The sequence below is a fragment of the Miscanthus floridulus genome, chromosome 15 (genome assembly GCF_019320115.1).
Source record: "Miscanthus floridulus cultivar M001 chromosome 15, ASM1932011v1, whole genome shotgun sequence".
Lineage (NCBI taxonomy): Eukaryota > Viridiplantae > Streptophyta > Magnoliopsida > Poales > Poaceae > Miscanthus > Miscanthus floridulus.
Genome location: NC_089594.1, coordinates 44,964,038 through 45,036,126, shown reverse-complemented (window position 1 = coordinate 45,036,126; position 72,089 = coordinate 44,964,038). Strand labels below are relative to the sequence as shown.

At 44.9% G+C, this 72,089-nt stretch overlaps 1 protein-coding gene and 1 non-coding gene across 5 annotated transcripts; both read left to right on the top strand.

The window, feature by feature from the left end:
• Nucleotides 1–11,392: 11,392 nt before the first annotated feature.
• On the top strand, nt 11,393–11,499 carry LOC136509697 (small nucleolar RNA R71). The gene has a single exon (XR_010772446.1). It is a non-coding gene; the product is annotated as a small nucleolar RNA R71 (small nucleolar RNA).
• Nucleotides 11,500–37,301: 25,802 nt separating this feature from the next.
• LOC136509000 (uncharacterized) lies at nt 37,302–57,169 on the top strand. 4 transcript variants are annotated; one of them, XM_066503794.1, is made up of 7 exons: nt 37,302–37,848; nt 38,898–39,173; nt 39,324–39,429; nt 41,700–41,823; nt 41,921–42,664; nt 43,131–45,051; nt 56,200–57,169. In XM_066503794.1, exons 2-7 carry the CDS (start codon nt 38,990–38,992, stop codon nt 56,595–56,597), a joined length of 3,477 nt encoding a protein of 1,158 aa, XP_066359891.1. In that variant the 5' UTR covers nt 37,302–37,848; nt 38,898–38,989; the 3' UTR covers nt 56,598–57,169. The 4 variants fall into 4 exon arrangements, with proteins under 4 accessions (XP_066359891.1, XP_066359890.1, XP_066359888.1 ...); XM_066503793.1 differs by having other exon boundaries at nt 56,185–57,169; XM_066503791.1 differs by having other exon boundaries at nt 56,182–57,169.
• Nucleotides 57,170–72,089: the final 14,920 nt, after the last annotated feature.

Genomic DNA, 72,089 nt, shown 5'->3' with positions numbered 1-72,089 from the left:
TAGGTGGCTATTAAGTACTAACATGGGGGTTTCTACTTCGTCGTCCATACGGCGTGCTATAGTATGGATGCCATTCACTTGAGTGGTAATGTATGGATCAAATGCCTCTACGCCAAGGTAAGATGAGTGTATTACCGCAAGATGTGAGCATGCGGTCGGGAAGAGTTAGCTTTGGTACGGCTATGTATGCATGCTTGCATGTGTATATGGTACGTATTTAATTGTGGGTTTAAATTATTGTCGGGTAGATTGATACGGAAGTATATGTATGGGTATACATATATGAAAGTATTTACATTTACATTCTGCATATTTCATTATGGGTTTAGGGCTGAAATGAAATTTTATGCAGGTACACTAACAACGAAACGTGTAGCTCGATTAGTTACGCTATTTATGAGAGAACGTATGTATGCCACCGTGTCTACCGTTAGAAACAAATTTTTCATAAGTTTGTGAGGACGTACGGCACGAGCATGCATCATGTTAAAGTACCATTCACATAATTACATTGTTCCTCCCCTTATAAAATTCTTACTCGGTTATGTAACTCTTATCCATTATGGTATTGTCTCACCAAGGGGTACATGTTAATGGTGTAGATGGCATGCACCAAGCAGACTGCTCGCAAGTCCACCGGAGGCAGAGCTCCTAGCCGTCAGCTTGCTCCACGTACCCTGTCAATGTCACACGTTCCTTGGAGAGTTTGGGATGCCTACACTCTTGTGGAGAGTGCTCAGCTATGTAGGCTATCCTGATGGAATGGAACCCCGCTACTTCTGGGCGAATGAGCGGTTGGGAGAAGGTCTCTTAGTTACTATGGAGGCCGTTGTTCATCCCCGAGGTGACGATTCTGAGTGGACTAGGCTGGTGTTATGAAGTCAACTGGCAGGACTGCTGAAGAAGCAGCTGGTAGGGCAGCCTTTGGGATCTTGAGGAATATCATGGATCGTTTTCCTCAAGAGCTGGCAGCCGCTTTGGTTGGAGTCTTTCCAAGAGGTAACCCCTCCACTGACTCATGGCAGCAGGCAAGAGGAAGATCTTTGGAGATTGGTGCAGCAGAAGGGCAGAACAGTGACAACCCTGCCATGAGCGCCATGTTCGCAATGATGAGAGTGTTAGATGGAGTTGAAGGTAGCCTCAGACGTGTGTCTGGTGCTCTTGGTCATGCCCACGAGGATCGACGTCAGCTTCAGAGGGAGCATGACACCGAGATTGAGAGGCTCACTGAAGAGATGACTCGGTTAACTCACCAGCGAAATGCAGCTTGGTCCAGGGAAGATGTCCTGAGAGCTCGACAGTTTGAGCTAGGACAGTAGCTGGCCAATGCGAAGAATACAACGATAATCTGCATGAAGAGGTTCATCTACTGAACAATCAGCTCCACCCTTATGTCCCACCTAGGAGCCACAGAAATGGATCTAGAAGGGTATGAGGAAGGAGAAGAAGAAGTGGAGCCTAAAGAAGAAGTAGAACCTGAGGAAGGAGATGATCCTACGTCTGACCTCGATAGTGATCATGATGAGGATTAGATCGCTTAGCATTTAGTGGAAGGACTAATGTATCACCTTTATTCATGTAATGGACCTGTAGTTCGAATTTGGCATTAGTAACCAGACTATCATGTAATGTTGATTAATCGCACGTTTGGATGAACATCAGTGCAATTCCAGTCCTTTGTCGGTAATCACGATTTAAATTTGCATGCGTCATGAGCACGATAAGTGGTCGAATTGGTGATGTCATGTTGCGAGAATGAATTGTTATGCCTCTATTTTTATTGTGCTTTTGAGAATTTTCTCCAGTAATTTCAGTTTGGCATGAGTACCTAATTCATCTGCAATCTCTTGACATCAACCAATAATCGCTTATTGTTGCAAATTCGCAGATGACGCGCACCCGTGCTGGAGCTGGTGGCAGCCAGGATGGCAATCAGGATGACTTGCCACCCCCACCTGCCGCCGTCTGCTCAGGAGTTCTTTACCCAGTTCCTAGGTAGCCAGAGGACAATGGAAGAAGCTTTGCGCCTTATCGCGCAAAACACTGCTCGTGGCCACCCACATCAACCAGGGGCCGAGCCAAATCAGCACAGTACATTCAAGGAGTTTCTGGACACGAAGCCTCCGATCTTCAAGGTGGCTGAGGAACCACTGCAGGCCGATGAGTGGCTGAATACCATTGAGCAGAAATTCCATCTGTTGAGGGTTACGGAGCACCTGAAAGCTGAATATGCTTCTCATCAGCTGCAAGGACCAGCAGGGATCTGGTGGACACACTTCCTGTCATCCCTGCCTGCTAATGCGCGAGTGACCTGGGAACAGTTTAAGCTGGCTTTTAGGGGACACCATATTCCCCCGGGCCTGATGCGCATGAAAGCAGCCGAATTCATGAGGCTCACTCAAGGAACAAAGTCACTCACAGAATATATGCACGCATTCAACAACTTGTCAAGATATGCTCCCAGTTTCATGGATACCGAGGAGAAAAAGATAGAGAGTTTCAAGCGAGGTTTGGGTACCAAACTGATGAAGACTATGGCAAATTCTCGATGTGCCACGTACAATGAGTTTATTAGTGATGCCTTGACCCAAGAAAACCACAACAACATGCATGCAGTTGCTAAAGGTCGCAAGAGGGCATATGAGGCCGGTGCATCCGGATCTTTCCAGTCAAAAGCACCTATCACAGCTAGGCCACAATTCCGTCCACCTGCACCCAAGTTTAGGCCTCCACCACCGAAAGCTCAGAATAATAGGCCACAGAAACCATTCCGTAAGGCAGTTCACTATTGCCTTACCAAAAGGAAATGGCAATCAGGACAGCTCCACCGGATTCAGAAGTAATCAACCATGTTTCAACTGCAACCAACTAGGTCATTGGTCCAAGGAGTGCCCCCACCCCAAGAGGAATGGCAACCCAAATCAGAACAATCAGAGGCAGGTGAATGCCAGGGCACGTCAGGGACAAGTGCATTATACCGCTGTGGAGGAAGTGCCCGCCGGAGAAGTTGTCACGGCTGGTATGTTTCTCGTCAACAAGCATCCCGCTGTTGTTTTATTTGATTCGGGAGCTTCTCATTCATTTATGAGTCAAGCATTTGCATCTAGACATGATCAAGAAATAATTGAAGTAAGCAAAGGGGGTTTTAACATAAGTTCAGCAGGGGGAACTGTTGCTACCAAAAAGATAGTCAAAAATGTACTCATCTCGATACAAGGGAGGGAGTACACAATAGATTTGATAATATTGCCGGGGTTGTCGATAAGTGTAATCTTAGGCATGAATTGGATGAAGTATCATGGTGCTCTTATTGACACTAGCACCCGCACTATTATGTTGAGAGAACCCATGGGAGGGAATGCTTTTCTAGTCCCACTCTCCCGCGATTTCGAACCCCAACATTTAGCCTGTGCTATCCAAACCACCACAATATGTGATATCCCCGTGGTTTGTGAGTTTCCGGATGTATTCCCAGAAGAATTACCAGGTCTACCACCGGATAGGGACGTGGAATTTAAGATTGAATTAGTGCCAGGTACCGCACCCATATCCAGAAGGCCCTATAGAATGCCACCCAATGAGTTAGCGGAACTTAAGGTTCAATTGCAAGATCTATTGGACAAAGGTCTTATCCAACCTAGCTCATCTCCGTGGGGATGTCCAGCCTTGTTTGTGAAAAAGAAGGATAAGTCACTGAGAATGTGTGTAGATTACAGACCACTCAATGTGGTGACCATCAAGAACAAATATCCGTTGCCCCGCATCGACATCTTGTTCGATCAGCTAGCGAAGGCAAAGGTATTCTCCAAAATTGACTTGAGATCAGGTTACCATCAGATAAAGATCAGACCGGAGGATATACCTAAAACTGCTTTCTCTACTAGGTACGGCTTATACGAGTATTTGGTTATGTCTTTCGGACTAACAAATGCTCCAGCCTATTTCATGTACCTGATGAACTCGGTATTCATGCCCGAACTTGATAAGTTCGTGGTCGTGTTTATCGATGACATATTGATTTATTCAGAAAATGAGTCAGATCATGAAGAGCATCTGAGGATTGTCCTATCCAGACTGAGGGAGCATAAGCTATATGCCAAGTTTAGCAAATGTGAATTTTGGATGAGCAAAGTACCTTTCTTAGGTCACATTTTATCAAGAGATGGAATCTCAGTAGACCCATCAAAAGTACAAGAGGTCATGGATTGGAAAGCCCCAACTTCGGTTCATGAAGTTCGGAGTTTTCTAGGGTTAGCAGGATACTATCGTCGGTTTATTCTAGATTTCTCAAAGATAGCTAAGCCTATGACCAGACTACTTCAGAAAGATGAGAAGTACCAATGGACACCAGAATGTGAAGCAGCTTTTCACACACTCAGAACTTTGTTGACTACTAGCACCTGTGTTAGCACAACCAGACATTGAAAAGTCCGTTTGATGTATTTTGTGATGCATCAGGAATAGGTTTGGGATGTGTACTTATGCAAGAAGGGAGAGTAATTGCATATGCCTCTCGGCAATTGAGAAAACATGAAGTTAACTACCCTACACATGATTTGGAACTTGCAGCCGTTGTTCATGCATTAAAGATATGGAGACATTACTTGTTGGGCAATGTATGTCACATCTATACTGACCACAAAAGCCTCAAGTATATCTTTACCCAGCCAGAACTGAACATGAGACAACGAAGATGGTTAGAATTGATTAAGGACTATAATTTAGAAGTGCATTACCATCCGGGTAAAGCAAATGTAGTAGCCGATGCACTTAGTCGGAAGTCCCATTGCAACACTAGTGGAAGCATTGTTGGAAGATGGATTCAACTTGTTACATCCTGCTGTACTACACAATATCACAATCAGTTGTTCACTGGAGAGCAAAATCATAGAGCTACAGCAGACAGATGTAGGAATAAGTCACATCAAGAGAAAAATGCAAGAGCAAGAAACCAAACATTTTAGATTGGACGAAAGAGGTGTATTATGGTTTGAGGACCGACTGGTGGTACCAAAAGACCGTGAGCTAAGGAATCAAATTTTAGAAGAAGCTCACTCATCCAAATTGTCTATCCATCTGGGTAGTAGTAAAATGTATCAAGATTTAAGAACCCGTTTTTGGTGGACTAAGATGAAGAAAGAGATCACAGCCTATGTTGCTAGGTGTGATAACTGCAGTAGAGTGAAAGCCGTCCATATGAAAACTGCTGGATTACTTCAGCCATTGCCTATTCTAGGATGGAAATGGGAGGAAATCAGCATGGACTTTATCACAGGCCTTCCAACGATGCCACAAGGTCACGATTCAATATGGGTTATTGTTGATCGTCTCACCAAGTCAGCACATTTTGTACCAGTTCACACAACATATCACGTGGGGAAGTACTCTGAGTTATATGTTTCCCAGATCGTGAGACTGCATGGAGTACCCAGGACTATAATCTCAGATCGAGGACCACAGTTCATAGCTCGTTTCTGGGAGCACTTACACCAGGCTTTGGGAACCAAGCTAATCAGAAGTTCAGCTTATCATCCGCAAACTTCAGGACAGACAGAGCGAGTGAACCAAATCCTAGAAGACTTACTTAGAGCTTGTGTTATATCTTCAAAAGGTTCATGGGAGAAATGGTTACCTTTAGCTGAATTCTCCTATAACAACAGTTATCAAGCGAGTATCAAAATGGCTCCATTTGAAGCCTTATATGGCAGAAAGTGCAGAACTCCATTGAATTGGATTGAGCCCGGTGAAAGGAGATACTTTGGTATTGATTTTGTCAATGAAGCCGAAGAGCAAGTACGTATCATCCAACAACACATGAAGGCAGCTCAATCAAGACAGAAGAGTTATGCCGACTAGAAGAAGAAGACCACTAACTTTTGAAGTGGGTGACTATGTATACTTGAGAGTATCACCCATGAAAGGTGTGAAAAGATTTGGGATGAAAAAGAAGCTTTCACCAAGATATGTAGGGCCATACAAAATTTTGGAACGAAAAGGGAAGGTTGCGTATAAGTTACAACTTCCACCAGAGATGAGTGCAATCTTTGATGTGTTCCATGTTTCTCAGCTAAAGAAATGTCTTCGAGTACCGGAAGAAGCTATTGCACCCACCAACGTGCAGCTTCAATCGGATTTGACCTATGAAGAAAAGCCAATTCGAGTAGTAGAAGAGATGGAGAGAGTGACAAGGAGTAAGATTATTAAGTTCTATAAGGTGGTGTGGAACAATCATAGTGAACAAGATGCTACGTGGGAAAGAGAAGATTATCTACGAGAAGTTTATCCCGCCTTTTTCCAAGAATGGTAGGTCTTGCAAATCTCGGGATGAGATTTTTATAAGGGGGAGGGGCTGTAACACCTCGGGTGTTAGCCTTGCATAACTTGACTCGCATAGCATGAGCATGATCATAAAGCATTCTTAAACAAGCATTTGACATTTGAAACATTCAATTGAAACATATGCAACATTCTTATTATTTCATGTTTCCATGTGTATATGCATATGATCATGGATGAACACATATACTTGGTAGATGTGAGTCACAAAAACATGTAACCACACTTGGGTTAGCAATTAGAACATTGTTCATGAAAGTCACTTTCCTTAATCAAGCCTTTAAGGCATGTTTCATGTGTTTGCCCTAACTAGCTCTATGAGTGACTACTACATAAAATGATTGAAGTGACCTTGCAAATTGCTTAAACATGCTTAGGATATCATTATGAACAACTTTGGTATTTAGGGCTAGGGCTAAATTGGTCATTTAGTCATGGTTTGAGTATGTATCATGATTTCAAAGTGACATGTTTGACTAAAGTTGAACTAGGTGCTAGAGACCTTGCATGGAGGAGATCACTAAAGCAATGTTGTAGTGTTTGACATAAGGAACAACTTTGATTTTTGGGTCTTTGACTGATTCAGCTCCTAACATGTGTGAATTTGGATCACAAAAATCAGTGAAATCAATAATTTCAACACTTAGCAAATTTTGCTAAGTCATGAACACTGACAGTCCTGACAGGCCAACCTTGAGCACTGATTTTTCTCTGTTTCTGTTGTGAATTAGAACAAGTGCCTTGAACAAGAAGTGTAGCTGGTACATAGGTCTACAAATTCGGTTTAGGATGTTTGCACAACTGGAGCCACGGATTTTCTGTAAAATCGTTTGCGAAACTCGTCGTCAGGCTCGGCATGTCGCGACTGAACGAACTGAATCAAGCCATCAGTGGCCGACCGGTTCAGGCCGTGGTCGCCGCGTGGCGCGGAGCGTGGCCGCGCGTCGCCGGCGCTCTGCCCAGCGCAGCCAAGGCAGGCCGAAGCGCGCCTTCATCACGCCAGCACCCGCCCGCAATGCCCAGCGCCCTCAGTTCGTTTTCCCCGCTCCTCCTTCGTTGTCTCGCAGCGCCAGCAGCAGCCGCCGAGCTCCCAGCAGCTCCGCCGTCGCCATAATCAGTGCTCAAGCTCACGCCTAGCCACTCCATCACCACCGCAGCACTCCATCGCCACCCCAGCAACCCCCTACCTCATCCCATGCCCACTGACAGCGCTTGGTAAGCCACCGCAACGCATGCGAGCTCGCCGGAGTTCCGCCGCGAGCCCCGTCTCCGTGGCCACTGTCGCCACCGTCCACCCCAGGCCGCGTTAGGGCGCTAGATAGCTCCGCCGCAGCTCGGTGATGCTCGGCGTAGCGTTCGTTCGAGCCACCATAGCCCCCATCGGCGTACCGCCATAGTCCAGCCCCGCCGTGCCGCCATGAACGTCGCCACCGTACTTAGCTCCGTCAATAGGGCCGGCCAAGTGGCTCAGTAGATTCGCTAGGTCAAGTAGATCACATAGTGAAGATGTCACCACCGGTGAACTCGCCAGCCGTCGAGTTCTAGCCGCGTCAGTCGAGCAGCGCCGCCGTGCTCTGCTGTGTCTCGCTGACCAGTGGGTCCCGCTTGTCAGCGACACAAGAAGAGAAAGCTAGTTCAATTTTTACAGATTTAAATCCTGATTTCATGTGTTTTGTTATTTTTGTATCTTCAGTTTGGTAGCTCCTAAATTTGTGAAATAAATTTTGTAGTGTTCCTTAGGAAGTGTAGTATTTAGGAAAAATATGTTTTTAACATTTACAGTAGAAAGTTTTGGAGATTTAAATAGGGATTTGAAATGTGCTTTTGAATGCATTCAAATTTGTTTATTTTATATCTAGAGTTCCTGTGCTCCAAAAATTATGAAATTTTTGTGGTAAGCTAGTCTTAGCATATATGAGCTCTGGTAAAAATTTGAGGACCAGTGCATGGGTAGATTTATAGTTATAGATTTTTCTTTTATGGATAGTCAATCCTTGCATGAATTTTCATAAATTAATTATGAGTCCAAAATTCATGAAAATTGTTGGAGGTAATCCTAGTACCATATGGATGTTAAGAAAAATAGGAAATCTGTTGCTTGACACTTTTCAATAGGATTTTCCATTTATGCTATTTCAAGCCTTGCTTCCTTGTCATTTTTGTATAGGATGTTCTACTTGGTAAAATGACATGAAATTTTTATAGTAGTCCTTTGATAGCATTAGTAAGGCACTGTAAATTTTTGAGAATTTATTAAGTATATCTGATATATGTTTATTATTTAACCTAGATATCTAAATAAAATAATAAAGGCAATTAAATAAATAGTTTGGGCTTCACCATTATATTATCTTAAATGTATTTGGTATGCTTAAACTGTTGGTAGATTCTATGTTGTCAAATTTTGAATGATTACATGAAGTAGAAGTATTATTACTTTATATTGCATATTAAATAGTTTCCGGACTGATTCTAGAGTGTGATGAGTTGCATGTTGAAACTGATGTGTACTATAAAAATGGTTAATAACAAAGTTGTAGAGAATTTGATAAGCTTTCCAGAAAGTCTAGGATCACTGTTTTTGGATTAGTAGAACTCCAGTTATGAGTGAAACAAGTAGCTACTGTTTGTGGCATGGTCGATGCATTGTAGAAGTAGTTAAGTAATAATCGAGAAGAGATATGCACCTACTCAATAAACATGATGCACTTGTTAACATATATGCATTCATAATACTTATGCCATACTCATGCATCTAGGATCGGAGGAAGAGATCACGTTGCTGGAATTCGAAAGAAGCAGAGGAAGGGAACCAGCAGGAGGATCCGCAAGCCGCAGCTCCCGAAGGTGTGGAGCAGAACCCTGAAGAGCTTCCGGAGTGTCCTGACCACCGCCCTACTTCCTTTCTACGAGGCAAGCCCGGAGCATTATAAGTCTCCCAGTAATTTACAAATGTTTACTTACGTATTTATGGTTGATGCATTAGGTTATAAGAGTTGAATGAAACCACTTGATGCATGTACATTCCTTGTCCAGATATTACACCTTTAACCGGTATAGGTCCAGGATCGAATAAATGCTTAGCCATGCTTAGACCGGTAGAAGTCGGGTGATGACCTATCACCTGCGAGATATAGGTGGATACCGGAGCACGGTTGGCTATATCTGCCATCGTGGAACAGAACCATGAGGTAAAAGTAAATCAAGACCGGACGGGAGGTCGATAGAGAAGCAACAAGACATGGAGGTCTTGGGTGTGGATCTATCCCCGTCTGTGTCGATCAAGGACCGTACCAGTTGTTGGAACTTCTGACAAGATTGAACGCATGCCTCTCACTTAGCTGGCCGGATAACTCGTTCCGACCGCGAAGCCGAGTAATTCAACTCAGGCCAGGAATCGTTCTGTTGTGCGCTCCTTCTGGGGAACGATCAGACTGAGCCCAAGGGCAGGCTTGGCCTGAGCATCCTGGCATCTGGTGTTCCAGATTGTGCGGCGCAGTACGGACCCACGAAATGTGTACCAGGAGTTGTACCAAAGGTGACCTAAGGCTATCGTGGCTGGTAGACCTGGGTTTGTGTTAGGAATAAATTCCCAGCTGGTTGAAATCGATTCGAATCGCCGTCTCTCCCGGATAGTGAGAAACTTGGCTAGCTCCAACATCGTAGTAACTGTGTTATGAAACATGATGGTTCGGATGAATATGGAATTACAACACCTGCTATGGTTACTATTGTATGCTTCTAAATGATATACCACATGTTTGGCACAGGATAGTTGCTAATCTAGAAATGAATAGTTATAATTAACTTGATAAAGGAATCATAATTGTACAACGGATCAATTGCCTTTTACGCAAAATGTGGTCAAGTTACGTCCACTTATATAGCCTTGCATAATCCTTGGAGTCATTTTATTTCTGGTTCATGACGGGTAAGTCTAGCTGAGTACCTTCTCGTACTCAGGGTTTATTTTCCCATTGTTGCAGATGGCACTGTGTATCATGGTTATTGCAAGAGTTGCTTCTATCCCGCCATGGATGAGGAGTAAGCCTTGGGCAGGCTTCTTTAGTAATTCCTATCTTTGCTTTTGTGGACCGTGATCTGGTTTGGCACTGTATTAAACTATGTTGGAAACTTTATCTTCGAACTTATTTGCTTCCGCTTTATTTATCAAACTCGGTTTGTAATAACTTTTATTCGTACTCTGATGATGAAAAGTATCTGTAAACTTTATGTAATATGTGGCATGTATGTTGAATCCTGTACGATCTTGGTTGTTGTAAATCATTTATCGAGACCCGTCGAGGTTACTCGATGGACTATCAGGTTTATATGGGTTCAAGTATGACAGTGCGACCACTTGCGGATTGCCATTGTACTTGTATTCTTATAAATTGGTCAGTTCTACGACATGATAGGTCTCCCTAGATCGCTCTTCTTTTCTAGCAAGGTATAGTCTATCCACCTTCCCGTCGATGGCTCCATATAGTAGTAAACTGCATTGTGAATATTGACAAGATTTGTAGTTTCTAGATCTTCCGGTTGCCCTAGAATCTTACCTTTGTCGGATGGAGGAACAACAGCCACCAGCTGAGCTATTTGTGATTCTTGGTAGTTTGGCCTCTGTTGCTAGTTCCATCCTTGATTCCATTGAAGACGATAGTAGTTGTTGTTGAGAAAATTCACATCCTCTTGGGTTTTAGGATAGCTATTCCCTGAATGCCCAATGTTGCCACATACTTCACACGTCATGCAGGAATCATGAATGTGCATGACTTCATTCTTTTCATTAGCTTGGTCTTCAAGCTTCATCATCACTAGGTCTATCTTGGTAGATAGCATGTCTACCTCCTTGAGTTGATGCATACCTCCACCTCTCTTGTAGGTTTGAACACGTTCTTCATTCTAGCCTTGGTTGGAGGCCATCTTCTCCACAAGAGTGGTCGTAGCTAGAAGTGTAAGTGATAATAATACACCTCCAGTAGTAGCATCCATGGTCTCACAGGTACTGTTGGTCAACCTATGGTAGATCATCTGCATGAGTAGCCAATTCTTCATCCCATGATGAGGACATTCTGATATATAGTCTTGAAAACATTCCCATGCCTTAGGAACAGATTCATCATGTTGCTGCTAAAAACTTCAAATTCTCCCACGCAGACCATTGGTCTTGCCCATGGGAAAGAACTTTGCTAGGAAGGCAGTGGAGCAGTTATCCCATGTAGTGTTTCTATCTTTGTTGGCGTAGAACCACTGCTTCGCCTTCCCTAAAAGTGAGAATGGGAAGAGGCGAAGTAGTATGGCATCCTTGGTTACTCCCTTGATGGTGAAAGTGCTGCAGATCTCCAAGAAGTATTGGAGATCAGCACTAGCATCTTCATGTGCCTTTCCACAAAACTAGCTCACTTGCTACCATGTTGATGAGAGTTAGCTTGAGCTCGAATCCATTGTCTCCGACATTGGTTGTCGGTCCTAGTATGGATGTTAGCCATAGTTGGAGCAGAGAATTCACTGGAGAGTCTTGTTAGCCATGGCTTCAAATTCTAGTGTTAAGCTTCACCTTATTTGGTTTTCTTCCAACTCTAAAGCTAAAACTTTCTTGAGTTTAGCTCTAGTTCTCTTAAGTAATGCTTCTAGATTAGTCAATGTAGTTTGTTGAAAGGTCAAAACCGATCATACATTACCCTGCATAAGATATGAAAGTAGACAAAACAAGGGTAATCCTGCTTGAGCAGGGGTATTTGGTTTATCTCGATCACATCAATAAGTATAAGTTTATCAATACTTCCTTTGCCTATCTACCTTCTCCAGCAACGATGCCAGAAATGCTTGTTGGTATTTATTAACTTGCCACTTGTTTTAGTAGTCACCTAATGTATACATACATCTCTTAACATTACTTACTAGGTTGTCATCCCTAGTGATCATGCTAGAAATGTTTGTTGGTACTACGTAGCATTACTACTAGAATAATACTAAATAGTTCTTTATTAATTTATGTGACTAGGAGGAATCGATATGATTATATATATATATATGAAAGGAATCTGAAAGCGCACAGATAATTATACCATTGTAGTACTTCACCCGAGAGTATTCCAGGTATCAGTTATTTATATTTTACCATAGGGAAGGTCTAGCATGGACATGTATTGATAACTTATACTATTGATGGAGAAGTAAACCATAACCAATATTCTACTCATAATAGTGGTAAGTCATAGGATAAGATATATATATATGATAAGTATTGATCAATGATACTGATAAATCACTTAGAGTACTCCTTTCAATGGCATTAGCATACTTAGGTAGAATATTAGAGGAATAATTCCTAAGTCATTCTTAATTATAAGTCAAAGCATACATTGATTAGTGCAATTACACCTAATAGTCATTGCTAAGATCATCTTCATATCTACACATAAGGGATATTACTAAGGGAGATTAAGAACAGAGCTTGTCCCCCTTTGTAACTAGATCCTATGTGCTACCTACATCGGGGAGTGGACTACAAAGGACTCAACGGGAGTGTCATGTCCGTGATCTACCACATGATCTAGAATATAGGGTGTATCCACAGGTAAACAATGTATAAGCACCATGCTTACACAATGTCAACTACCCACCCATGGATCTTTAGGGTAGCACTATATGAACATATGCATGAATATGATGATAACCCAACTATACTAGGTATATAATCAAAGTAGACGATGAACATTATAACAAAGAACATGAATAAGATGAATACTAATATTGTCATAACAAATGTAGCAAGCATATAAAAATAATGGAGATACAAAAGAGAGAGGCAGTACAAAGATTATACCAAACCACACTCTTGACACGATCAGGAATCTAAGCGAAGCCTGCTTGCCTCCCTCTAGACCTAGCCAAACTAGCTATGCCATAGAATATGATGGAGCTCTGAGGATGATTAGGGTTTTTGTCTTCTCAAATGACTTGATGACTAGGGTTATCCCTAGAGGGGGTGGCAGGGGCTGATATATATAGCCTAGAGATCCAACGTGAGCCCTTGGATCAAACTTAAGGAAACGGCATATATGTAACCTAGGAGGCGGTGGAAAACCGACTTGATGAGGCGAAGGATGACTAGTGGGCCCTAGGGCCCGAGCGGCCTACAGTTGGGGCTAGCCAGCCCCACCTGGTAGCCCCTCGGCTCCTGCTTCGGTGTGGTGTCCTCTGGAGTCCTCTAGAACCTTCTGGTGCCTGTTTCGCGGTGGATAAGTGCAATTAACACTGACATGTAGGTCCACCTTGATGATTTTCTGGTTAACCCCTGCAAAAATCATAGATTCACCAAATCTCATGGAATTTATTAGTTTAAACCCCTAGACCTTTGTTGGTGATCTCAATTGTGCCCTTATGCTTGTTTTATTGATAGTTTATAATGTTTGTTTACTACTGTCAACACTCACCAAAGCATAAAATGATGTTGTGCCTTATCTCTTCCTACCACTAAAGCTTATATGGAGTTCATAGGTAGGGAGAAAGCTAGAGCATACTTGCAATGCATATATTGTAAAGTCAAACAACAGATCCAAAGAGAGTTGAGTCATACAATCAAATCAAGATATGCATGTGTGTGGATATATGAGGTTGATATTTGTGGTGGCTAACCTAATTCTACTTTGTTCCTTGAAAACATATCTCTTTTGAAACTTGGAAACATTTTTGCAAGAGAACATGGGCTATCTTATTCATCTCTCTCTCTTTTTCAGGCAGGCATCTAAGTACCCATTGTTTTTCAATATCTCGGACACTTGTCTATTTTTTAACTCTTTCTCTTCCATTTTGTTATGAATAAGTTTTGCATAGCCCATGCCTCTTCTCTGTAACAAAACTTTTGAGAGATAGTAACAAGAAATTTGGAGCATTTATTTGGTGGATAGAAAAACCTATCAAGCATGTTTTTGTGTTCACCCCCAGTGTAGGAGTAGAACATTTTTAGGTGGATCTTAATGGAATGGCATGTTTTTGCGCCTACTCCTAGTGTAGGAGTAGTGCATATTTGGGTGGAGTGTATGTGGTCTTGATTTTAAAAGCATGACAAATCTCTCATAAGGGTCAACAAAGCTTGATAAAACTCAATCCAAAACAAACAACATATAAGTGGAAGTTTTCCTTGCCTAAATAATATGTATGGCTCTAGTAGGAATTCAAGCTTTGTCATACAGGAACTCATCATATAGCATTTGAGTTTTTCAACAGATAAATCTCTAGAACTTTAGTGTCACTTAGAACAAGATAAACAGCAGCTCAGACCTTCTCAAATCATATCCATCAATTACCTAGACTTAGATCAAGCATATGCTACCCATGAGTTTCAAGTTCAGAGTAAATCCTTATATCAAAACAATCTTATCCAAAACTCAAGAGAATTCAAGGTTGAAAACTAGGTACTCAAAGGGAATTACAATAGAACAACTATTCATCATTTCTATTTTAAGAGATTATCTTCAGAGCCCCTTTTTATTTATTTAGCTCTTAAAAGAAATTAAAGCAAACTAGACACACTCTTTATTTTGTTTTTATTTTTAGTTCACACATTATAACTATATATATTTCTATAAAGATATCTTTTTATTTTGTTTTTAGTTATTCATCATTTTTTAAAACAAACTAAGAATAATAAAAGGAAAAGACATACTTATCTAGATACATGGGGGATGCCTTCTCCCCCAAGCTGGTTGTTGTCGTGGTTGCTCAATGAGGTGGCCGAATATGGAGGTGCTAGAATAGAGCCTCTCATTTTTTATTTTACTGTTGCTGTTGTTGTTGGAGGCTAACCATCCTTGTCCCATGCTTACCTGCCATTGTGTATGATTGTGTAACGTACCTTGTATGGTAGCATTTGTCTGTTCAATGGATGCGAGTCTGTTGTCAAAGCGGTGGTAGGCCTCCTAAGAGTCATGATACCCTCGGCCAGAGAAAGACATGTGTCCTCCTAGATGCTCACTTGAGGTTGCTTCATAATCTTGCCCTTGATAGTAGTGGAAGTTCATTGATCGAGTACCTCGGTTCCCTCTTGAAGATGAGGATTCTTGAGGTGGTGCTTGCAATGGTGGTGCCACCTTTTTCTACCAAAGTCTTGGTTTTGAACATTCTTGCATCATCAGTCATGTGTTGAGCACACCCACTATCAAGCACCCAATGCCTTCCTCTAGCTTTATAATTGACCTACAAAAAAACATTAATTCTTTTTAGGTACCCAATCTTGCTTGGGTCCTTGAAGGTTAGTCACTAAGTTCTTTGGTACCCAAATGGCTTTCTTCTTTGAGTCGAACATGGATGTACTAACAAACTTAGCCTTCACACCATTGGCACCCTTAGTGAGCAAATAACAAGAATCAAACTTCATTGAGGACACATTAGCATTCTTGTTCTTGTTTTTGCAATCATGCTCTTTATGACCAAATTGCTTGCAACTATAGCAATACCGACCATTGTTCTTTACAAAACTAATCTTGTGAGAGGCAAAGGCCACCTTGCCCTCTTTGGAGGTATAGCCCAATCCCTCTTTGTAGAGAGATGCTCTTTGGCTATGTAAGCATATAAGCAAGCGGTCCTCACCACCATAGGATTTGCCTAAGGCATGAGTGAGCTCATTGACCTCCTTGAGAATCTCATTTTCAACCATTAGTGAGGCATCACAAGTAAAACCATCACTAGTAGATGAGGTGGAAGTGGAAGTGCTGCAAGAAGGGTTAGTGAGAGTAACAACAATAGGCTTGTAGAAAGATTCATCAAGAATGTCACAAGTCGAGCCTACGTCACATGATACAACAACCTCATTTTTTCCTTGCTCTAGGAGATTGGAGTGAGCCTTTTCAAGCTTAGAGTGAGCTTTGCCAAGCTTCTCATGGGCTTCCATTAGCCTCTCATGAGTAGCATTGAGCTCATCAAAGGCTTGCTCAAGAGATTTGCATTTCTTGTGCAAGTCTTTGCACTCCTTTCTCTTTACCTCAAGACACTCATGAGATTGTTCCATCATGTCCATGAGGACCTCCTTTGAGTACTCATCATCATCGCTCTCACTATCGCACTCATCATCAGATTGTACCTTAGTGGCTTAGCCATGAAGCACGATGGACTAACAAAGAGAGAAGGCTTGTTGTTGATGGTGATGCTTGCAAGTGCCTTCTTTTTGGATGTCTTGTTGTCATCATCACTAGAATCATCATCATCTGAAGAAGCATCACTATCCTAAGTCACCACATAAGATCCACCCTTCTTCTTCTTGAAGGTCATCTTCATCTCCTTCTTCTCCTTCTTCTCATCTTCTTCATTGTCACTATTGTATGGATGTTGGTGATGCTTAACTTATAATCCTACCACCAACATTTAAACAAAATAAACAAATGTGCACACCAAAATTTAGAATTAGGGATTTTACTCACACTTTCCACAAGTTTTGGTACAAGCATGTTTTGCTGGTCACAAACATAAAATGCATAGACAAATTCACCGAAAGGCACTTTCTGACACTGAATTTCACAAAAGAATGACAAAGGCACCGACCAACTCAACTCAAATGGAGCAAAACACCACCAGGACGCGATCCAGGACCAGCCCAAAGCCTGCCTCACAAAAGTGGTGGCCAGAGGCTGGTGGTCAAGGGGTGACCGACCCTAGGGGGTGGGTGCACCCCATCTGAGTGCCTCCCTACCTCTCCTCGCTCTAGCGGTGGCATGCCTCCATGCGAAGGTGGTGGAGCTCCTATTTCGCACCAAGAATAGCCTCCAGCACTGCCTAGGCTCTTGTATAAATAGAAGGGTACCCCTCCTCTACAACACACACAACAAGGAAAGAGCTTCTCCACTTTTGAGCAACAGTCCAAGGGCTTAGGCCCCAGAAAGCTAGTAGAGTAGTAAGGGAGAGATGTGAGGGAGAGCTTGGGGTAGCGCCAGGCTTGTCGGTGTCTCACCAACTTGTACCTCGATGAGCATCTTTACTTCAACAAGTTCGCCCACTAAGTGAGTGTTCATGGTTCTTTTGGTTATAGTCTTTGATTAGTTAAGCTATACTCTCACTTGTTTGTGGGTTCGTCATCTGTCCCCATGGTGGATGCTCTAGTAGAAGGGCCCTGATAGAGACGAATAACCCTTGCATGCACGCTAGAGTAATAGTCGATAGCGTAGACATGGTGTCTAGGCTAGAAGCTATCTTTGTTTGCCTCGTTCCCCATGGTTGAGGGGTGGGCGACAGGTGGTGACAGCCCTGTCCGTCCCTCATATCCCCCCATGTATAGGTTTGATGTAGGCTACAAGCCGGTATCGCTTGGCAGACCAGCTACGCTACGGTGCCTGAAGTGAGCAAGTAGGAGTAGCGTTTATCTATCCTCAGACCATAAAACCATAGAAATCCATTTCAACCTCTGCTAATTCTACCCTTGTGTTGTCCTTGGATGAACTAGCTAGAAGAGTACCTCCGTTCCCTATGGAAAATATGATACCCTGAATACTTCTGGGTGAAGTGCTACAACGGTAATTCCATGCGCTTGCGGATTATTTTTATATCCGTTAAGAAATACAAACAATCATTTCTGGCGCCGTTGTTAGAGAACAGTTGCTGTATTTTCTTTGAACCTAGTTTGTCCTCGTATTTTATCTAAAAAGGAAAACAAAAAAAATATTTTCTTTTATCTTTTCTATCATGAAGCCAACTCCAAATCCAACCCTTTCTGCTTCAAAGGGCGAGTTCCCTGAGCCACCTTCTAAACCAAACTTTTCATTTGGCTGTGAACTTCACCCTAGATTAATAGCCATGGTTCAGGTGCAACCCTTCTCTCGGCATGATAATGAAAACCCCTACCATCACCTGCATGAATGTGAGGACATGTGTTAGTGCCTGAGCATCTCAGGCATGACACAAGAAACTCTAAAGTGGAAATTGTTTCCCTTTTCTCTCATAGAGAAGGCGAAGCAATGGTACACACTTGTCATAGAAAGTATGAATGGGGACTGGGATGAACTTAAATACAAGTTTTTACATTGCATTCTTCCCTATGTCCCGTATCGACTCTCTACCAAGGGCGATCCTTGACTTTAAGTAGTACAAGAAGGAGTCTATAGGTGCAGCCTGGGCCAGGTTTTCTACGTTAATACACGCCAGCCTAGATTTGTCTTTACCCGACAGCATATTGCTTCGACTCTTTTGTTTGGGTATTGACATAAATGCTAACCTATGCCTAGACGCGACTACCGGAGGCTGGTTTGCACACAAACCCATGACGGAACAAGTTAAATACCTTGAAAATTTCCTAGAAAGCAACACTTCTTCATAAGAACCAAACCACTCTAGGCAAAAGTCATGTCGAGTGTTGAGGAGTCCTCATTAGTCGAATCCAAACACGTACCATCCCTAGATTCGACCTCACCTGAACCACAAACACCGAAGGAAAGAGGGATTTATCCTTTAGAGTTCCCTATCGAATTTGGGGATTTCAGCAATACCTCAAAACATTTTGGTCATGAAAATCTTTCACGTCCTTCTGAGGAAGTTTCCCCTAAAATAGAGCTATCAAAGGAATGGTTGTTGGAAGTAAAACATTCTTCCAAAGTAATTTAGATTCCTTCACCTTCCACGAGCTCTGGCAGCGGTGCAACGAAGTCCTAGAAGACTAACCCCATCAATAGCTCGATGAAGCCCATGTCCGGCCGCATCATGGGATGCCCTAGGATCGAGAACATGGCATCGGCCTCCCCCATGGCCTCCTTGATGCGCTGCATGACCTCGCTGTCATAGAGCAACCCCTAGGCGAGTGTCGTCCCAATGAGCTATGCATCGGGCATCATCTCATATAGTGGGAGGACACGTGCCATCAAGGGCGCCACCCTCCTCGCATGATACCCTTGATGATGTCAGCCCCGTAGAGCTATGGGTCTTCAAGAACGCGATGGCCTTGAGGAGGTTGTGCATCCTCTTCTTCTCCTTTGATGGGTGGCCCCCATGGCCATGACAGTAGAACCTCTTCGATCAAATGCCTAGAGAAGATAGGCTAGGGTGTGGCAAGGTCGTCCTTTAGGTACAACCAATGAGAGTGTGACCCCTTGTTGGATCTAGAGAGCTAGCAAGGCATATACTCGGCCACCCGCTGCCCCTGGAGGTGGATGCCCATGCATCCCATTGGCACTGGGGTCTCCTAGCCTCTCTCCTTCTTCATCAAGGAGATGGAGAAGAAATATCTCTAGAGCTCAAAGTGGGGCTCGATCCCCAGGTACCCCTCGCACATCGCGATGAAGGCCACAATATGCTAGATCCCATTGGGGTTCAAGTGATGTAGCTCGATCTGATAGTGGTACAGTAGACCCCGAAAGAATGGGTGAGGAGGAACTATGAGTCCACGCTCGTGGAAGGGCATAAAGGAGACGACGTAGCCATCAGGTGGTGCCGGTGCATCCTCGTGGCTAGGCACAAGCCACTCCAGCGCATCGGTCCTCCTATGGAGAAGACCATGCTTGACGAGGCCCTCCATGCATGCATGGGTAACATTAGAGCGGTACCATGAATCCATGGAGGATGGAGGTGGCTACGGAGAAGCAAAGGTGGTGGTAGAGGAGCAGAAGCTATGGATCTAGGGCTCCAGCGACAGATTAGCAAGCACGGTAGATCTGAACGGCAAAGGTAAGGCTATAGTTTTGGTGTCTAGGAACACAAAGGAGGAGGCCGCTATTTATAGGGCGAAGGGGGACAAGAAGGAAAACCATCCACCTAGATTTAGGCGCCCACTGCACCATGTCATGTCACCATCCTCCAAAGATCATGCGCATGCTATCTTGGGCCATGCCCCAAAAGGATATGCCAGATGACGGTTCGCTCATTCAATGGGCCGAGAACTATCACAGGTAAGAAAGGATCTAGAGCTAAAAATGCTCCTATGGCCCATTTAGGTCTAGGAGTTTGAAGGCTGGCCCACTGATGGGTTCACAACTACTCTGGGGCACCCTTAGAGTGAGGGGTTCAAAGGGATGGGCCCACTAGCGATCAGTACCTAGGTGCATGAGTGTCGCGGGCATCCTGGCCCATGTTCGAGTCTTGGTTGGTTCCTAGTCCATGATTTTTCCTCAAAGAAAGGCAATGAGCCCTTGAGACCGGCCAAATGGACCTAAGAACTATATGGACTGACCGCCAAGAGCATGGAGTCAGTCACAAGCTAACCCATGCCAGACACCCTGTGAACGGGAAGCCAGGGCCCCACTCGAACTAGCCCAGTAAAACAGTTCACCGAGCACCATGTTTTGTCCATCACAAAGATGAGTCAACCCTCGACTGGACCCCTACTATGCACTGGGGGCTCAAGGAAAGTTTGGCTCGCAAAGAGACCGAACGCGCGATCACAGTACGACTGATAGACCGATCCGATCCTAGGGACCGGAATCAAGAAAAACCTTTCCTGACCTCCCGAAATCCTATGGTTACATGCCCCTAAGAAGACTGATCATGACAAAAGGGAACCACCACCCTACCAAGGACATGCCACTGGGCTACAAAAAGAAGGGCTAAGGCCCTCAGAGTCCTCCAATCCTAAAAAAGCCTCCAAAGGAGTACTCTACTCCTCCATAGGCTCAGGGGCTACTATCGGGTATCTATATTAGGGATACCCAAAGCAAGGAAGTTAGCACCCACACTGACTTCACCTGAATGGGGCAAGACATATTAAAAAGTCTCGCTCGACCCCAAGGCCATGGGCTCTGCTTCGCCCGACCCCAAGGCCTCGGGCTCCATCTCACCCGACCTTGAGGCCACGGGCTCTGCCTCGCCTAACCCCAAGGCCGTGAACTCCATCTTGCCCAACCTTAAGGCCGTGGACTCCATCTCACCTGAACCCTAGGATGTGGGCTCTATCTCGCCCAACCTCGAGGCTGTAGGCTCCATCTCGCCCAACCCATTGGGTTCGCGCTCTGTCTCACCCAACCCCTTGGGTTCGTGATCTGTCTCACCCAACCTTGAGGCCGCATGCTCTGTCTCGCCTAACCCTTGGGTTCATGCTCCATCTCGCCTAACCCCTTGGGTGCAAGCTTTGTCTCGCCTGACCCCTCGGGTGTGGACTCTGTCTCATCCGACCCTAAGGATGTAGGTTTTATCTCATCCAACGGGGACCCATACCACCACCAACCACTTCAGGTCCAAGCATATGGACCTGGGTCAAAACTCTAACACTAGGGAAGAGTTTGGCACACCTTGATGTAACCCATGGTCATGATGGGCTATACCTAAGGATTCACATCAAGAACAACGTCGGGCATGCCGGTGCTATTCTGCCTAACCCTCGTACGAACGTTGACAGGCACATCAGTTCACCACGATGTCTGCTGGGATAGAATGGAATGCCATGACCAACAGATGATGCCTGTGCATGGTGCCAGTGATGAACAGGGCCATGATGTGGAGCCATCCCTGATGACATCTATAGGATTGGCGGGACCCCACATGAAGGAGAAGAAGGACCCAACGATCCTGGAAGCCTTCTTCTCCCTCTCGTTATTCTCCTTTTCCTTCGCTGTAACCCACGCTATCCCTTCGCCTATAAAAGGGGAAGTAGGGCACCCCATGAGAGGGGATCCATATCCACATGAGATCGAACCACAAGATAAAAACACAAGAGCATGGCACGAGCACACGCCTGAGCAGCAATCGAGCTCTCAGCACCCGTTCACTCCTTTCACCAGAGACTTGGGATCCTTTCCCTCTATTGCCTATTTGTAACCCCTACTACTAAACCAAGTGCTAGGAACACGAGCAACAGCAAACTAGACGTAGGGACGTTTCACCCAAACTAGTATAAACCCTTGTGTCCTCCAAGCACACCATCTGAGCCAGACGCGTAAATACAAATTTACTCATTGGTGGTCCTAAAACACCGACACTTTGCTTCTTGGCTTCAAGTCTTTGCTGCTCCTTCTTCTTTTCTCTTGCTTCTCTTTTTGCTTTTCTTACAGGCCTTTCTTTTTCTTCTTTCTTCATCATTTAAAGCTTTCTCGGCATCGGTAACCTCAAGCTATGGGAGTGTAGTGTTGCTTGCTGTAGAAGCACTTAGCTCGCTGCTGTTGGTGTCATGCATGCAGCTCCACATCCTCTAGGATCAACATCAACAGGCTTCACACCACTAGTACCACCTTCGAGCTCCATACCTCATGCGGTAAAGCGCTCATGAGGTAACCTGCTCTGATACCACTTGTAGGATCTTTGGTTAGCATAGAGGGAAGATGAATAGGCCTATCAAAACAAAACTTGAACTTTTGTCAATTTCAACCCGTGGCACTGCCGCTCTGAGACCACGGCACTACCACTCTATGGCACTACCACACCTGCAGACAACTTCGAGGCACAATTCAAAATCTATCAATAGAAACTTAGATCAGAGAGATTACTAAGCTTTCTGTAGGTATATGGATTACAGATCAATAGCTAGAAGTGGTAGAAACACCACACAGAAGTAGATCGGCCTCAAACCTTAGAAATTACCTCAATAAAAATATGAAATGCAAGTAAAGTAAATTGAACACAAGGTGACACAAGGATTTATTGCGTGGTTTAGCTCGCCACCAAGGCTTACCTAAGTCCATGTTGTTGAGGTTAGCCACTAAGGCTTTGGGCTTTACAACCCTTGCTCATTCTCAAGTCAAGAGGGTTAACTCTCGAGATGAGGGATGAGTTTACTAGCTTCAAGAGATGGTTACAAACCTCTCGGGGCTGCCACACAAGTTGGCAAGCTCCACGGGTGATGCTCTAGCTATCTAGGAGCCAAGCTCTAAGAGTAACAAACATAATCGCTGGCCAAAATGTGAACTAAGTGCCCTTTAGAGTTAGGGAATCAAAGGATCTGCTCTCTAATAAAGTTTGGGACCTTTTTCTCTCAAGGATTGATGGAGAAATCAATGGAGAAGCTTGGGAGCTCAAGGTCATCAATGGAGGAGAGAGACAAGAGTACTCTTCTATTTCTGCATGAACTGAACGGTTGGGAAGAAGGAGAGAGCCATTGGAGAGGGGTGGCAAAGGTATAAATGCCCCCAGCCCCAATGGTTAGTTAAGTCATGGTAGTGCCGTGTCTCAACTACGGCAGTGTCGCTCTATGGTAGTGCCTCTCTCTAGGTGCGGCACTACCGCACCAGGCAAGACTACAAGGGTGAAAAGTGAAGTGCTGACTATCTTGGCTAAGTAACTGAGGATGTATGTGTATAAGATTGAGCACTTGGTTGCACACTTTAGCTTTAGCATTGTGTCCCCCTTTATAGTACGGCCTTTCCTATACTCAAATTCAAAATCTAAAAAGAAATTAAACCTCCTTTGAGTTTGAAGCCCTCAACAATTGTAATTGGGGGCTCCTTCATTTCATATAATATCCTTAAATATTTATTCCCTGCTTGTCATCTCGATAAATCTCATTAGTCCTCTAATTGCGTGGTCATTATCACCAAAACCCATAATTAGGGCTTGATTGCACTTTCACATAGAAGCCGCAAGAGCAATGTTGGATGAATACAAGACTCCAACCAACTATTAGGCGGAAGCAGTCAACACGACGTGTCATGCCATGAACTGCTTATATCTTCATAAGAAAAGAGACAAGATCGCCTATGAACTTCTAACCGGTAAAATGCCCAAGGTGCATGTAACACCTCTAGGTGTTTTGACCTAGCACTAAAATTTGACATGTCATCATATGCATTGCAAAGCATTCATATAGTATAAAGTTTTGAATGCATTCACTAAATAAGGTTTATTTCATAATGTTGTTATTTCATGTGATGTGATTCAAAATCCTAAATAAAGATCATGACTACAAGGGTCAAAATTCATGTGATCATGTGAGGTCATGTGTCATTTGACTCAAATAACCCTAATGGGCCATGTTACTGGTCAAAAATCAAAATTTAAGTAAAAGGAAGACAAATCAAATTTGAATTCAAATTCAAATTATAAAAGTCCTTTTTGCCCCTTTTGACTAATTCAAAATCCATGTGGAATTTGGGGTTGAGGCAAAAAGCAAAGTTGGAGATTATTTTATGTAGATCAACTTTGGTATTCAAAGTTTTTCAAGTTTACATATAAAATTTGGAATAATTTTGAAATAATTCAAATGCTCAAATGCACCCCAAATTCAAATTTCAAAATAGGAGGCAGAATTTGAAAATATTCCTAGAAGCAAAGTTGTAGAGTTTGAAAATTGAACAACTTTCATTTTTGGAGATTTTCAACTTCTTTAGAAAATTTGAGAGTAATTTGAAAAATGTACTCAGTGGTAGTTCTATAAATAGTTCAAAAATCAAAATCCACCTCTCTGCTTGCCGCCGACGCCACGTGGATGTCGCCGCCGATCAGATTTCGCCGCTTCCACGTGCCTTGACACGCAGCTGGTGCCATGGTGGGTCCGTTCGTGCGCTGTCGTCACCGGGCAGTCCCTTCCTAGCTATAAATAGCAACAGTCGCCACCGTCGTCCTCGTTTTTCTCCTCTGCTCTGCTCCGCCGCTCGCCGTAGCCATCGTCGAGCAGTCTCCGTCGTGCCCAGCTATGCCAACACGATCACCTCAGTCTTGTGCTTCTCTACAACTTGTTCATGTCGCTTGAGTTGGCCGGAGTCGCCCGGTGCAACAGCTTCTTCCCCGAGCCCGGCCGGAGCTCCGCCACCATCGCCTTGACGTGGCCAGGCCATTCCAGACCGCCTCCGCCTTCACCAAGCCCACCAATGTGACCGTGGTGAGCTACTGAACATGATGTTCACTTCGCTTTTGACTCTACCTGCATTCTTGTTAGGGTTACGTCGTGAGCCGATGTGCTCGAGCCGCCATGGCCGGCGTGGAGTCTTCTCCGGTGTACCTTCTGCCATTCCAAGGACGGGGATGGGTTCGTAGGAGTGTGTAGATCATTTGGGTGAGGTCTGCCTCGCCGGAGCATCACTGTTGGTGCATTTTGGGGCTGGCCAGTGAGGGTAGCGCCGCCGTGAGCTGTATGAGTCGCTGACGGGTGGGGTCAGCCTGTCAGTGAGGAGGAAGGAGAAGAACAGTGAAATTTTGTATTTTCTGATTTTGAATAGTGCTGAATCTTTAGAAATTTGTAGAAAAATAATCATAGCTCCAAAAATTCTGAAATTTTGTGTGTAGCCTTTGTACATGCTCTAGTTTGGTTTAAAAATTTGAAACTTCAAATTTGAATATATTTTTAATGTTCAAATATTCAATCCATTAATTAATAAATGCAATTTCCATGATTTTTGTAGGCCATTGAATAATTCCAAAAATTATGAAATTTGTTTTGGTACACTAATTTGTCATAAGGAAGCTTACATAAAATTTTCAGGTCATTTGGAACAAGTTCATTTTTGGGCTTAATTCCAAATTAATTCAAAAATAAATAAAGACTAAACCCTAAGTGTTTGATTAGTGTCGGATCTTGTTTTGGTCATGTTTTGTGACTAGTAGGGTTTCAAGATCCATTTGGTCAAGTCACATGTGTGGTTCTTGGGGGTAGTATTGCAAGTTGGTTTTGTTGGCTTGCAACTAGTACCATGAAGGAAAATCGTATTCAGGGTGTTTTTACATTTCATGTACCGTGAAAGCATCATGTTTACATTATCATCATGTTAAAGCATATATTATCATTTCATGTAGAACCCGAGAGTGAAATGATTCTAGTGGAGCAAGTTCTGGAAGAATCCCCGGTTGTCACGGGATTTGATATTTGTGGTACTGATCCGGAACCCGAGGTCGTCAACGAAGGCAAGCCCCGGTTTATGCATTAAACCATTACCTTGTTACTTTGAAAAGTTTATCACCTATGTTACTTATTGCATTAAGTTGATTAATTCAAATGTTACCTACTTGATGCATTATCTACCTTGTTAATTGTTTACCATCCTTGAAGATATTTTCATTTACAAAGGCAGTAGATTGCTTAGTATGCTTTATGGTAGGCTTTCAAAGTAAAAGTTTTGATACAATCAAAGATGGCATACTGGCCAAAGAAAGAAAGAAGATAGAATGAACTAGAGACTAGTCGGGTGACTTATCTTGAATTTTGGGTAATGTTGCTGACTATGTCGCTTAAAGGCCACTCATTGTGGATCTTCTGAACGAGACACTTTGTAGTACTGGTCACATACTTTGGTAAGCCTACTTCAGGCTAATCCGATACTAAGACTGAATGCCCACGCACTGGGAGTGGAGAGATGGCAGGAGTAGCGTGTACCCTCGTGGCTGGAATGTGGCCGGATTTGAGGTGTGCTGTGCTCTCAGGGTGGCATGGAGACGGCTTAATATAGGAGGATCCGGTAGCGAGGTTGATATATGCAAGATTAAGTTCTACATATGTCGTGTGATAAGGAATCCCCAGCTGGGACTTGAATCAATTTGAATTGTCGATGCTCCACGGATATGGAGACTCGATTCATTACAGAAGCAATGCAGGACTGGTGAATTACTAAAATATGAGAAAGAATGGAATGAGAAGGAATGGAATATGGGAAATGTACATTCAAGTTTGAGATAATGAACTAAAAGGTCTTAGGGGTAAAATTTAAGAATAGGATAAATATAGTAAGCTTTTGGCAAAGGACTTTGAATTTTGCTACATACTTACCTTGTCCCAAACCCTTGCATCTCTAAAGTCTTCCACCCTATTACATCAGGGTTAGTCTTGTTGAGTACTTTTGTACTCAGGGTTTGTTAACCCTTGTTGTAGGTGAGTCAGCATGCGCAGGCTTATTTTGGTCCCTGCTGCATGTCCTGTGTTTGAAGTCAATGACGATGAGGAGTGATGAATGGCCTTTGGACAAGGCACTAGTTTGTATGATAAATAAAGTTAATATAATATTATCCCGCTACTATAGGTTGTATGACACTTATGGTATTGTAAGTTTGAAAACAACTAGGTTTGTAACTATGTTATCTTAAGACTTCCGCTATCTTTACTCTGGTATATATTTGAATAAACTGTTGTAATCTGCAATGTCTATGATTGGGATCCTGTTTGAAAAGAGAATCATGGATGATTCAGGTTTCCTGAGGACACCCGACAGACCTATTGAGTTGTTGGGAACTCGTGTACGCTATCCGAGGTCTGTTAAGACGACGATAGGTGCATGTGGGCCCGATTACTTAGGAGGTTCTGCCATAGTGCACTACTTTAGAGTTTTGGATCCAAGTGTTTTATAATTAACAATAAATCCAAAAGCTCAAAGTTTACACCAAAGGTTGATGAAGGTTTCATGCTTGGTTATGGAACTAACGAACATGGACATCGTGTTTTCAATAAAACCATCGGTTTAATTGAAATCGCGGTAGACTGCGACTTTTCATGAAACTGATGGCTCTCAAAAGGAGCAAGTCAATAGTTGAGATTGTAGGTAATGAATTAGCTCCACACAAAGCTATCAAGAAGCTTGCCATTGGTGAATTAAAGCCCATTGAAGTACAATATAAAGAGGAAGATACTATTGTGCATGTTGATCATGATCCAACCATTCATCATGTGTCATCCAATGAACATGGTGAAGCTTCCGCATCAAGAAATAATCAAGATGGAAGATCAAATGGTGCACAAGATCATTCACATGAAGATGGCGCTATCAATGTCAATGAGCAAGCTCGACCTCAACTCAACAATCAAGAAAGAAGTGAAGACAACCCTCCACAAGACCATGGTTTTGATCCTCAAATCAATCAAGACCATGATGGTGAAGATGATGGCCCCATCCAAAGATCAACTCAAGTGCCAAGAGTTCATCATTCCATTCAACGAGATCATTCCAGTTGATAACATATTGGGGAGCAATCGACGAGGGGTAACTACATGTTCCTGTTTAGCAAGTTTTTGTGAACATTACTTATTTTTCTCTCCTTTGGAACCTCATAGGGCGGAAGATGCACTTAATGATCTAGATTGGATGATAGCCATGCAAGACGAGTTCAACAACTTCACAAAGAAATGAATTCTGGTCCTTGGTGGAAAGGCCCAAGCAAAATGTGATTGGAACCAAGTGGGTCTTCTACAACAAGCAAGATGAGCATGGCATGGTGACAAGGAACAAGGCAAGGTTGGTGGCTCAAGGATTCACTCAAATTGAAGGCTTGGATTTTGGGGAGACCTATGCACCGGTGGTAAGGCTAGAATCAATTCGTATTCTACTTGCATATGCCGCTCATCATGATTTCAAGTTATATCAAATGGATATGAAAAGTGCATTTCTCAATGGCCCTCTATCTGAGTTGGTAGTATGTAGAGCAACCACCGGGCTTTGAAGACCCTAAGTATCCCAACCATGTCTACAAGCTTGACAAGGTGCTCTATGGGCTCAAACAAGCCCCTAGAGCTTGGTATGATTGCTTGAAGGATTTCCTACTCAAACAAAGGTTTGATATAGGAAAGGTCGATGCTACTTTATTTACTCACAAAGTCAATAATGATATCTTTGTTTGCCAAATATATGTCGATGACATAATATTTGGTAGTACTAATGTGTTTTTTTGTGAGGAATTTAGTAGGATTATGACAAATAGGTTCGAGATGTCCATGATGGGAGAGTTGAAGTTCTTTCTTGGATTTCAAATCAAGAAACTCAAGGATGACATGTTCATAAGTCAAACTAAGTACACCAATGACATGTTGAAGAAGTTTGACATGGACAAAGCCAAGCCCATCAAAGACACCTATGCCAACCAATGGACATCTTGATCTTGATCAAGGAGGAAAAGACGTCGATCAAAAAGTATATCGCTCCATGATTGGATCCCTCCTTTACCTTTGTGCATCTAGGCCCGATATTATGCTTAGTGTGTGCATGTGTGCGATTTCAAGCTAATCCAAACGAATGTCACTTAGTGGCTGTTAAGAGAATTTTTTGGTATTTAGTGCACACTTCTAATCTTGGCTTGTGGTATCGTAAGGGCTCCACTTTTGAGTTACTTGGCTATTTTGAATACCGGTTGCAAAGTAAATCGAAAGAGTACTATCAGGGACTTGCCAATTTATTGGTAGGTCTTTGGTGTCTTGGAGCTCTAAGAAGCAAAACTCCATTACTTTGTCCACCGCTGAAGCCGAGTATGTGGCGGCCGGTGCATGCTGTGCCCAACTACTTTGGATGAAGCAAACTCTCAAAGACTTTGGTTATGAGCTAACTAAGATTCCCCTTTTGTGTGAAAACGAGAGTGCTATTAAGTTGGCAAACAACCCTGTAAACCACTCTCAAACAAAGCACATAGACATCCAAGCATCACTTTTTGAGAGACCATAAAGCCAAAGGAGATATCGCAATTCATCATGTGAGCACCGAAAAGCAACTAGCCGATATCTTCACAAAGCCCCTAGATGAGTCAAGATTTTGTGCTTTGAGGAGTGAGCTAAATATCATTGATTCTCATAATGTGGCTTGATGTCTTGCACATACTTTGATTGATCTAGCTAGGAGAAAAGATTTGCAAAATTGTTGTGTGATGCTTTCAAAATCTATTTTATAATTTTCCTATGTGATTATTGCCTTGTAATGTTTGAATGAAATCTAGTCACACTGAAAATGCTAGTGTCCATCATATTTTTGTCCCACATGGCATGGTGAGTTCGAGCTAGGAAGTTTCTAAGTTTCCTAGGCGGAAGTCCTAGGTCCGCTGGAACTCCTCGACTACCGAAACTCCCTGACTCTTGCTGGAACTCCCAACATAGATCTAGGTTGGCCGCCTTTGACCACATTTTGTCTATCAGCATCAGCTTTGACCTAGGGTTAAAACCACTTTTGACTGCGGCCTGGTTCGGTAACTCGCTCCACTCTTTCCCCTCCCACCAGCCTACTCCTCGCTCACCCCTGCGTCGCCCCCACACCGCCCTTGTGCCGATGCTTGGCCACCGGAGGCTCCTGCCTGCCTCTCTGGCCACTGGGAGCTCCGATTCCACCCTCCCTCGATAGTCTTTTGGAAGTACCAATGCCGTCGTACCTTCCCTCCCCTCCCTTCCTTCCTTGGCGTGTTGCATCGATGAATCTTCTTCCTCCTCTGATTGAAGACATTCGTAGTGGTGTTTTGCAAGAGGATTTGCTCATGGACATTGTGGTCGCTATGGATTTCATTCTTCTCCCTTCTCCTTCCTTCTTCAAGGTACTAATCTTTTTGCCCTAACCCTAACCTCCAATGTACCTTGCATTTTGCCTCTATTCTTCTTCCCTCTCTTCTCCTCTACCTTCCTTGTGTGATTGATTGTCTCAATTTGGAGCACCATGAATGGGTTCGCCACCTTGTGTGTTGGAAGTCCCGACAACCGTCGAAAGTTTCGGCTACCAGAACTCCTAACTATGGCTGGAACTCTTGACTCCTTGGTTACCAATCCATTCATGTTTCTTCATTTATAGATGTTTGTTCACTTATCTTTGCCTTGGTTCTTAGTCTTGCTTCATTTTTCTTCGCAGCTATGGTGTCTGGTAGCGATGCAAGCCCTCCCCACTAACATGAGAAGCAGTCCAAGCACAACCAAGACCCTGCCAAATCCTCTTGGCCAACTAGACATACCAAGGCAGCATGCCTACGTAACACTGATGGTACTCATGGCTATGGCAGGGCCACTCGTGCTAGTGGCCCTCAAGCTCCAACTGCCCCTCCTCCTCTAGTGGATGCCGTGGCTTGGGAGTGGGTCCCCGGCATTGGCCACATACCCGCAGTGGATCTAGCCAAAGAAGCTTTGGATCAAGAAGGCTGCACCATTGCTCCAGAGGTGTTTCCTCACACACCTCCTCAAGGCATCACTTAGTTTGGGGAGATTCATCTTGTTCCCTTCCAAGGCCCCTTCCTACCATCCGAAAGCCTCAGCGCACACCCAATGATGCCAGTGGCTACACCCCTCACCTTCAAATTAACTATAGTCACAAGTTGTAGAAGCTCAGGGATATGCATGCACGACATCTCTATCAGGAAGAGGGCAAGGATTTGTGGATCGAGCATCGGTTTTGGCACCATTTTCATTTCAACTTCTATGAATTTTTGGTCTATTGCTGGTACCTCGAGAGCAAGAAGCGAGAGCCTCCGGTGCTTGAGATGAAGTACATTGACACCCTTAGTCTTGGTCGAATGCCTGAGCCAGAACTTCAATAGCTGGTCCATGATTTGAGGAGGATGGGACTTGAGCCATTGATGGAGTTCCGCAAGCCTTGGAACAACGAGATTATTTGTTAGTTCTATGCTTCCTATCACCTTGACATTCCCAACCACTTCATCCATTGGACCACTGAGGGCAAGCATTATAAGGTGGATTCTATCACCTTGATATGCATGCACGACATCTCTATCAGGAAGAGGGCAAGGATTTGTGGATCGAGCATCGGTTTTGGCACCATTTTCATTTCGACTTCTATGAATTTTTGGTCTATTGCTGGTACCTCGAGAGCAAGAAGCAAGAGCCTCTAGTGCTTGAGATGAAGTACATTGACACCCTTAGTCTTGGTCGAATGCCTGAGCCAGAACTTCAACAGCTGGTCCATGATTTGAGGAGGATGGGACTTGAGCCATTGATGGAGTTCCGCAAGCCTTGGAACAACTGAGATTATTTGTTAGTTCTATGCTTCCTATCACCTTGACATTCCCAACCACTTCATCCATTGGACCACTAAGGGCAAGCATTATAAGGTGGATTCTATCACCTTTTCTCACCTTCTTGGCTTTGGCAAGGAGGATCGCAAGCTACCCCGAATTTCTAACTTTTCCTAGCTTGCCATATCGGAGTATTAGTACATGTACATGGATGGTCATAGAGCTAACTGACAAGACAGTTTATCTGAAGCCACATTACTATGTGTTGAACAACATCCTTCGCCAGATTCTCTATCCCAAGGGTGGTGACTCCACTTTTCTTCGGGACGATTCTCTAGTGGTACTTGATTATTTTGGTGAGTCCATCACTAGTCCATCACCAAGTTCTCCATCAGTGAGTACATTTTGGGCATGATCACTTAGGCTAGTGAGGACATTGTGAGGCATTTCCCTTATGCTCCCTACATCATGTACATCATTGAGCAAGTGTTGGGAATCAAATTTCCCACCGATGCCCCTCACAACAAGCTCAAGATCTCCAACAAGATGTCCCTAAAAGCAAAGGAAGCACTCAAGGACAAAGGAAAAGGCAAAGGTGCTTCGGGCTCTTCCTCCTGTGCTTCTCCACCACGTGCTTCTTGCTCTTGCCATGCTCATAGTGAGGAGCCTATCTCCTCCTCCAGTGGTAAGCCTCCTAGTAAGTTCAAGTTCTTCATGAAGTACATGTTTGGGGCTTGTTGTGCTAGTGCTGAGCATGAGCAAGAGATGTTAGTAAGGATGCATCGGATTGAGCAGAAGCTTGACATTCACTCCGCTCCACCTCATGACTTGGAGCCCTTTTGTGATCCTTTTGAGCTCTGTGTTGAGGCTTGTGAGGAGTTCTATGGTGAGTCTTCTTGCCGCCGTGGGAAGCAGCAAGTTGATGAGGACGAGGAGTACCGCGAGGAAGATGACTGACGACGACGACGACGATGATGATGGTGGTGACCATGATGACGTCGAGGACTACAAGGATGAGTAGTCATTTCTTTCACGTGGCCTACCCCTTTTGGCACTTGTTGACAAAGGGGAAGGTTAGGCTTTGATCCTATTGTAATAAGTTAGTTGGTCGCTTGGAGCTTGTGAGACTTTAAAACTTTTAGCTTGTATTAACTATGTTGTGTGGTGGCACTATGTGATGGACAACTTTATATTTGTGTGTGATGGATGATTGTAGGACAAGTAATGTTTATGTTTCTATTCTATTAACTTGTGCTTGTCTCTACTTGTGATTGGTGGTTATTTTATTTTGGATGGCCATGTGTTGGTCAAAGTTTCTACTTTGTAATCTTGGCCATCATTTTCTTTTACTTGTTTGTGAATATATCATATCACATCGCATCTCCTTTTCACGAATATATATTTGTTCACACACTTGTTGCACCCCACGGATTATAAAATTTAGGGGGAGCTTTTTATCTTGGTATATGCAAATGATGGGTAAACGATCATCATTGAAATTCAAATTCATTGCATATATTGAGGGGGAGCTCTCCATAAATTTTGGGATTCAAAAGTTTTAAATTCTTTCATTCTTATAAAAGCCTAAGTTGATTGTCATCAATTACCAAAAAGGAAGAGATTGAAAGTGCACTTGCCCCCAATGTGGGTTTTGGTGTATTGATGATATCCTAAATTAGGGACTAATGAGATCTTAATGAGATATATTGCAGCTTTAGTTTCATGAAAGATTTAAAGAGTTGATCGAAGGTGAAATGGTATCCCTCAATTCTAGAAGTATAAAAGGCGGACGAACTCAAAACAGCTCTCTAAAGTTTTATTTCAAAGTTTTGGATTTAGGTATGTCGTACTATAAAGAGGGATGCAAGTTTAGGTGGTCTGAGGAAAGATAGAGTGCTCAAGCATAAAAATAAAATCAAAAGAGAGACACTCAAGCACCTCATGAACACCTAGATGTAGTTATTGGCCTTTTTCGCCATTGAAAGTCTCAGCATTCCCCGGGAGTTCCAGCAGTCAAAAGTGCTGACTCCCGCCGGGAGTCTCGACTGTCTTGGACTTAGTCGCCAGGCTCGGTTGGTCATCGGAAGTCCCAACGGGAGTTGGAAGTCCAGGCTATTTGAAGTCCTAGCAGCCAGTCAGGGAGTTTCGACTCTGGCCGAGCTAGCCCAGTTGTCTAAAAGTGTGAACAAGTGTTTTTAATAGGTGCCTGGAAGTTCTGGTGATCTGTGTTAGAACTTCCGACGTAGATCTGAACGGTTAGATTTTGCCTATGAGTATAAATAGCTCTCTCCTCTCTTCTAACTATTACCCTCCTCTCTTCTAACTAGTTACCCACTCATTCATTGCGACCTAACCCTGGCCAAAATAGCTCCCAAGCATTCATTGCTCCCCTCTCCTCTCTTCTTTGCTCCTAACTTCGATTCCCCTAAGGATTTAAGTGAAAGAAGAGTGGATTGAGTGAGACAATCACTTTGGCAAGCTTGAGCACTTGATTTCTTCATCAAGTCAGTTGGATTTGTGTCTATTACTCTTGGAGCTTTGCTCCTAGCCAGCTAGATGTCGCCCAAAAGCTTCCATCTTGTGGAAGAGCCTTGGGAAGTTTGTATTACCCTTGATTTCTTAGTGGAAAGCTCAAGTAACCTTTGTGGTTGCCTTGAGAGAGGCTAGGAGGTGGAAGAGACTCTGACCTTTGTGGTCACCTCAACAACAAGGACATAGAAGCTCCTTTGTGGGGTTGCCGAACCTCAGGATAAATCTGTGTGTCCCACGTGCTTGTTGTTGTGATTTGTGCTATCATATTTGCTTTTGGTTGTTTTCTCTTCTCCCCAAAGCTTCTCTTAGGGTTTGGACTTGATCTACAGAGTGAAGGTGTTTTGGCATCAAAGGAGCAACCCCAACGCTTCACCTTACCACTAGGAAGTGGGGTTGTAAGTTATCGAATTCACAAAGTTCAGTTTAGCTTGGATTGAGTAGTACACGTAGGAGTCGAAACTACTGGCTGTTTGCGCCGAAAGTTCCGATCAGTCGGAAGTTACGGCCCAAACTATCGGAAGTTCTAGCATTGACTGACAAGTTACGTTGAGTTTTGTATAGAAATTTTTAGATATGCCTATTCACCCCCCCTCTAGGCATTGTTTAGATCCTTTCAGGTGTTTTTGGCGCTCCACCAGGGAATAAGCCCAAGAACCCCTCACAAATCCATCGGGAGATGGTCACAAACAATCACCAACTCGTGCTAACCTCTTCAAGCTGCTCCAAGCCGTCTAGGTGGCGGCAACCACCAAGAGTAACAAGAAAACCGCAGCCACAACTGATCTCCCAAGTGCAACTAGATGCAATTACTCAAGCAAATACACTAAGAATCACTCCCAATCTCACTATGATTATGAATCAATAGAGGAGATGAGTGAGAGGTGTTTGCTTTAGCTCACAAGGATGTAAATGTGTAAGAGGGTGAGCCCAAGCCGTCCCTCTTCTATTTATAGAGCCCCTTCGCTCAGAGAGCCGTTGGGTTTAGTGGGCATGACCGGACGTGCTGACCTGGATGCACCCTAGCGTCCGGTCGGCAGGGTCCGGTCAACCGATGCCATCCACGTGTCAGCGTTTTGAACTATGGCCATCGGATCCCAACGGTTACAAGCCCTAAGTACACTCGAATAAGTCATGACCAGACGCGCCGCTCTAGGAATGGACGCGCCAAGCCAGAGTCTGGTTCAGTCACTCACGTGCACACGTAGCACTCGGATGTGACACACAAGTGACCGGATGCACCACCAAGCGGAGTCCGGTCATTTCCAGCAAGGGTCCAGAGAAGAATTTTTATGACCGGACGTGTCTGGTCAGTGATAACCTGACGCGCTCATCGTCCGATCCTCACCCACTCTTAGTTCTCCGCGTCACGTCACCATAACCGGATGCAGGGAATAGTGTTCCGCCAACGTCCGGGTCACACAACCCCTCCAGGGTCCGATCATAAGACCAAGCTACGTCCTCTCTGCGCTAAGTGACCGGACTCAGCTAGGGAGGGTCCGGTCCTTCCTGAGCCTAGAGTCCAGTCGCTGCAGACCTTCTCCTTTTCTTTTTCTATCTCCTCAAACACTTCACCCTTGCTTTCAAGTTGCTAACCATAAAGTGTATAACCCATGTGCACGTTTGTTAGCATTTTTCCAAGCATTTTCAAGGGTCAATTGTTAGCACACTATGTTCTAATGCATATGCAAGAATCATTTCACCTAGTGGCACTCGATAACCGCTTAGCCAAGGTTTTTCCCTCTTAACACACTCACATCCTCTATGATGTCTTGAGTGACAAAACAAAAATCTATTTGATACCTTTGCCTTGATCAAAACTTGGTTTTTATTTTTCTCTTTCTTTTTTTTTTCCAAATTAGAGCACTTGATCATCTCTTTTGGTCACCTCCATCACCATGACCATCATCTAGCTCTATCACTTGGTGTGTATAACCTTATCTCAATCACAACATTTAATGTAAGGGTTAGTACACTAGGTTTCATAAATTAGACAAAATCAAACTAGGGCTTTCAAACGTAAGTAGCTTTGTCTTATTTACGTTTGCGTTACCACAGATATAACCAAACAGCATACAAGATCAATTAAAATGCATTGCTTATGGGATAAGCACGTGTACAGCCCCCGCTCCACTTTTTATTTGGATGTATAAATAATGTTAAGATCCTCGTGCATAGAGTCGGTATTTCCTAATTTTGCATAATAAAAAAACATCCTGCCATATATGAAGCCAGTACGTTGGTGATGGGGAATCTCCATAGAAGCAAACTAAATTAAAATTAACAGCATCACACTTTATATGCTAACACATATAGTAGTGGCTAGACAAAACTATAATACTAACATATATAACATCAGTTCACATCGCCCAAAGACTGATGGTGGTGGGCCACACGCATGAACTTACGTCTTCTACAGGGAAATGATCATTAACTGAGCTGCAGTAATCTGAAACTGAGCTGCAGTAATCTGAAAAATGATCATTAACTGAGCTGCAGTAATGAGTTCATGAGGCTTGTCTCGAACAGAAGACCCATTTCGAAACCCAGACTCAAAATAAGTCTTCAACACAATACCTATAGTTTCCAACAGAGTATCCTATATGTAAGACTAATTTTAGGTGCCAGGAGAGGCATAATCTAAATTTGAGTATCCTCTCGCTTGAAGACCTATTTACAGAAAGGGTTGTGTTTTGGGTAATGTTATTGGAGAAGACAAAAAAAATGTATTGAATAATTTGCCTGTAGCACTATCATCAAAAACACGAATGAGTATTGTATTTTGAGTCGTGGATGTCGAAGACGGTATGAAAACCACAGTACAATACGTGTAGATGACGTCAGGCACTCAGTTCTAATTAGAAGGCTCATGGCTCCGGTGATGATGAGCCATCAAAAGACTGTTTGAGTGTTTAGTGGGAAGAACAGCAGCGAAAGCCTCTGGACCAGTCCTGCACTCCTGCCGCCAACTCAAACCTGCAAAACCCGCAGCTGACCCATAGGCCACAGGGAGGGGAGAAGGAGCTTTGGCCTGGACCGTGGAGGGAGCAAGTCGGCGACGGGGTACGACACCGGGGCCCGAGGAGGCGGCAGGGGCGGCGGCGAGCGACGGAAGCCCAGCTACCACTGTGCTCCCACGACGGGGAAGAAAGGCGGCAGGCACGAAGGCCCAATAGCCAGTAGCCACTGAGGGAAGCGCACTCTGTTTGGGAAACTGCATGAGAGAAGGCCCGGGGAGGAGGGGAGGAGCCGGGAGCGCGAGAGGGGGATCTCCACTCGGCAGCCTGACACTCTCGCTCCCAGTCCAAGCGCTCGCCGCACCCGCCGGATCCTCCGCGCTCCCGCTCCACCACCCTCCCCGCCGCAGCGCGGCTCCTCCTCCTCCTCCCGCCCGCCCAGTGGAATGCGGAGAGATCCATCCGGGAGTCGGTGGATTGGTTTCTTCCTCTGTTGGTAAGTGATTCCTGTCGGGCTTTGCCTGGACGGATTCCTTCCTTCTAGGAGTTTTCGTTTCTTTGTCGCCAGGCGAACCGAATCTTGCTTCTTACGCACGCATTGTGCTGTGGATAAGCGTGCGTCTATCCGTTCAGGACCCGGTTAGGTTCTTCTTCCTCTCCGCCGGTGCGCGAGACTGGAATTAGCTTCCACAATGGCACAATGGGGTCTCTTCGTCCCCAATCTGAAGTTCATTTTCTAACAATTTTTCCGGGTTCAGTTTTTTTTACTCAATTCTCGAGGGTTTATGGTCAGAAAGCTTAGGGGATGTTATTGGCGGTCGAGTTTTGCTATTGCGGTAGGTTAATAGTTGATCCTAGAGGAGTGTTGTTCAGTGAAGTGTGTAATTCTTAGTTTTTACGAGCACCTTTTTTTATTACACAAGGTGCTTCTTGAGGAATTTTACCAGACGTTTCATGCTTCTTTCTTTTCCCCTTTTTCTAAGGGTTTCTTTAATTTAATTGTGAGGTTAGTAGATCATTTCGATCATCTCCCTGTTGACGCACCAGATGCAGCTAGCGGTGTTTGTGGATTGCGAGATGGTGTGGGCTTGAATGTGAGCTTTTCCAGTGGTGTGGTGTTTGTCTGGTTTGTTTTCCCGACACATTTTTTTGGAGACATGCCTCTGGGTTGGCTGTTCTCTCTGGATGGGGTGGAACTTTTCGTCCAGAATGTGATGGATTGGGCAGATTGGGCTTTGGAGTGCAACAATTATGATATGCTTCAAGTTTTGAGGATCCTTTTGTTTGCTTTCTAGAAAGGTAGTACTACCTATGTTAGCATGAGGTATTGGGTAGATAATTTTGTGCGGTGGTGAGATCGCTTGGTTACTTTGGGCAATGCATGGTTCACAAGTCAAGAGTTCTTTTATTACTTTCCATTTCTTGCCCTCCGTTTGCAGTGTCAGCAACTCTCTTCGTATATTTCACAAGGATACATGTCAAATGCCTTTTGAATTTTGGAGCATTTTTTGTTTATGTTCATTACTGACAAAAGCCTATTTGCAGATACTTCAAATGGACTATTATGGACTTAGTTTGATATCTGAAAAAGAAAGAGCATAGCTATACTCCCTTTGCGAGACTAATAGACTATAAAGATGCTCTGCTCACCATCACCTAGGAGATCTCTGAAAGAAATCTCCCACACAAGGGGGCATAGTTTTGTGAGTATTCTACCTGCTAAATCAAAGGATGATGAACTCACATTGTTCAAGGATATGCAGAAACATGAGAGGGATAACTTCTTACTGGAACCAGGACAGGATTTTGATGAATCCATCTGTAAGGCTCATAAATATCATTGCTGTAATCTGCCCCCAGTTTTTGTAACACTGTACCTAGTGTGAACTTTGTGATTTAACTGATTTTTTTTTTCACTAACACTTAACTGATATGTACTGTCTGTTCTTTATTTCTGGCCCTGTTTATCAGCAAAGTTGAGCTATTTTCGGGATTTAAAGCCTGGTGTCAACATCGCTGCACGGGGAGAAAACCGTGATTTGCTTAATGCTGATGGTGAAAGAAATGATTATGATTGGTATGCACACTTAATAGCACATGTTTCTTTGTTTTGCTCCATGCTTAATACACATGTTATTTTGTTTAGTTTCAACAAATATAGTATCTTTTGGAAGTTTAAGATTTCAATGATTACTATAGTTTGTGGAGCAATGTGAGGGATGTCATATCTATTGCTTATGTTTAGTACAAATTGACTCTCTCATACAATTTTCAGTAGTTAAGCAGCAAGTTACAAATTGCTCAGTCGTCTGGTTCATTATGTGGTGTGGCTTACTGGCATAGGTAGTTGATCAGATGTGATAGATCCTCATCGTCAGACTCCTGACATCGGATGCATACTGCTCTTAAAATCAAGAATGTTGAGAACAAAATACAAGATTTGAGAGTGGATGGGATGCGTGAGAGGTGCAAGGCTCGGGTCCTGGCCCTCGCCATGAGCCTGGAGCTGTGCCACCTAAAGTGGAGCACCCCTTACTGTAGGAGAGAGACAGGGAGTGGGGAGTGTTCCTTGACAGTTCCTTCCCTTCATTGATGATTCCTGCCCATTGTTTAGGGTGAGTTGCCTAACAATGATGTATGAATGCATATAATGTAATAAAATCATATAGTAACCTCAGGCACTCCTTATTTGATGTGCAAGAAACTAGCCACGGAGCAGCTTAGTCCGCGCCACCCCGACGTTCAGAGAGGGAGAGGGAGGGAAGGTTTTGATCTCTGCAGAATCTGCTAGCAAATTCAGGGAGGTGAAACTGCAAATTAATAGTCCAGGGACCTAGGGCGTGTTCGGTCTCCAGGCTAGTTTTGCCTAGCCTTGCCTGCGCAAGCGAACTTATCTTGCCAGCTCGGGTGAGAAAAAATCACTCTCCCACCATAGCAAGCAAAAAGCTTGCCAGCATAGACCCCGAGCATGGCTTGCCTGGAATCCAAACGTCTTGTTCCTTTGGTCACCTAGCAAGGTAAGGTGAGGCAAGGATTCATCCAAGAACCAAACGTGCCCCTAGATGATATCCCCAAACCAGTTTAAGGTCCTGTTTGGTTTCTATAGGGGCGCCTAAAATTCCTGTCACATCGAATGTTTAGACACATGCATAGAGTATTTAATATAGACTAATTACGAAACTAATTACACAACTTGCGACTAATTTGCGAGACGAATCTTTTAAGCCTAATTAGTCTATGATTTGACAGCGATGTGCTACAGTAAAATGTGCTAATGACATATTAATTAGGCTTAAAAAAATCGTCTCGCAAATTAGCCTCCATGTATGTAATTGGTTTTGTAATTAATCTATATTTAATGCTCTTTATTAGTATCTAAACATTCGATGTGACATGAATTTTAGGAACGACTAAAGAACCAAACACCCCCTAAGGACCATTAGTGCATTTCACTCTTTTTACTATTCCTCACTAAGCATTCTCTCTGTAAGATTGGTGCTTTTGTTCGGTCTACAACTATTCTATCAGGCCATATAAAGGAACAGATGCCTTTACCTGTCACTGTACAATTGCTGGCTAGGCCACATAATTAGATCGGTTAGGCTACAATGCCCTAGGCGCTTCATCAACGAAAAGCAGTTATCAATCTGAATACTATCAAACAATAACCTATTGTTAGAATCTTTCTCTTGTTAGTTCTGCTTATTCTCGGCATACAATAAGTTTATATGGATAATCGAGTTCTACATTTTTTGCAAACATGGCATGTGCTTGTTTTCTTGTCGAGTAGTTGCTTTTTGGCCAAACATCTCATCTCTGCTGAGTAACGTTTTCTAATTGGTGTGTGATTCCTGTACCCCTCAAGAAGCTTCATGAGCTAGTTTTCCATTTCTTTTTTCGTCTAGTTAGTTTTAGGTTTTTCTTATCTGAAGTGCACAAAAAATTATGCAAGGGTCCCAACCATCATTATGAACTCTGATGCTTGGAGACTGTACCTTTCACATGCTTTGTTGAACTTATTGACTTTTGTCCTTTCTAAAACAGTAAGACTCCACTTACTTATAGTGCTTGTGTCATGTGGGGTATATGTGTGTGGCCAGGGGCAGCTACAGCTGGCATTGAATCCAGGGCCACTCAGCCTAGGGCTGGTGGCATGGTCTGGCTTTGCCTTGTTCATTAAGTTAGGAAACTTGAGTTTCAACACGCTATCTCCATGTCTACTGCTGTTGAGGTCCAGGGCCTAAACCACCCACCATATAAGTTGTCAATTGTTTTATTAGCAATTTGGCATTTTGTATGTCGAATGTAAGCCATCACATGTCTACCATCTAACTTTTGGCTTAATAGGTTGTTGACTCCACCAGAGACCCCACTTTTTCGTTCATTGGATGATGAAGAAGACCAGCGCATTGGTATGGCTCATAGGGGCAGGCCGCAGATTAAGCCAATATCAATTTCAAGGTCATCCACAGTGAGTGCTCACCTCATGACATGTTCCTGCATTCATAATTTTCAGTTGACAAGACCTACCTGTTGAAGTGTGAATATTCCTTTCTGATTTTACACAGATGGAAAATACTCGAAGGTCTAACAGAAGCAGTGCAAGCCCAAGTAGGCTTAGCCCATCACCACGCTCATGTAGCAGCACTGTGTTGACAAGGACTCGATCATCAAATTCTTCTTCACGAAGCAGCCCTGCACATCATTTGCAACCAGCAGCACCATCACGAAGGTCTTCAACTCCTCCAGCTTCTAAGACATCAACCCCTCCACGAAGGTCACCAAGTCCTGCTTCAAGGAGGTTGAGTACTGGCTCAAGTGACCCAATTTTAAACAGAAAAGGAGGAACTTCGCCTATTAAAATCAGTAACAGGCCATCTTCGCCAAAACTTCAAGGTTGGCAATCAAGTGACCCTGGTTTCTCTTTTGAGGCACCTCCGAATCTACGCACATCTCTGTCAGATCGTCCAGTATCCCGTTCAAGGGGTGGATCTCCTTCATCTTTCAGTGGATTGGACATGAATTGGAGAGGTAGAAGGCAATCTATGTCTCCCACTCCATCAAGAAGAGCCAGTTCATCGCATAGCAATGATCGATTCAGCTCGTACAGCAAAGCATCTGCAACATCTTCTGCTGAAGATGATCTAGAGTCTATGCAGTCTGTGCCAATTAGTTACTCCAGTAGTCCAGCCCTAAGAAAGAACTTGTCAGTGATGAAATCCAGAACTATTGCATCACCTAAGAAGCCGTCCAAGAGTTTCTCCCCTAGTTCTGCTCCAAAGAGGTCCTTTGATTCTGCAGTCTGGTTGATGGTAAGCATTGTTCCATTACTTTTACTTTTAGTATGATGTAATATTTGTTCTGCATTGCATGGTAAAATCCCCCTAGGAGCCAATTATTAACTCATGTAGTAAGTTGAAAAAGTTTGCTATCCTTATATTTTTTTGTTACACCTTTGCGTGAAAGTTTGTTGTCATTGCCTTTGCTTCACATGATTGTTGAAACAAAGAGATGATTTGTACTTTTCTTGTATTTTGTGGCCACCGTTGTATTTGATCAGCTGTATTGATGGCTCCTAATGATCTGGTACATGATTACATGTCATATACTGTTCTGTAGTCATTTCAATGTTCATTGTACTTCTCTTGTAGAACTGCACTTCTTATGCACCAAGGCTAATCTATTTTTTGCAGTTAGTTTGCTTTTAATGCAAGCAAGATCCCTTGTTTGATGTTTTCGATTGTCCGCAATATAACAAAATGCTATACCCTTCTCTAGGATCGTCGCAAAGCTCCTCAAGATAAGTTCAGGCCACTTCTATCAAGTGTTCCTTGCACGACATTTGGTGTTGGCAAAGGAGATAATGTACACTCATCTATGTTGTCACATAATTCCTCACTCACAACAAGCAGTAATTTAAGCTCTGACCATGGTGTCACTTTTAGCCCTTGTATGGGTAATGAACAAGAACCGAGTGATATAGTCGGTGATTGTGAAGCAACACCTAGTTCCTTGATTCATGATGATATATTTATGTTTGATCAATTGGATGAAGGATCCAGTGGTCATCAGCACAGTTTGTCTGCTACTCAAAGTGGCCCAAAATCTCCAAGCACAGAAAAATATGCGGAAAGCAACATAGAGGGCCTCAATATGGAAAGAAGTACAATAGCTCAGACTTCATGTAATGTCGCAAGTGGTTCTAAGGCTGGGCAAACTAAAATGGCAACATGCACTAGGTGTGGAAAGTTATTTAATGCGATAGAAGATGATGGAGAAGTTGATTTCTGTGAAGAATGTGGTTTAGTAGATGAGATTCTTTTTGTGGACCCCAAGATAGAGACTTCGGAAGAAGAACATCGAAAAGACTACAGAAGTTCTAAACCTTGTGTTGCATTGGAAGCTCCTCTCATTACTCCAGATCATGGTGAACATATCAAGAAGTCATCTCTTGACAGTCAGCTGGTGAATGATGAACCTCCAGCTGATTTTCTGCAAAAGTGTCCTCAATCCCAGTCAACAATGGATACAACCAACAGAATGCATGGAGAGAATGTTACTGAAAATTTATGGCCAAATGATGTTGGCAACTCTTCCCGAGGAAATAGCCTCAATATTTCATCCCATCAATGTAGCATAAATAATCATCAACAAACGGAACCAGCATCTGTAGTTGAGTGTGATAATTTAAGAGATCAAACTGCCAACCACCACAATGAGGTGTTCCAATGCCTGCCAGGGTCAGTGTATCAAAGCATTGAATTTGCCTCTGATACACTTACCATTGACAGTTCTTGTAAACAGGGATTGGCTGGGCATTCAAATCTAAAGGTTGAAAATACAGAGGGTGCTGGGATTTCAGTACTCTTGCTGCAGAAGTCAAGCAGCAACAAATGGCCTGTTATAGAAGGGAGACCCTTAGCTGGTACAAACATTATCTGTTCGGAACCATATTATACAAGGGATGGTGTCAGTACGCTGAAGCGTACCATTGGATTGGATAGCTCATCAGCTTCTTCTTCCATTGATCAAGGGTCTACAAGGCAATCTGGACATTTGGAACGCCTTAAAAGTAGTAATCGTCATGACTTTGAGAAGTCTCAAATAAGTAGTACCATGAGTTATAAAAGCATTGCATCCATGTCAGATATGTCAACTAGCACTTGTTCAGTTTCAGTTTGTCCTCGGGGTGATACAATTGTAGATACTGGCTTCCTAACCGACAATTCAGAAAGCAGTGTTCCAAGAACCATGATTTGTACTGAAGAACTTAATGAGTCGTGTAAGTACACACTCTCAAGCGCTATAGAGTGCTGGTCTGCTGCACAGGCTATTGTTAATGTTGACATTGGTTCAACTGAAGATGTAGTGATTCAGAAACAATGTACAGGTAGGATGGCTCACAAAGATAACATAAGTGATCGCTCATGTTCATCAGATACCGAAACATGTAGCAATATCCCACTCTCTCTGGCTCCTGAGGAAAGTTGCATACAGAAAACTGAAGAAGGTACCTCAGTTGGCACTCCAGAACACCCAGATGATGATTGTGGCAGCAATAGTTACCGAATGCAGCATGAAACAATTCCTGATCCTAATGAGGCAAATAGGTTGGATGATGGTTGTGTGTCTGTCATCTCTGAGGAGGATGTGTTGATTACTGCAGCAGAGGCCAACATAATGGGGCTTCCTGGTAATGGTATGTATTCATGACTTGCTAATTTTTTGTACTCACTTGTTAGCTCCAAAAGTTCTGTTTTTCTATCATGTTCCTAGTATTCTTGCAAATGATGTGTATTGCTAAACATTTTCCATATGAACATCATACATCCTTATATTGAAAAAACATATCATTTTTTTTGTAAATAGGCTCCTTTTGGTATTTAGTGACTTTTCAATAGCCCTTATTTTCTGTTTTCAATATTTGGACGTGGGAGTTAGGGAGCAGCATCTTTTCAAGTGATTTTGTTGCCAATACAAGCTGATTGCATACCTTTTTCGATGTTGTCTTAGTGTCAATGCTTGTCAAATCAAAAACAAAACAAACACAATATTTTGAGGATGTAAGTGTAAAAAGAACAAAATACGAATTGCAAATAGTACCGGCAACCAGCCAGTTGTCGATGGTTACCTGTTATAAATCGGCTAGTCGCCATAGTACTGACCAGGCGACTAGTCGACCCTACTCATTCCTTGTCATCTGTATATACCAGGACCTATAGCGTATATAGTATAAATCAAGCATCAAGACTAGAGGCGTGACACAGTTGCTACTTGCTACTAGAAACAGCATCAAGCTTCAAGGAAAGACAAGCTGCAGAGAGGAGTGACCAAGCAATGACTAGCCTTTGGAGGAGGAGCTCATCTTCTTGCTCCCTTGGACCTTGATTGATGGAGGTGTGATCCAGCGGGAGCAGATCCTTTATCCAGCAGTGCTTGACCTGGTTGAGGCGGGAAAGAGAGCTGGTGCTTCTTTTCGTGCCCCATGAGCTTTCCCCGCACAGCTGAGGTGGGGATGAGAGGCAGCAGCAGGAGGAGGGAGGAGGCACAACAGCTGGGAAGGCTAGAAGGGAGGAGGGAAAGACCGGTAGCAGCAGGGATTGTTGTGCACTTGCGCCGGTGGCCGGCAATGGGTGCACAAGCTCCTGGCAGCTGGGGATGCAGGTGGTGTGGTAAAGGAGAGAAACCCTATTGGGCTTTGACCATCCTAGCCCAGTGATCTGATGTAGCCCAGTTCGCAACTGCCTGTCTAGTCATCCAACTAATTGGATGATTAATCATGATTAGTCGATGACTAATCGGACAACAAGGTTTCTGGTTGCTCTAATTGAGTCCAAGGGACCGACTAGGACTATTAATGGCGATTAATTGGAACCCGCCATACTGAACTGAACTAGTAAAATTGACTAATTTGTTTTTTGTATCCTTGGTTGTATTACAACCAGATTCACATATTCCCTCCGTTCTAAATTATAAGTCGCTTTGATTTTTTGGTTCATCCATTTTGCTATGTATCTAGACAATTATAAGTCGCTTTGATTTTTTTTGTTCATCCATTTTGCTATGTATCTAGACATATTATTTATCTAGGTGCATAGCAAAATGGATGTACCAAAAAAGTCAAAGCGACTTATAATTTGGAACGGAGGGGGTACATAGTAGAGTGGAGAAAAAAGGATTCTGAGTGGTTGGTTAGTGTGACAAGGCAGATATTATCTAAAGATAACTCATAAATTGACTAGAAGCCTTTGGTCTAAAAAAAACTTACTAGAAAAGTATGGCTGTCTAAGCTTGTGTAAATCTAGGTCAAACCAAATACCCCCTTCATTTGTTGAAGGTCATAATACCAAGAAAGTAGTTTCTTTATGTTATTAAGTGTGAAGGAGCATAATACATGTAAGACATAATCTGCTGCTGATCTCTCGCTCTCTCCCTGCAGCAGAGTTGGCACTTTGGTCAGCTCATTGCTGCCCTTGGCCCTGTTCAAGGATGGCAATAGGCCATCCACTTGTACCAGGATGTACCTTAGGTAGTAGTGGCTTAGCTCAGCCATATCTTAGTTGTTGAGGCTGACTTCAGCCATGTCCTAGAGGACATTGTAGTAGGTGTACTAGTGTACCTTAGCAGGTACTAGTGGCTTGTATATATATCACCACAAGGCAATGAAAACATTCAGTTCAGTTTGCCACATTCAGAAGCAGAGCTTCGGCCAGGGCTGGTGCTTGCGCTGTGTGTGTTGTTGAGTTCAGTCCCTTCTTCTACCTTTAGCCATAGTGAGTGAGTGTGCTGGTAAGCTTGTTGCTTACCTGTGCAGGGCAGCAAGGGACCAACAATACGTATCGGAGCCGTACAGTGGCATCGCCGACTCGCCGTACTAACCGCCGGTGGCGATGGCGGGTGATGGCTCGGAGATGGATGACAGCAGCGCCGCTGCTGGGGCTACCCAGCCACGACAGGAGGTCGTTGTGTGCACGGTGCGGGAGGTTAGCGGCACCAGTTGGCCGACGATGACTCGCACCAACTATGGCGAGTGGGCGGTGACCCTGAAGGTCAACCTCAGAGCTCGACGGCTCTGGAATGCCATTGACAAGGGTACCGACAACGAAGAAGACGACATGTCAGCGATGGAGGCTATCCTCGCTGCTGTTACTACAGAGTATAGGGAGCTGTTGGGGGCAAAGAAGTCTGCTAAGGAGACGGGGGAGCACCTGGGCTGGCTACTCGCATCCTCGACGATCCAGAGCTGCTTCTCATCAGTGCGGAGAAGCCGCCCATGTTCATGGTGGTTGAGCGTGACACCAATTGGCGGCGGGTGATGCTGGAGGAGATGAAGGCGATCGAGGACAATGGGACCTGGGAGCTGGTTGATCCGCTGGTTGGCTGCCGGCGATAGGGCTCAAATGGGTCTACAAGGTGAAGCGGGACGAGCGCAACGCCATCGTCAAGTACAAGGCACGGCTCGTCACCCGCGGCTTCATCCAGCGCGAGGGCATCGACTTCGAGGAGGTCTTTGCTCCGGTGGCGCGCATGGAATCGGTCCGCCTGCTGCTGGCCATGGCAGTGGTGAAGGACTGGCGCGTCCACCACCTCGACGTCAAATCGGCCTTCCTCAACAGCGAGCTCGCGGAGATGGTCTTCGTCAAGCAAGCTTCGGGCTTCGCTGTCAAGGGGGCAGAGCACAAGGTGCTCAGGTTGCGCAAGGTGCTCTACGGGCTTCGGCATGCCCTGCGGGCGTGGAACGCCAAGCTCGACGCTACTTTGGGCGAGCTCGGGTTCACCCGCTGCGCTATGGAGCACGCGCTCTACACGCGGCGACGGGGGAAGGAGGAGCTCTGTTGGAGGTACAGAGTGTTTTTACTCAGCCAGCGGATTTCACACCCAGGCGACTGCTCTTTCATATATAGGAGATAAGTAGCACATTGATTACATTGATGGCTCATTAGAGCATTAACTAAACAGCTAACTGCCTGGGTACTTGCACAGTCACTTGTGCTGCCCAAGGCCTTAATAGCAGAAACATAATTAAGCACAGATAACTAAGTGATAACTGGGAGCAGGACTTAACTTCTACAGTTCTCCCCCTAAGACCTGCTTCCCCCATCCTTGATCTTCATGATCCCAATCTTGCTTCTCATGTCTTCAAACTTGGCCTTGCCTAAGGCCTTAGTCAGAATGTCTGCCAGTTGATCATTTGTGGCGACGAACTCAGTCTTGATGCTGCCTTCTTCAACACAATCTCTGATGAAGTGTTGTTTGATTCTTATATGCTTGCTTCTGTCATGAAAGACAGGGTTCTTTGCAAGTGCTATTGCTGATTTGTTATCCACTCGCAGCTCTACTACTTCCACTTTCTTTCCCAACAATTCAGCAAGTAACCTGGACAGCCACAGAGCTTGTGTTGCAGCAGTAGTCATGGCAACATACTCTGCTTCACAGCTAGATAAGGCAACCACTCTTTGTTTAATGGACTGCCAACTGACCAGATTGTTGCCTAGGAAAAATAGACAACCTGTAGTGCTCTTGCTTGAGTCAATATCTCCAGCCAAGTCTGAGTCACAGTAGCCAATAAATCTGGCTTCACTGGATGCCTTGGTGAAGTGCAGGCCATACTCCAGACTGCCTGCCACATACCGAAGGATACGCTTCACTGCCTGCTGATGCTCTATGGTGGGCCTCTCCAGAAATCTACTCACAAACCCGACTGCAAATGCCAAGTCAGGTCGAGTATGAACCAAATATCGCAGGCTTCCAACCAGCTGCCTGTACTGTGTTGGATCAACTTCCTTGGCTGTACTCTTCTTGCTCAATCTTAGCCTTTCCTCCATAGGAGTGGCTGCTGGGTTGCAGTCCACCATACCACCCAATTCCAGTATCCTTTTGGCATAGTGAGTCTGTCTAAGGGTGATGCCATCGGTGTTCTGCTGTACTTCAATGCCCAGATAGAAGCTTAAGAGCCCGAGGTCACTCATCTCAAATGTTGCTTTCATTTCAGCCTTGAAGCTTTCAACATCCTGCTCTTTGGCCCCTGTGATGATCAAATCATCCACATACACACCGACAAGCAACAGAGAGTTTCCAGAACCTCGCCTATAGATTGCAGCTTCATGGTTGCTTTGTCTGAAACCTTTCTTTTTCAATGTTGAATCAAGCTTTGCATTCCATGCTCTTGGTGCTTGCCGTAGGCCATACAGAGCTTTGCGCAAGCGATACACCTTGTCTTCTTGTCCAGCAACAACAAAGCCAGGCGGCTGATGCACATATACCTCCTCGTTGAGGTCTCCATTCAGAAATGCGGACTTGACGTCCATCTGATGAACAGACCAACCCTCCTGTGCCGCCAGAGCCAACAAGACTCGAACGGATTCCATGCGTGCGACAGGGGCGAAAGCATCATCATAATCCACGCCTTCTTGCTGGACAAAGCCACGAGCGACAAGTCTGGCTTTGTGTTTGATAACATTACCGTGTTCGTCCTTCTTCAATTTGAACACCCACTTCAGGGTGATTGGACGGTGACCAGCAGGAGGCTTCACAAGCTCCCAGGTCTTGTTTCTCTCTACTGATCGCAGCTCTTCTTTCATTGCTGCGCACCACGCTGGATCTCTCTTGGCTTCAGTATGCGAAGTTGGTTCGCCAGAGTGCGTTAGATGCAGCTCTGCGAACAGGCGAGTTGCAGGTGGCGGTGTGGGCTGCTGGCCAATAATATTGCTGACAGTTCTGTAGCGAAGTGGTTCATCCTCGTGATAAGCATCCAGTCGATCATCATCATCCTCCAGAGGCGTGGCATGCTCAATCTGAGGACTTGGTGGCGGTGGTGACACTTCCAGTGCCGCTGGAGCAGAATTAGCTTGAGGATGAGTTGATGCGGAGCCCTCTACTCCTTCAACTCCAATTGGGCTGTTTGATGCGGGTGTTCTTGGTGAATCCGGGAGCAGAGGCGACGACGGCGGTGCTGGTTCGCTCACCTCCTCTGACCAGACATACTCAACTGTGAATTCACTGCTGTTCACAGCTGATGGCCCAGATTCCGGCGAGGACCAATCCCAGCCATGTTCTTCATCAAATACAACATCACGGCTGATCCTGACACGCCCGCTCACAGGCTCAAACACCCTATATGCCTTAGCTCCTTCTGCATAACCAATAAACACGCCGGCCTCGCCGCGGTCATCAAGTTTGCGCAGCTGACTGAGCTTCCTTGTGTATGCCACACACCCAAACACTTTCATGTGTCCCAGAGTTGGTGAACGTCCATGCCAGGCCTCATATGGGGTGATCCCCTTCAACGCACGTGTCGGTGATCGGTTCAGTATGTGGACTGCTGTCATCACAGCCTCCCCCCAAAACCGAGCTGGCAGGCCCCTCTGCTTAAGCAGTGCCCTTGCCATGGCCACTACTGACTGATTGCGCCGTTCAACTACCCCATTCTGCTGAGGTGAGTGAGGAGCACTGAAGTGCCTCTTAATGCCTTGTTCTGCGCAGTAGGTAGCGAAATCAGCAACTGTGAATTCTCCTCCATTATCGGTGCGAAGCACCCTGATTTTCTGACCACTTTCCGCTTCTGCGCTCAGTTTGATGCGCTTGATGGCTTCTGCTGCTGCATCCTTGCTTGGTATGAGCGCTGCCCACATGAAACGGCTAGCGTCATCGACGAGCAGCAGGAAATATCGATTCCCTCCAGGTGTTGCAGGTGTCACTGGTCCGCAAAGATCGCCGTGCACCAGCTCAAGGGGCTGTTTGGCACGGTACTGTGTTGCAGCTGGGAACGGGCGCCTTCTCATTTTGGTGGTGACACAGGTGTCACACACCTGCTCCACATGGTCAATAACCGGGACACCGCGCGCCATCTCCTCCTTCCCAAGTCTGCGGAGTGCATCAAAATTCAAATGCCCCATCCTCTCATGCCACTGCCACGCTACATCTCCTCTGCATGCTGCAAGACAAAGTGGCTGGACTGCATGAAGTTGGAGTGTGTACAATCTGTTAGCCCCTCTCTTCACCTTGGCAATCAAACGGCCAGTGTGTTCCCAGATACGTAACACGTCGTGATATATCTCCACCTTGGAACCAGTCTCGTCAAGCTGACCCAGACTGATAATGGAATTCTTCAGGGCTGGTATATAGTACACACCCTGCAGCACCCTATGCTCACCAGTTCTTCCTTCGAAAGCAATCGAACCGATGCCTTTGATGTCAACCTTGGACGCATCTCCAAATCGGACCGTGCCTCGCACGTCCGTGTTCAAGTCAGAAAAGAGCTCACGCCGTCCAGTCATATGGTGTGTAGCTCCTGAATCACGGTACCACACATCTGCCTTTTCTTCATCGCCATTGGCACCAAGGAAGGCGCGGGCTTTTGGTTCTTCCAGATTCACCTCTTGAGCAGCATAGGTGTATGCCGGCGCGCACTTATCAAGATCAACGAGCCCATGCGCCAGAAACAGAGCCCCATCATCCTCGCATTCTGCATACTGCACACGGCCATTGTGGCCGCCGTCACCGCCGCCTGCGCCCCCTCGGCCACCAGCGTGCTGGCCTTGATTGCCACCGCGGCCGCCGCCACGACGGCCTCTGCCCCGTCCGCTGCCACGGTCACCGCCACCATCACGGTCACCATCTCTGTCTCGGCGTGAATGAGGGCAGTCTCTTGCCCAGTGGCCCTCCTGGCCACAATTGTGGCAGGTATCGCCACAGCGTCCACCATCGCGGCCGCCGCCACGGCCCTTTCCTCGCCAGCCGCCGCGACCGCGGCCACCACCGCCGCCTTGGCCGCCGCCGCGCTGATTCTTTGAACTAGAGCCAGCAGAATCATCCCCGCTGCCCTTCTTCTCCTTCTTCCAGCGTGCGCGCCATTGCTCCTCAGTATACATGAGCTTGCCGCCGACGGTGATTGGCTCGGTAGGCGCTTGCTCTTCACGGTCATCAACAGCCTTGAGCCTCCCAGTGGCTTCCTCAAGCGTGAGCATGTCAAAGTCCAGAAACTGCTCAATAGCAACCACAATCTGCGCATACTTCGACGGTACTGTACGCAGATACTTCTCCACCACACGCCTCTCATCGATGTCCTGATCACCATGAAGGACAAGCTGTCGATGCAGAGTTGAGAGGCGGAAGGCAAAATCTTCGACGCTCTCTCCTGGCTTGACACTGATGTTCTCCCAGTCGCGGCGGATGCGTTGCAGCGTCGCGCGGCGGACCCTGTCCACGCCGATGCGCGCAGCAGCTATGGCGTCCCACGCCTCCTTCGCCGTCCGCTTGTCGATGAGCGGAATCCCCATCTCCTTGGGAACCGCTGCGACAATCGCCTCCATAGCCCGCCGGTCGTCGCGGAACGAGACCCGCTCTCCTTCAACTGCGTCCCACAGATCGCGGGCCTGCATTCGCAGTTTCATCTCTTGGCTCCATTCGTGGTAGTTCGTCTTGGACAGCATCGGCCAGTTCGTGCTGCTGCCCGAGTCCCTGTATACGACCCTATCGTACACAGGCGACTCCCGACGCCCGCCACCGCGGCCACGCCTGCGGACTGGCGGAGATGGAGACCTCCGGCGCGGGCTCTTGACCTCCTCCTCTTCTTCTTCATACTCCAGCTCCTCTTCTTCCTTCTCTGCTGCAATCTCCTCCCTCAGCACCCGCGCGGTCCTTGCCGCCTCCTCTGCAGCCGCCGCCGCCTGCCGCGCCGCCTGGACCGCCTGCGCAGCTGCCTCCTCTGCAGCTTTCAAGCGCGCGGCCCGGCCAGAGGAGTCCTCCGCATCGCTGACGCCCTTGGCAGCCTTCCTTCGGCGCTCAGAAGATGTCGAGGCCATGGATAAGAAAGCAGGGAAGAGGGCTCGAGTAGAAGATGAGAGAGAGGTGTCTAACCTAGGCTCTGGTACCAATTGTTGGAGGTACAGAGTGTTTTTACTCAGCCAGCGGATTTCACACCCAGGCGACTGCTCTTTCATATATAGGAGATAAGTAGCACATTGATTACATTGATGGCTCATTAGAGCATTAACTAAACAGCTAACTGCCTGGGTACTTGCACAGTCACTTGTGCTGCCCAAGGCCTTAATAGCAGAAACATAATTAAGCACAGATAACTAAGTGATAACTGGGAGCAGGACTTAACTTCTACAAGCTCGTCGTCGGCGTGTACGTGGATGACTTAATCATCACTAGAGCGCGAGCAGAGGACGTCGACGGTTTCAAGCGCGAGATGGCGGCTCGTTTCAAGATGAGCGATCTCGGCGCGCTCTCCTAATACATCTTCATCGAGGTGAGGCAGGGGAAGCAGAGCATCTCCTGGGTCAGTGCGCCTACGCGGAGAAGCTGCTGGAGTGCGGCGGCATGGCGGAGTGCAAGCCGTGCGCGACTCCGATGGAAGAGCGGCTGAAGCTGTTCAAGCACTGCACGGCGGCAAAGGTGGACGCAACGCGCTACCGGAGCATCATCGGTGGGCTGCGCTACCTCACGCACACTCGGCCGGACATCGCGTTCGCGGTCGGGTACGTCAGCCGTTTCATGGAGGACCCGCGTGAGGGTCACTGAACGGTGGTGAAGAGGCTGCACAACGTCAAGGGGACGCTCGATCAAGCAATCATCTTCCCCAAGCGCGGTGGCAAGGGTGGGCTGTGCCTCACGGTCTTCAGTGAGGCACCCCCCAAAACAGAGGAAGGTGAGCCGGAGCTCACTGTCTTCAACGATGCGGACATGGCAGGCGACATTGATGGGCGATGGAGCACCTCCGGCGTGCTCGTCTTCCTTGGAGCGGCCCCCATTGCTTGGCAGTCGTTGAAGCAAAAGATCGTGGCACTGTCGATGTGTGAGGCGGAGTACGTCGCAGCGGCCACGGCGGCGTGCCAGGCTGTTTGGCTGCGCCGGCTGCTGGGCGAGCTGACCGGTGAGGAAGCTCTCCCGCCAGCTCTGATGGTGGACAACCAGCCCGCCATCGCCCTCGCCAAGAACCCTGTCCTCCACGACCGGAGCAATCACATCGATATCAAGTTCCACTTTCTCCGGGACTACGTCGATGGAGGGCAGATTGTCATCGAGTTCGTCGAGACTGGTAGACAGTTCGCTGACATCCTCACCAAGTCACTCGGGTGCCTGTGGTTCATGGAGCTGAGGAAGATGATTGGTATGGATGAGGTCAAGGCTCAGGACAGGATTAGGGGAAGAATTGTAAGACATAATCTGCTGCTGATCTCTCGCTCTCTCCCTGCAGCAGAGTTGGCACTTTGGTCAGCTCATTGCTGTCCTTGGCCCTGTTCAAGTATGACAATAGGCCATCACTTGTACCAGGATGTACACTAGGTAGCAGTGGCATAGCTCAGCCATATCTTAGTTGTTGAGGCTGACTTCAGTCATGTCCTAGAGGACATTGTAGTAGGTGTACTAGTGTACCTTAGGAGGGTACTAGTGGCTTGTATATATATCACCACAAGGCAATGAAAACATTCAGTTCATTTTGCCACATTCAGAAGCAGAGCTTCGGCCAGGGCTGGTGCTTGCGCTGTGTGTTGTTGAGCTCAGTCCCTTCTTCTGCCTCTAGCCATAGTGAGTGAGTGTGCTGGTAAGCTTGTTGCTTACATGTGCAGGGCAACAAGGGACCAACAACAATAAAATCTAATGTGCTCTTGAGGTTTCGTTCAAATGGGTGTATCACAAGTTCACAACACAAACCTGAATCTTCAATGCATACTTAGTACTAGATTTGGAAGAGAGGAATATAATCTACAACTGCATATGTATCCATATTCGATTTAGATAACATACAAGGGAAAGATAAGACGTATGGGCCGAGATTGCATACACACAATACACTGCACATGTGCTTAAACTTGGTTGATCAAGGTTACAAAAGGCAGTATTAGGTGCTTGCTTGGGCACACTAAAGTGCTCAGCAGAGGAGTGCATCGCCTTGAGGTATAAACGGTAACTAGGTGTCTGTCGGTTGCCAGCGATGCACTGCCTGACCCCTACACCCCTCCTTTTGGCTGTTGGCTCCACGGTGAGAGCTCCCTTCTTGGTTCCTTCCTCCTTATTCCCCCCTCTGCTGCACACAAGCTGGGATTTGGGATGCAAAATTAGTCCATGTCTGATGAAATTGAGAGCACAGTAGAGGACTACACGTGCAATGGGCAATCTATTTTTTGCATCGGATTTGAGCTGTGGGCCCTTGGGGGGTGGGGGTGGGGGTGGATAGGATTTGTGGGTGTCAGGGGAGTAGCCCTCATGGGTGGGGAGCTTGAGAAAGGCTGAGGGGTGGGGGGATGGATTCAACGAGGAGACACAGAAGATATTTTCTCAGGCCCAATTGGGATTTCATCTTTTTGGTTTTTTAAATCCAAAAGTTACAAATTTGATTTCTTTTTCCGACTTTTTCAAGACCACTTTGCCATACCTTTAATCAAACCCCTGAATGGGCCTTTTATTGGGCTGAAAGGTCCATGGGCGTGCTGGGCAGCCTAGATTGCTTCTTTACGTGCTGGGCTGCCTACGATGATTGCTTTTTTTGCTTCTTCACATGCTAGCCTGCCCACATAGATTGCTTCGTGTCATGCTGATTTCCAAAATTGTACTGTTCAGCCTTGCTACAATAGAAAACGCTTAGGAATGCCTAAACATGCTTAAGCTCTAGGCAGAGGGTCATCACTCAGTGCCTAGGACTTTTTTAACCTTGGTATTTATTGTAATGCATTTTTGTTCTGCTTAAAGTGCCAACTAAGTCAATTATACTCATTTCTGTCTACATCACTGTTGTTTTGCTGCCGTTTCCATTTGAATTTGATTACCATATTTGTTGCTGCCAATTGATATAACAATAACACTGATTTATGTCTGACCTTAGAAGAATCACTGGCTACAGTTGAGGGATCAAGAGAACAAACTCAGAGATGCTTCACATTAGAAGAGGCTACCGATACAATTCTCTTCTGCAGTTCCATTGCACATGACATTGCATACAGGGCTGCGACAATTGGACTGGAGCACGAGCAGCAATCAGAACTTGCTTCTGCTCTTCACCCAACAGTTACCATGGTAGGACGATCCATTCCAAGGAGTGATGGTTCACTGAAACCACCCCACAGACGAACGCCAAGACATAGGAAAAGATCAGAAGGTGAAACAGTCACAGAAACTGACAAGATGGAAGTGGTTGCTAAAGATCCTGTACTTGTTCGGCCAGTTCCTGAATTTTCAAGGACATCAGGCAGCATGAAGCCCCCAAAGGTCGAATCAAAGTGCAACTGTGCAATTATGTAGAGTTATCCATCAACTCAAGTTGGCAAGGATACTTATTATGATTACAGTGGTTGGTTGTTATTTTTTGCGCGCAAGTGAGGTAACAAATGAACCTGCACCCACCTGCTTCAGTCAGCAGCAGCGGCCTACATTTTTTTTCTGGTTGTGGTGCATTTGCTCTTTATTTTTGAGGTAATAGAGTGCTCAACGAGCCATTCTTTTGTAAATTCTTGCTTCTCCCTTTAGCTCTGTGTTTTCTCCAATTTTACTTGTCATCTGATTTGAGTTTGTGCCGAGTGTGCAATTTCATTTCCTCACAGAGGGAGTGAAGTTTCTAGTTCAGATGTTTGTGCTCTTTTGTTTATTCTTTTGCGACGGATGCGGACTTGCCTTGTTAAGCCGTTGCGCATTTCTGAAGTGCACCCGATATCTCTGAATACCTGACAGCGAGTGCAGTGCAAGTGTAGGTTCTAACTCAAATGTAAGACAGTGTATCTATATTTACATAGGAAGATGTAAATGTATATTGGCTTGTCCAAATGATGTTGGCGAAAATAAAGTCAAATGGAACTGTTCTCCTAAGCAGGTGCCATTTGAATTGAAAGTGCATCTAGCCCTTTAGTGGGTTTTGGATGATTGAATGATAACGTGATTAAAGGTCTAACCCGTTTACTAAGTGTGGACAGGTAATAGGTTATGTCACAGGTACTTAATGAAAGTCAAAATGATATATTGTTGGAAACAATTTAGTTTAAACATAAGGCAACAATGCAAATGAAATTCATGCAAAGGCTTATTTATTATGAGATTTTTATGTACTATGTGAAAGTAAGTACCGTAAGAATAAATTAATGAGACATGAGAGATTACATATGAAATGGTCTTATATTTGAAGCTTGCTAAATTAAAATAAAAAAGATAACAATGCAAATGAATGGATGATTCAACACAAGATGTGACTTGATGGCTTAAGATGGTAAAAATAGCAAGGAAATGCTTCGAGGTACTAAGCAAAAGTGAAGGGCAAGCGACGGCTTCGCGGCCGAAGAACCTAGCTAGGGTGAAGAATGAAGTACTTGTATTTAGTTGATGTACTAATCAAGCTATGATGGTCATGTTGATGTGGAGGATCAAATCACTATTGGAGTGTTTGATGAAAGTGACTTAATACATTTGGGATTATTCATATATGATGAATGGAATCAAGTCACGTGCTCAAGATGGCTATGCTCAAGTAAAAAGATCAATATCGACAAATTGGCACCCTCACTTGATGAAGATTGAAAGACACTGCTTCGGTTGAAAGAGATAAACTCAAAAGGTTTAAATTCGTTATAAATTTGAATTTGAGCTAATAGGAATGTCGTATTATTAAGAGGGGTGCATCATGTTGATAGATAATCATTCATAAGTGTTCATGCCAAACTATGTGAGTTTTGAGTGTTTGAGAGACAAAATAGCTAACTTGCTTGTCGCTGGTCTAGCACGGACGTGTCCGATATGTGTCCAGCCACGGTAAAATTCTTTATGTTCTCGGGTTGGTTCGTCGGGAGTTTCGACATTAGTCGGGAGTTCTGGCAGTCATTGGGAGTTTCGACGTCCCGGCACCTAACTGGCTTGGAGAGTTAACTGTCTAGTCACACTAGACGTGTCCAGTATTCTACCAGACATGTCTGGTATTCTAGGCCAGAGTCCAACGGCTAGTTTTCAAATGAGTCGAGGGTCAGGAGTTTCGACGTGAGTCGGGAGTTTCGGCATTCGTCGGGAGTTCTGACACCTCACATACTTTAACTTAGTTACCGTTGGCGCAGTATAAGTCATTCCGGACGTGTTCGGTCCGGTATGGTAGGGTCACTCAGGAGTTTCTCTAACATGGTTCGTCGGGAGTTTCGACGTGAGTCGGGAGTTCCGATGGTCGAGAGTTCTGGCAATCATCGGGAGTTCCGACGCCTCACAACGACACTGACAAAAGTCACTGTTGGGGCTATACGTCAGATATCGGATGTGTCCAGTATTGCCCAACGGCTACATAACGGCTAGTTTTTTAAAAGGGCTATAAATACCCTTAAGCCTCCATCTATTGAGGCTGCTAATTCTGCTAATCCTCTAACACGCTTTTGAGCTTTGCCAACTCTCCCAAACCCTCTCTTAGTAAGTGTGTGATCCAAATTGCCAAATCCATTAGTGGGTTAAGAGAAATTAAAAAAGAGAGCAATCCAACCACTTGAGCACTTGTGTATATTATTAATCTCGTGATTTGCATTTGTTACTCTTGGACTCTTCGGTCCTAGACGACTAGGCGTCGCTAGAGAGCACCTGAGAGATTGTGGTGTGCCTCGAAAAGTTTGTAACGATCGATTCCACCGTCTCGAAATCAACTAGTGGAATGAGGATAAGGAGTTGGAAAAGACTCCAGCTAGAGTGACCTTTGTGGTACCCTCTAAGGCTGACCTTCGCTGGGTCACTCACAGCCCCCTCAATGGAGAGTAGGACTCGAACGAGTCTGAACTTTGGTAAAACAAATATCTTGTCTCAATTCGCATTTCATTTGATATTTGTGTTGCTCCAGCTATTGTGCAGGTTATCTGTGTATCTTGTCATCTCTAGTAGATACCTACAGTTTGGTTTGAAAATAGAAATCGAAAGGAGCAAGTTTGAGACTGTTCCACCGAAATCGTGTATATTGGACATGTCCTGGTATACCTATCGGACATATCCGGTATTGATTACTATGTCAGGCTATTCTACAGAACACGTGTATACCAGACACGTCCGGTATACCTACCGGACACGTCCGATATTAGAGCTCAGTGCTGAATTTATGTGATCCGTGTACTAATTCTTGTGTTGGAGGCTCTAGGCTCCTAGGATTATTTAATATCTTTTATATACTCTGTGGCTAACTTGTGAGGAGTGGTATTACTCTTAATTTAGAGTTTTTATTTTGGAAACTCCCTTTACTAAATCGTTTCCACTTTTAAAGGTGTTAATTTTTAGAAATATCTATTCACCACCCCTCTAGGCGGCATCCTAGGTCCTTTCAAATGATATCGGAGCAAGGTTCTCACCTAAAGCTTCACCGCCGTGAGAAAAAGATGTCGACGCCTATCGAGTTGGAGCATGTGCTTCTCCAAAATGATGGTTCAAACTTTCTATCTTGGTCAATTCATGTACTCAATGCTTTTAGGGATATTAGTCCTCTTGTTGAGCATATTGTGGTCGCAAGCATACCTCTTCCAATAGTTGATTGTAGCAACTACAAAAACTTGTCAAAAGAGGAAGATATATGCATGCAACTTAATGCTCAAGCTATTAATGTCATTTTGAGTACATTGAGTGTAGAGGTTCAAGATTAGGCAATCTTCAATGGACAACCACCTCCGGAGAGTGCTCATCTCATTTGGACTAGGCTTGTTGAGTTATATGGAAAATCCAAATATGATGATGCACTTGAGATCGAGTCAATGGAAATTTTGTCCATTGTGTCTTCATGCAGCGAAGAAACCTCACAAGATCTTAAGAGTGCTGAGCCAGAGCAAGAAGTGCAAGCAACGCATGACCTGCTGTCTACCTGTACATACCGGACATGTCCGGACCAGCAAGCAACTGTTTGCAAAGGATGCTCAAGACCGGTGGTGACCAAGTGATGAGTCAACCTCAGTATCTAATGAAACTCATCACTTATGTCTCATGGCCAAGAAAAGCAAGAAGAAGAGTAACAAGAAAGATCAAGAAAAGAAGAAAGCACAAGTGGATGATCAAGATAAGAGTGATGTTGAAGTTGAAGACAACTACAACCTTGATCATCTCAACCGCAAAGACAAGTTCATCATTATGAAGATAGTTGAAAAGAATGATGAGCTTGAAGAAGAGAATGAGAAGCAAGAGCAATCACTTCAAAAGCAAGAATTGTTTCTCATCTCCAAGATAGAAGAACTAAAAGCTCTAAGTGAAAGGTATGAAAAATTATCAATTGATGATGCTTTAGTTACTAATTCCTCTTCTAGTGTTTCACAACTAGAGAAGGAAAACTTTGAGCTCAAGGCAAGGCTAGATGAACTATCAAGCAAGTATAATGTGCTACAAGCAAACTACATTCATCTAAAGTGCTCTCATGATGAAGTAGTAGAATCAAGCATCATGCTTAAGGTGGCTCATGAGGTTGTGATCACATCGGTAAAATTTTCTCAACCTCTCACACATTCACTCACTAGTACACCATCTCAATTAAATATTTCTTATACTAATGAGTGTGCTCCTCAAGCAAGCCAATCTTTGATTGAGCTAAATCTCATAGAAAACATAGAGCTCAAAGAAGAGGTGAAAAGATTAAAGAAAGATGTGATTCGGTTGAAGGGTAAGGAGAAAGCACAATCTTCTCAAGATAACAATGATAACATGGTGAAGAAGCTTGAGAAGGGTTCAAACCTTGCTTCCTCCAAAGCCTAACAAAAGAATCACATTTTAAGCAAGGCCAACACAACCAAAAGTAAGAAACATGGAAAAAGGTTATGCTATGGTTGTGGATTATATGGACATGAGTGGGCTATGTGTCCACATAAGAGTTGGGCCAACAAGTGTAAAGCGGCCAAACAAAAGGCCTCAAACAAGTTGGCCAACCAAAAGAAAAGTGATGGACAAAGCACTTTTCTCATGTAAAAGAAATTAGGGCATCCTACCAAGAATTGCCTAATATACAAAGAGGCAAGAAAGGAAGCCCAAGTAGCAACAAGAAGATGCTATGGATGCAATGAGATGGGCCACAAGGTTGATAGATGTCCATACAAGCAAAACAAGCATAGAGCAAACAAAGGTCGCATATGCTATGCTTGTAGAAGAACGGGGCATCTAAGCTATGAATGCCCAAATGGTAACGCTCCTAAGCCGAACACATATGTTTATAATGATATGCTTAGAAAGACCACAAATGTAATTAGCACTAGCAAGGTGACGTGTTCACCACAAACTAGTTGAAAGTGCATTTGCCCCCTATGTGGGTTTTGGTGTATTGATGACATCCAAATTAGGGACTAATGTGATCTTAATGAGATATGTTGCAGCTATTAGTCCCATGAAAGATTCAAAGAGTTGATAAAGATGAAATGGTATCCCTCAATTCTTGAAGTTGTAAAGGCGGACGAATTCAAAACGATCTCCAAAGGTTTTAATTTTGTTTTTGAGTTTAGGATCCGCCGCACTATAAAGAGGGATGCAAGTTTAGTTGGTCTGAGGAAGATAGGGTGCTCAAGCATTTAAATAAAATCAAAAGAGAGTCACTTTAGCACTTCACGAGCACATAGAATAATTTTCTGTGACTTTCGGTGTCGGAAGTCCCGACGTAAGTCGGAACTCCCGACAGTCGGAAGTCCCGACCTAAGCCAGGAGTCCCGGCACCTGTGCTTCTGACTGCTCGCTGTCTGTGCTCGTCGGAAGTCCCGACGCTCGTCGGGAGTTCCGACCGTCGGAAGTCCCGACGTTCGCCGGGAGTTCCGACACTGACCTGACCCAAGCCGGGAGTCCCGGCCTCAGCAGTGCTGGCTGTTTTGATTAACTGTGCACGTCGGAAGTCCCGACGTTCGTCGGGAGTTCCGACCGTCGGAAAGTCCCGACGTTTGCCGGGAGTTCCGACACTGACTTTCACCCGTGGACTTCTGACCCTTTTGGAACAGTATTTTATGCTTACGTCGGAAGTCCCGGGATCTGCGTCGGGACTCCCGACGTAGATCTGAACGGTTGGATTTTCACTTGGAGTATAAATACTCCTCTCTTCACTTCTAACCGTTACGGACTCATTTCACAGTTGACTCACTTCGTGCTGAACAGCTCCCAAGCAACCAAAGCACCCCTCTCCTCCCCCCTTTGCTCCAATCTTCGATTCCCTTAGTTTTTGAGTAAAAGGAGAGTGGATTAAGTGAGAGCATCACTTTGGAAAGCTTGAGCACTTGATTTCTTCGTCAAGCCGGTTGATTTTGCGTCTATTACTCTTGGGGCCTTGCCCCTAGCCGGCTAGGCGTTGCCCTAGAGCTTCCATCTTGTGGAAGAGCCTTGGGAAGTTTGTGTCACCCTTCGATTTCTTAGTGGAAAGCTCAAGTGTCCTTTGTGGTCGCTTTGAGAGAGGCAAGGAGGTGGAAAAGACTCCGACCTTAGTGGTCACCTCAACAACGAGGACGTAGGAGCTCCTTTGTGGGGTTGCCGAACCTCGGGATAAATTCTTGTGTCCCGCGTGCTTGTTGTTGTTGTGATTGCTTGAGATTACTTGTATGTGTTTGCCTCCTTGTCTCCAAAATCTCCATTTTAGGGTTTGGACTCGATCTACGGTTTGGAGGCTTTACGGCGTCAAGGGAGTGACCCAACATCTTCACCAAACCACTAGGAAGTGAGGTTGTAAGTTTATTTATCCGCAAAGTTAAATTTGGCACTGCTTTTGTAGTTCACGTAGGCGTCGGAACTGCTGACGTTTGCGCCGGAACTTCTGACAACGTCGGGAGTTCCGACCCAAACGTCGGGACTTCCGACAGTGGCTGACAGATTTGAACTTAGCATTTGCAGTAAATTTTTAGATACGCCTATTCACCCCCCCTCTAGGCATTGTTAGATCCTTTCAATTGGTATCAGAGCGAGGTCTTCTCTTTGCGTTTCACCACGTGAGAAGAAACAATGTCGGAGACCGACAAGATGCAAGCCGTTGCCGTCGAAATGGCCAAGAAAATAGCTGAAGAGTTGATGAGTACTCAAGTCAAGCTCTTTCAAGATGAAATGAAAAAGATGCAAGATGAGATGAGCAAGTTGAAGGAAGAATTAAGCAAGAAGGTTGATGATGCAATAAGTGGCAAGAATGATGTTAGTGACAAGAATGAAGCAAACAAAGATGCCGCTAGTGATGTTGGAGCCGGTGAGCATGCTCATGGAAAAGGAATATATTCACACATGAGTTTTGACTATGGACAAATCATGAAAGGTTCAACACTACATACTCCGTCTGTCAATATTGGCAAGCCACCTCACTTTGATGGAACAAGATACACCGATTGGTCTTACAAGATGAAGATGCATCTAATAGCCGCAAGACTTTGGGAAGTTGTGGATGTTGGTGTGATGATTCCTACCGATGAAGATAGAGAGATAACTCCGGAAGAAGTGCACAACCTCCATCAAAATGCACAAGCCGTAGCATTGCTTGTGTCAAGCCTAGCTCCGGATGAGTTTAGAAAAGTAAATGGAATGGAAAGTGCAAAGCAAATTTGGGATACTTTGAAAGTATCATTTGAAGGAGATAAAAGTGTGAGAAAAGGCAACATAGAGTTACTTCATGGTGAATTGGAAAGATTTGTATTCTTGCAAAATGAAACAACACAATCCATGTTTGATAGGCTCATGGCATTGGTCAACCGCATAAGAGCTCTTGGTAGCAACGAATGGGATGACAACAAAGTTGCTAGAAAGATGTTGAGAACCTATAGAGCCAAGAACAACATGCTAGCATCCGTGATCATGGAAAGGCCCGGTTATGATGAGATGACACCTCAAGAAGTTCTTTCAAAGCTCAAGCATCATGAGTGTCTAGATGAAGATGCAATCAATGCTCACAATCAAAATCCTAATGCAATGGGATTCAACAAAAGTGCCGCCCTTAAAGCAACTCAACAACATGAAGGTCAAGTTTCAAGTCAAGAAAAGAAGAAGAAAGTGAAGGATGATTCCTCAAGTGGAGAAGAAGATTCCGATGCGGAGGTTGCATTTGTGATTAGAAATCTTAGAAAGTTTATGAAGAAGAAAAGCAATCGCAAGACCTATGGTGATGGTAAGAGAAGGTTCAAAAAGAGATTTTGCTATGGATGTGGTCAAGTTGGTCACTTCATAGCCGATTGTCCTAATGAGAAAAAGAAGCACAAGCATGACAAGGATGAAGATAAGAAGAACAAAAGCAAGAAGAGAGGTGAAGCTCACATTGGGGAAGAATGGGAGTCAAGTGATAGTAACTCAAGTGATGGTGAGAAGAAGAAGAAGGGAGCCGCAAACATCGCCATCCACCACTCTTCTTCACCGACCATGATCCTCCCCTACTCAACTTCACCACCAAAGCTCTTCGCCAACCTATCTTCATCACCGAGGCTCTTCTCCAACCTCATCGACAACGACTACTACACTCCAACTTGTCTCATGGCAAAAGGGGAGAAGGTACATACTACACCCGTTTCCTCTAGTGATGAGTATGATAGTTGTGATGATAACATAGAAGAAATTGAAGCAACCATGATAAAGAAATTTGGTAAAAAGGCATTCACTAAAATAAAAATGCTAATGAAGAAATTAGAGAAGAGGGATAGATGCTTAGAGTTGCAAGGAGATATAATTACTCAAGAGAGAGAGAAAAACCTTGCACTTGAAGCATCTATCGCCGAGGAAAAGATGAAGGTTGAGAAGTTAACCGTTGAATTGTCTTTAGCCAATGACTCAATTGGGAAATTGACTAAGGAACATTCCTCGGTCAATGATCAAATAGCTAGCCTTAAGAATGAAAAGAGTATAGCTCAAGAAAGCCTCACAAGCTTGAAAGAAAAATATCAAAATCTTGAGCTAAACTATAGTACTCTTTGGGCTAGCACTTCAACTTCTCCTAAGGCAACCGAAGTCTCTAATGTCTCCACTAGTGATGGTTGTAGAAGATGCTATAAAATTAATGTAAGTGCATATGCAACTAACCTTGTTGAGTTAGAGAAGAAAAACAAGGAGATTCATAGGTTGGAGATGATATTGAAAAATGGGTGTAAGTGTCAAGTGCAATCAAACAAGACTATATACAAGTCATCAAGGCACCCATCAATCAAGGAAGGCATTGGCTACAATAGGTATGATGGAAAGGCCAATGGAAGGAATATGATAAATGGTGTGCCTTGTGTGAAGTTCAACAAGGGTGTTGCTCTTGATGAGCTTATATGCAAGGCCAACAACAAGGTATACATTCCAAAGATTCAACCTACAAATACCAAGACAATCAAGACAAAGCAATCCGATGTCCTCAAGCCACAAGCACCACTTCCACGGTGCTATGCTAGTGACTATATGTGTTGTTGGGGCAAGGATGGCAAGATTATGGTTAAGTATGTTGGTGCCCAAAAGAGAAAGGAAATTATGAGGAGTGTTTGGGTGCCCAAGTTTTATGTGACTAACCCCTTAGGACCCAAATCTTTTTGGGTACCTAAAACAAAAGCATAATTTGTTTTTGTAGGAATATTCCTCCGGTGGAACAAGTTGGGTGTTGGATAGTGGATGCACCAATCATATGACCGGAGAGAAGGACATGTTTACATCATTTCAACCGAGTCATGATCAAAGTGGAAATATTGTGTTTGGTGACAATGGAAAAGGTGAAGTACTCGGTTTGGGTAAAATTGCAATATCAAATGATAATTCCATTTCCAATGTCTTACTTGTGAATTCGTTGAGATACAATTTGTTGTCCGTTTCACAACTTTGTGAGATGGGTTACAATTGTCTCTTTACGGATAAGGGTGTGGAAGTCTATAGAAGGGAGGATTCCTCTATTGCATTTACGGGTCATTTAAAGGGGAAACTCTATCTAGTTGATTTCACATCAAATAGAGTAAATCCCGAGACTTGTTTAATGGCAAAATCTAGCATGGGTTGGTTATGGCATCGCCGACTTGCCCATGTTGGGATGAGGAACTTGGCCAAACTTCAAAAAGGCGAACACATCCTTGGACTAACAAATGTTTCTTTTGAGAAAGATAGGATTTGTAGCGCATGCCAAGCGGGAAAACAAGTTGGAGCTAAACATCCCGCCAAGAATGTTGTGACAACCGAAAGGCCATTGGAATTGCTTCACATGGACATATTTGGACCCGTCGCTTATATAAGCATTGGTGGTAACAAATATGGTTTTGTAATTGTTGATGATTATTCTCGTTTCACTTGGGTATTCTTTTTGCGTGAAAAGAGTGAAGTTCAAGGAATCTTCAAGAAGTTTGCTAAAAGAGCCCAAAATGAGTTTGATGTCAAAATCAAGAGAGTTAGAAGTGACAACGGGACGGAGTTCAAGAACACCAACATTGAAGAGTTTCTTGATGTAGAAGGAGTCAAGCATGAGTTTTCGGTTCCATACACTCCACAACAAAATGGTGTTGTGGAGAGGAAGAACCGAACGCTCATAGAAGCCGCAAGAGCAATGTTGGATGAGTACAAGACCCCAACTAATTATTGGGCGGAAGCGGTCAACACGGCATGTCATGCCATCAACCGCTTATATCTTCACAAGATAAGAGAAAAGACCGCCTACGAACTTCTAACCGGTAAAAAGCCTAAGGTGCACTACTTTAGAGTTTTTGGATCCAAGTGTTTCATACTTAACAAGAAATCCAAAAGTTCTAAGTTTGCACCAAAGGTTGATGAAGGTTTCATGCTTGGTTATGGTACTAACGAACATGGATATCGTGTTTTCAATAAAACCACCGGTTTGATTGAAATAGCGGTAGACGTGACTTTTGATGAAACCGACGGCTCTCAAAAAGAGCAAGTCAATGTTGAGAATGTAGGTAATGAGGAAGCCCCACATGAAGCAATCAAGAAGCTTGCTATTGGTGAAGTAAAGCCCGTTGAAGACGAAGATGAAGACCATGTTGTGCATGATGATCTTGATCCAACCATTCATCATGTTTCATCAAATGAACATGGTGAAGCTTCCGCAACAAGAGATAGTCAAGATGGGAGATCAAAAGAAGCACAAGGTCATTCTCATGAAGATGGTGTCAACAATGAAGAAAGTAGTGAGGTCAACCCTCCACAAGCTCATGATTGTGATCTTCCAATCGATCATGACCATGATGATGATGATGATGATGGCCCTATCCAAAGATCAACTCAAGTGCCGCATCCTAGAGTGCATCAATCCATTCAACGGGATCATCCCGTTGATAACATATTGGGGAGCATTCGACGAGGGGTAACTACACGTTCCCGTTTAGCAAGTTTTTGTGAATATTACTCGTTTGTTTCTCCTTTGGAACCTCGTAGGGTGGAAGAGGCACTTGATGATCCGGATTGGATGATAGCCATGCAAGAGGAGTTGAATAACTTCACTCGGAATGAAGTCTGGTCCTTGGTGGAAAGACCCAAGCAAAATGTGATTGGAACCAAGTGGGTTTTCCGCAACAAGCAAGATGAGCATGGCGTGGTAACAAGGAACAAGGCAAGGTTGGTGGCTCAAGGATTCACTCAAATTGAAGGCTTGGATTTTGGGGAGACCTATGCACCGGTGGCTAGGCTAGAATCAATTCGTATTCTACTTGCCTATGCCGCCCATCACGATTTCAAGCTATATCAAATGGACGTGAAGAGTGCATTTCTCAATGGCCCCCTATCCGAGTTGGTGTATGTAGAGCAACCACCGGGCTTTGAAGACCCCAAGTATCCAAACCACGTCTACAAGCTCGACAAGGCGCTCTATGGGCTCAAACAAGCCCCTAGAGCTTGGTATGATTGTTTAAAGGATTTCCTACTCAAACAAGGTTTTGAGATAGGAAAGGCCGATGCTACTTTGTTTACTCGCAAAGTCAATAATGATATCTTTGTTTGCCAAATATATGTCGATGACATAATATTTGGTAGTACTAATGTGGCTTTTTGTGAGGAATTTAGTAGGATTATGACAAATAGGTTCGAGATGTCCATGATGGGAGAGTTGAAGTTCTTTCTTGGATTTCAAATCAAGCAACTCAAAGATGGCACGTTCATAAGTCAAACCAAGTACACAAATGACATGTTGAACAAGTTTAACTTGGACAAGGCCAAGCCCATCAAGACACCCATGCCAACCAATGGACATCTTGATCTTGATCAAGGAGGAAAGGACGTCGATCAAAAGGTATATCGCTCCATGATTGGATCACTCCTTTACCTTTGTGCATCTAGGCCCGATATTATGCTTAGCGTGTGCATGTGTGCAAGATTTCAAGCTAATCCGAAAGAATGTCATTTGATGGCCGTTAAGAGAATTTTTCGGTATTTAGTGCACACTCCTAATCTTGGCTTGTGGTATCCTAAGGGCTCCACTTTTGAGTTACTTGGCTATTCCGATTCGGATTATGCCGGTTGCAAAGTAACCCGAAAGAGTACTACCGGAACTTGCCAATTTATTGGTCGTTCCTTGGTGTCTTGGAGCTCTAAGAAGCAAAATTCCGTTGCTTTGTCCACCGCCGAAGCCGAGTATGTGGCGGCCGGCGCTTGCTGTGCCCAACTACTTTGGATGAAGCAAACACTAAAGGACTTTGGATGTGAGTTAACCAAGATTCCACTTTTGTGTGACAATGAGAGTGCCATTAAGTTGGCAAACAACCCTGTAAACCACTCTCGAACAAAGCACATAGACATCCGTCATCATTTTTTGAGAGACCACGAAGCCAAAGGAGATATCGCCATTCATCATGTGAGCACCGAAAAACAATTAGCCGATATCTTCACCAAGCCTCTAGATGAGTCAAGATTTTGTGCTTTGAGGAGTGAACTAAATATCATTGATTCTCGTAACGTGGCTTGATTCCTTGCACACACATTTTGTTTCATCTAATTAGGCGAAAAGACTTAGAAAAACATTGTGTGTCATTTTCAAAATCTATTTTTGTAATTTTCATAAGTGACTATTGCTTTGTGATAGTTGAATGAAATCTAGTCCCTTATGAAAATGTGTGTGTCCATCATATTTTTGCCCCACATAGCAGTATGAGTGCAGGCTGAGGGTTTTTCTGTTTCTCCTGCGTCGGAAGTCCCGACATACGCCGGAAGTCCCGACGGCCGGAAGTCCCGGCTAACGCCGGAAGTCCCGACCTCCGGAAGTCCCGACGTAAGCCGGGAGTTCCGACGCCGAGCAGATCTGCGTTTTTGACCACGCCTGTTGGTTGCCCGTTTCCTTTTTACTCGGCCCGGTCACTTATCCTCTCATTCACCCCGTCGCCCTCTTTCACCGCCGCCATCACTCCTCGCTCCGCCGCCATCGCACCATCGCCCTCGCTTCTCCCCGCTCTGCCCTGCCGGTCCTCCTGCCGGTAGTCCCGTCCGCCCCCTGTCCCGCTCCGCTCTCCACCCGCCCCGTCCGCCCCGCTCTCCACCCGCCCCTACCCCTCTCCACCGCCCTGTGCCCTTGTGTTTCCTCGGATCGGCTGTGGACTTGAAGTTGGTGTGGAGAAGATTCCCTTGGTGGAGGTGTTTGCGCTTGTGGATTGGTTCCTCGCCTGCGATTTCGTTCTTTTGCGTCTCCTCCGTTCTCGATCAAAGGTACTACCGTGGCGTCGAACCCTAACTCCAATGTACCTCTTGTTTTGCCTCTATTCTTTCTTCCTCTCTACTCCTCTATCTCCCTTGTTTGGATGTGTGTTGTGCTTTGAAGCCTCATGAATGGGATGGTCATTTTGGGCGTCGGAGGTCCCGGTGGCCGTCGGCGGTTCTGACCGTCGGTACTCCCGACGTCAGGCCGGGACTTCCGACTGTCGGAAGTCCCGACCTTAGCCGGAACTCCCGACCCTAGCATGACCTCTCCATTCATGTTTCTTCACTTCTCAATGCTCGTTCGCGTCTCCGTGTATTATTTCTTAGTTCCCCTTCGTATTCTTCGCAGCCATGGAGGGTGGTGGCAGTCCCTCGCGCCATCGGGAAAAGCGTTCCAAGAAGAATCAAGATCGTGCTGCTGTTCCCAGGCCGCCTGGCCGCACCAAGGCGTCTTACTCGCGTGGTGGTGCTGGTGGTTCCCGTGGCCGTGGCCGTGGCGACCAGGGGTCTTCTGCTGCTGCCCCTCCTCCTGCTCCTGCCCCTGTTGGGGCTGAGCCCGTGGTTGATGAAGAAGAGGAAGCGCTGGACCGTGCCGGACGCACCCTTGCTGTTCCACCGCATCGCACCCCGACTCGAGGTCCGCTAGGGACAATTCAGCTTGTTCCATTCACCGGTGTGTCGCCAATCATGAGGGAGCCCGCCATGGCTCCAAATCCGGCTGATGGATGGACTCCTCCCCTTCCTGTGGATTATCGTCACCGGGTCAAGGACATCCGGTACCACAGGGGAAGGAACTTGTATGCTGAGGATGAGAAGGATCTCCGCCTTGAGTATCGTTTCTGGCACCCCTTCCATTATGATTTCTATGATTCCATTCTGTATCGGAAGTTTTTGAAGAAAAAGGAGCCACCGGTCCTTCAGGTGAAATGCATTGATGCATATTCTCTTGGCAAGTACAAAGAACCCGAGCTGCAGCAGATGATTAGGGATATACAATCAATGGGGCTGTCCTACCTGCTAGAGTTTCGGAAGAATTGGAACAACGAGCTGATTTGTCAGTTTTATGCTTCTTATCATCATGAGCGAGACCAGACCGGTGCTGTGGACATTATTCATTGGACCACTGAAGGCAAGCACTATAAGGTAGACTTCGTCAATTTCTCTCGTCTTCTAGGTTTGGGTCACAGCGACCGGACTGCCACTGAGTTGACTGAGTATGAGGATCTTGCTTTAGAGGAATATCAACACATGTATCTTGAGGGCCACAGAGCTGATGGACAGACCACATTTCTGAAGCCATATTATTATGTTCTGAACAACATCCTGAGACAGATATTGTATCCGAAGGTAGGTGACTCCACCTTCCTTCGTGATGATTCACAGAAGGTGCTTCAGAGATTTGGAGATGAGTTTGAGAAATTTTCCATCAGCAGATACATTTGGAACAAGATTCATGATGCTACCGAGGATCCGGTAAAGCATCTTCCCTATGCTCCGTACATCATGCATATCATTGAGCATGTATCCGGCATCCGGTTTCCCTCTGACTCTGAGCATAAGCTACTCAAGATATCCAACAAGACCTCCATCGTTGCTGCTAGAGAACTAAAAGAAAAAGCTGAGGCAGTCAAAGGTAAAGGGAAAGGTCCTTCGGGTTCTCGCTCTCGCCGTGGTGCTGCCACTGCTGCTGCTGCTGCTGCTGCTGCTGCTCGGTCATCCAGTGACGAGCCCCTCTCTTCGTCCTCCTCCGGCAAGAAGCCCAGCAAGTTCAAGTTTCTAATGACCTACATGTTTGGACAGTGTTGTGCTAGTGCTCAGCGTGAGCACGACATGCAAGAGAGGCTATATCGATTGGAACAGCATGCAGGAATTGTATCTTCTCCTCCGCCGCCATTTGTGCCTCCTCGTGATCCGTTGGCTTTATATGATGAGGCTTGTGCGGCGTACGCCGATGATGCTTCTTCTCGCCCACATGGCAAAGGGAAAGCAACTGAAGACGATGAGGAATATCAAGAGGAAGAAGATGATGAAGAAGACGACGATGGTGAGGAAAGTGACCAAGGCGATGATGATGTCTCCGATGATGACTAGTTGGTTTCTCATGCGGCCTACCCCTTTTGGCACTTGTTGACAAAGGGGGAGTGTTAGGCTTTGATTTATTGTAATAAGTTAGTTGGTCTTTATGTTTTGGAACTTTAAAACCTTTAGCGTGTATGAACTTTGTCGTGTGGTGGC

What these genes read in the sequence shown, in the direction of transcription:
- LOC136509000 (XM_066503791.1), top strand. Translation starts at nt 38,990, where the DNA reads ATGCTCTGCTCACCATCACCTAGGAGATCTCTGAAAGAAATCTCCCAC. An exon ending in GGATTTTGATGAATCCATCT is followed by an intron (nt 39,174 to 39,323) that starts GTAAGGCTCATA and finishes CCTGTTTATCAG; the next exon opens with CAAAGTTGAGCTATTTTCGG. An exon ending in ATTCTGCAGTCTGGTTGATG is followed by an intron (nt 42,665 to 43,130) that starts GTAAGCATTGTT and finishes ACCCTTCTCTAG; the next exon opens with GATCGTCGCAAAGCTCCTCA.